Source organism: Mus musculus, chromosome 6, assembly GCF_000001635.26.
Source record: "Mus musculus strain C57BL/6J chromosome 6, GRCm38.p6 C57BL/6J".
NCBI lineage: Eukaryota > Metazoa > Chordata > Mammalia > Rodentia > Muridae > Mus > Mus musculus.
In genome coordinates this window covers 122,302,175-122,373,169 of record NC_000072.6, presented here as the reverse complement: position 1 = coordinate 122,373,169, position 70,995 = coordinate 122,302,175, and the positions used below count along the sequence as shown (strand labels likewise).

At 44.0% G+C, this 70,995-nt stretch overlaps 2 protein-coding genes across 12 annotated transcripts; one reads left to right on the top strand and one right to left on the bottom strand.

Moving 5' to 3' along the window:
• Positions 1 to 32,942: 32,942 nt before the first annotated feature.
• Phc1 (polyhomeotic 1) lies at positions 32,943 to 55,439 on the top strand. 11 transcript variants are annotated; one of them, NM_001355215.1, is made up of 16 exons: positions 33,513 to 33,572; positions 34,690 to 34,698; positions 36,155 to 36,312; positions 38,087 to 38,197; positions 39,020 to 39,100; positions 39,730 to 39,879; positions 40,493 to 40,648; positions 47,220 to 47,712; positions 49,357 to 50,162; positions 50,698 to 50,845; positions 51,087 to 51,298; positions 52,118 to 52,232; positions 52,847 to 52,955; positions 53,119 to 53,269; positions 53,622 to 53,853; positions 54,523 to 55,439. In NM_001355215.1, exons 2-16 carry the CDS (start codon positions 34,695 to 34,697, stop codon positions 54,675 to 54,677), a joined length of 3,081 nt encoding a protein of 1,026 aa, NP_001342144.1. In that variant the 5' UTR covers positions 33,513 to 33,572; positions 34,690 to 34,694; the 3' UTR covers positions 54,678 to 55,439. The 11 variants fall into 11 exon arrangements, 10 of the variants coding, with proteins under 10 accessions (NP_001258508.1, XP_006505562.1, NP_001342144.1 ...); XM_006505498.1 differs by lacking the exon at positions 33,513 to 33,572 and adding an exon at positions 33,586 to 33,668 and having other exon boundaries at positions 54,523 to 55,433; NM_001271579.1 differs by lacking the exons at positions 33,513 to 33,572; positions 34,690 to 34,698 and adding an exon at positions 32,943 to 32,973.
• Positions 55,440 to 55,489: 50 nt separating this feature from the next.
• Positions 55,490 to 64,450, bottom strand: M6pr (mannose-6-phosphate receptor, cation dependent). The gene is made up of 7 exons (NM_010749.7): positions 64,004 to 64,450; positions 60,757 to 60,936; positions 59,745 to 59,911; positions 58,004 to 58,113; positions 57,736 to 57,866; positions 56,994 to 57,120; positions 55,490 to 56,842 (listed from the first exon to the last, which is right to left on the bottom strand). The coding sequence occupies exons 2-7, from the start codon at positions 60,933 to 60,935 to the stop codon at positions 56,720 to 56,722; spliced, it is 837 nt and encodes a 278-aa protein (NP_034879.2). The 5' UTR covers position 60,936; positions 64,004 to 64,450; the 3' UTR covers positions 55,490 to 56,719.
• Positions 64,451 to 70,995: the final 6,545 nt, after the last annotated feature.

Genomic DNA, 70,995 nt, shown 5'->3' with positions numbered 1-70,995 from the left:
CTTACTACTCATACCAGGCAAGGAGAGCTGGGGCCATCTGGGTCTTGGGAACTGAATTTGTGTGTGGAGAGGGAGGTTGGGGGTGTGCATGTGCCCACATGTGTGTGCATATGCCCACATGTGTGTGTAAAGATGCAGAGTCTACTTCTTCCTGCCCTCAGTTATGTGGGGAGTCACAGCTCATCCAACATGGCCAGTGTGGAAGTGAAGATGTTGTCTGAGTTCATTCCATGGAGAGCACCAACCAGTTAGTAGGTGGCTTCTGTTTTTTGTGTTTCCATTTAACTATCTCCTAAGGAACCTGATATTGATGAAACAGAACCCTGTGAAGTAGGTACTGTTCTATATATCTATTACACACATACACACATTTACAATTCAAAATCAGACTACCTGAACAGGCTGCTACGGTGCATCAGATATATGAAGTGGAAGCAGTAATAGTCTTGGTTCCTTATTCTTTTTTTTTTTTAAGATTTATTTATTTATTTTTATGTGTATAACCTGGCAATTCATTTCACAGAGGAACAGGCAGAGAGAGACGTTTGGGGTGGAGTAGTACAATTTAGAGAGAAGGGACTTTTTGGAGGGGAGTTTCTGGGTAGAGAACTCTCCTTTAAGACACTGTTATTGTCTTTGTAAACTATTTTTCATGGAAGTGTGCTTCTATGGGGTCTTGCTATGTGGCTCAGGCTGGCCTTGAACTTGAGAATCTCCTGCCTCAGTTTCCCAAATGCTGCATTACTAAATCATATACTCTTGCAAGATATCTCCATAGTTCACGTAAGAAAAACAAAAACTAATGGTGGCATTTGTAAGTGTATTGGAGGGTGTGTGTGTGGGTACATGTGTCTGTCTATCTGTGTGTATGACCCCACTCTGTGGGGGGAGGGGCAGAAGACAAGCTTCTACCTTATTTTTTAAGACATGGTCTGCCATTGGCCTGGAGCTCACTAATAGTCTAGGTTGGCTGGCCAGTGAGCTCAGGGACCCTCCTGTCTCCACCTTCCCCTCACTGGGAATGCAAGTTTGCAGGACCGATCTGGATTCTTTTTATATGAGTTAATGGGGAATGAAACTCAGTTCCTCATGTCTAGAAGGCAAGTACTTTGCTGACAGAACCACCTTTATAGCCTCTTACGTGATTTATTTTTATTTTTTTATTTTTTTATTTTAAGGTCCCAAGACTTTATTGGGTCAACAATGAACAGCAAAGGAAACATTAACTATCACTCTGGGGGTGTCATATAGATGTGAACTCTACCTTTGGAAAGCTCTCTTGTGTGATTTTTCAAAACAATAATTTTCCTATTGGCTTAAAACAAAGGAGGGGCCAGAGAGATGGCTCAGTATTTCAGGTTACTGATTGTTCTTCCAGCTCAATTCCCAGCACCCACATGTTGACTCACAACCATCTGTAATGGGATCTGATTCGCTTTTCTAGTGTGCGTGAAGGCAAAGCACACACACATGCACACACACTCACATAATAAATATTAGAAATGTTTGAAAAAGGTTGGATTTTTCCTGTTTTTCATAGTGTGTCTTCATTGTATAAAAACACTGAAATGAAAACGTGAGGCAGACAAAGAGAGGAACGTAAGGGAACGAGTGGAAGTGAGACTGAGAAGCCAACACCATTGGTTCCTGGTCTTAGGAGAGCCCTCAGTGGAGTGCTCTTTATCAAGCCTGAAACCCTGCTTTCTATACCACCCACCTACCTACCTGCAAACACTCCCCACCCATAGTCAATGCCCCAGGGCCTATAAGCACACACACAGACATGCAGAATTTATTTTGTTTTACTTTGTTGAGACTGAGTTTCACCATGTAGTCCTGGCTGACCTGGAACTCTCTGTAGATGAAGCCGGCTTGTCTCCCAAATGTCGGGATTAAAGGTGTTCAGTATCATATAGCTGGCCAGAATCCATTTTAAATAGTCCTAAAAGCTCCTTGTTCTTCTACATTTTTAGAGTTTCTGATTGGAGAAAAGGAATGCTCTTATATAGCCAACTGTCAAGTGTGTGAAATAGAGACGTGAAGGAAGAACCATGCTGCGGGAGGATGGTTTCATGCACTGTGTACTCAGATGCTGATTTCTGTGCCCAGGCATCTAGTGCAGTCCAGTGGGTGGCTCGGTCAACCATCTCTGGTCTCAATGTTATGTAGAACTTGTCTTCCTTCACCTCAGATTGGTTAGTAGAGCTGATCAGCCAGTTAGCTGGGCAGGACTTCCAAGCCTAGTCAGGGGGTGCCAAAGGGATGGGAGAGCAGAAAAGAGCCACAGGTGGTGAAGAAAGTGGAGAGACTTGGAGGATTCACCATGAGATCTCAATGAAAATGCAGCCACGAGGAAGGACACATGGACCAGAGTGAAGGCCTAGACAGGTTTGAATAGATCAGAATCTGCTCAGCTCTTCACGCTTGCAGCTTTTTAAATAAAAATACCAGGTCTCTGGTGTCTTTATTTGAGAGCTAAAGAGGCTAGAGCTGGTGTAGAAACACTCTCTGTTATTTGAGAGCAAAAAGGACATAGAGGACCCACCTCCACCCCCCAGAGCTACTTTTACATCTGTGTGTTGATTTCCATGTTTAGATACACAGTCTAAAATTGAGTTTTACATATGGATGGAGTTAGGCTTATGCTGCCTTGTTTTCCTGTGTGACTATCCAAGTGACTGAGCATCATATAAATAAATACCATCCTTTCCCTAATCCACGGGTGTTCTACTTTTATAACAAATAGGGGAATGTTGTAAGGATTTTTAATTGATTTTAGTGTTTTCCATTGATTTGCATCAATAATACAAACATAAACACAAAAAGTATAAGCATATTATAGTTTTAAATCATTTATATTTGTGTGTGTGTGTGTGCGCGCACATGTGTGTGCACATGTGAATGCTGTAGTGCAAGCCTGGAGTTATAGGACAATTTATAAGAGTGGGCTTTTTCCTTCTACTAGGCAGGTCTCAGGGATTGAACTCAGGCCATCAGGGTTGGTGGCAAGTACACTCGCCTGCTGAACCACCTTGCCTGCCCAAATTGTATGATTCTTTTTAAAGATATTCTGGCTAAATTCTGACAGTTTGAATTTTCATCTGAATTTGGTTCGGTTTAATTTCTTCAAAAAACCCTGATGGGAATTTGGGAGGATAGCTTTCAAGGTACAGATCTGAAAATGACTGACATCTTTACAATATTAAAATTTCCATCTCGGGCTGGTGAGATGGCTCAGTGGGTAAGAGCACCTGACTGCTCTTCCAAAGGTCCGGAGTTCAAATCCCAGCAACCACATGGTGGCTCAAAACCATTCGTAACGAGATCTGACTCTCTCTTCTGGAGTGTCTGAAGACAGCTACAGTGTACTTACATATAATAAACAAATAGATCTTTAAAAAAATTTTTTTCCATCTCACTCAGTGTTAAGGCAAGCCTCAGCTTATTTCAGTAACATTTGCAGGCTTCAGTGCCACAGTGTCATGAATCTTACATTAAAGTTCCAGGCGTTTGCACACTTCGTGCTGTTATATTTATTCTTACATTTGTCTGATATTTGAATCTTAAATCCATCAGTCTTGCAAAAATCACTTGCTGTGCTGGCTTTTCCTTAGATTTTTTTATGTCATCCAGGTCTCCAGTCTTATAGTCCTTGAATAACAAACAGAAACACAGGGGGCTCTGTGGCACACCCTCCAGAGCCACTCCCTCTTATAACAGAAGCACAGAATCTTTTCATTGCTGGGAGTCTTAATAGTTGATGAGTTGCCATAGATTCTCTGCTAGCTCTTGTGCTCACTTGCCCAGGACAGCTCAAAATGAACAACAGCTTAGTGTAGGAGATAAGGCTCCACCTTCTTGCCTCAATTTGGCACCGTTGTTCACAAATGTCTCAGCTCTCCGACCCTTTACAATATTTGTTGTATGTGATTGCAACCCATCTCTCTCCTTCTCTCCCCAAATCTGCTTTCTTCATTTCTCTGTCAGTGCTGATCTGGGAAAATACAATGGGTGAATCCAAATCTGTGCCTCAGACTCTGTTTCCTTAACAACCTGATCAGAAGCTGTACAGGCAGAAGTGGTTCAAGAAAGCAGCCTCTAAACTGCTTTGGGGGTTCAGTTACCAACTGACCAGCTGCTAAAGAAGACCTGGTCCTGACCACTGTGGGTGGATGGACACTTAAGTAAGGGCATTGCTAGCCGGGCGGTGGTGGTGCACACCTTTAATCCCAGCACTTGGGAGGCAGAGGCAGGTGGATTTCTAAGTTCGAGGCCAGCCTGGTCTACAAAGTGAGTTCCAGGACAGTCAGGGCTACACAGAGAAACCCTGTCTCAAAAAAAAAAAAAAAAAAAAAAGTAAGAGCATTGCTATATAGGAAAGTCAAACACTTCATGGAAACAAAAAAACAAACAAACAAACAAACAAACAAACAGTTAACTTCTCTAGCCAGCATGTCAGAAAAGCTGAAGACCAGATTCAAGGTTTTATCCTAAGAGCAGAGAAGGTTGTCTTTCAAGCAGTCAGCCATCTGGTAGACCCAGAGTCAGGCTGGTAGGAATGAGACTTTAAGACCCAAGATACACTCAAGCTTCTCCTGAGGCTGATTGGAGGCCTCAAAGGATCTGCTCCTTCCTGCTGCCAGGCAGCATTTCTTCTACCTCAAGACAGCACTGGTCCCTCAAGCAAAGGCCCCGTTCTTCCCCTGGCCACTGTGCTTCTCACTAAAAGCAGAAGTGGCAGACAGCTCTGTGGCAGATAACTGAAGAAGGGCTCAAAGGCTCAGAGAGGGCGCCTATTAAGGAGTTTGACCCGGAGAACATTGTGCATGTCAGAGCAGTAGAATGAATACTGGTTGAGTGAAGCTCTATCAGGGTTAAGGCTAGAGAAGGATGATCCCAGCCAGTGTAATGTTTCATGGCACCAACCTCGGCTGCTCACGAGGCTGAGCCAAGATGATCGCAAATCTGAGGCTTACACAGAAAGTTCAAAGGCCAGCCTGCGCAACTCTGTAGGACTTCACCTCAAAATAAAAATTAAAACTCGGTTAGGTATATAGCTCAGTGGCTGCAGTCAGAAAGCATAGAGATGAACAGGGAATGGAGCCTGGCTATGAAACCCGACCCTCCTCCCTGGGACTCACATGCCATCCTCTCCCCAGAAGGACCCACATTCTCCAGTGAGATTACACCTCCTAAAGGGTCACTAGCAGAGACTTCATAGAAGGGACTGCCAGAGACTTCCATTGTGATGGCTAAAGTTATGTTTTTAAGTTGAAACTACTGTCCATAAGAGATCTATAGAACAAAAATGCCTCTAACCTGTGAGCCTCACTTGCTCAAGGGCAGATAGCTTTCTGGAATTCCGGAAGCTGTGGTTCTTGTAAGATAACAAGTCGGGTGTTTTGCTCCTGTAAACATGCTTGGTTGCCTCGACTACATAGGTAGATGGTAGGTAAATATGCAGGAAGTATGTCAGGATGAATGCTTGCCCCTGACTGAACAAAGGGAGTAAGTAGCCTTGTGAGGTTTGCCTTTATAACCATGTGACTAATGTAATTTGGTGCCATACTCTGGGGATGGACCCAGCCAGTGTCCATTGTCTTGCCCAGCATTTAATAAAGCTTGCTTCAGATTTGGCTCAAAAACTGTGGTAGTGGTCTTACTCTCACCTGATGAGATTAACACACCACAGGCGCCATCAGCATCCCAGTGGGGAAAGGAGCCGATGTGGGATGTGGGAGCTGAGCGCAAACTCTAACCAGTTTGAATACTGCAGACACTGTGAGAGTACAGCACCTGCAGCAGGGATGGCGTTTTCCTCAGCTAGCCACAGTGTCCACAGTGGGAACTGGGGTCCTGCAAGGGACCAGGATTGGTAAGATATCAACATTGAGTGCAGCCCAGATCAAGATCAGAGAAGCAAAGCAACGGATCAGCCAAGGAAAGGAAAGAATGTTCAAGCCAACCAATCACCTACCACCTTGGACCCCACCAGCTTTCCTTCCTCCCCTGCAGCTAGTTCTCACTGAGTGTGGTAGGTCATTGCAGCAGATGCTCCTAGCTCTTCATGTCTTTCGCTCTCTCCTTTTTCTTTGCTTTCTTTCTCTTTCTCATGACCCACTCCTCTCACTGTTACTCTCAAAGCCCAGAAGTTGACCTATTATATGAAATCTGAGTCCTTATCTTTACCCCCCCATGTCTTCCCCTTGCCTCAGTTTTCCCCCTCCTTTGTGTGTCCTTCTCTTTCCCATCTAACAACCTAATACTTCTGTTCTTATCACAGTTGCTCACTTTCTTTACCTCCCACTCACAGTTACATATTAAAATACACGGTACTATCAGAGTCCCTTTCTTCTCTAAAACAATTGCTACTTGTCAAGTGTCTGTTTTGTGGTGTAAGAAACATTAAATATCTGTCTTTTCTGTCAAACACTGTAAAACTTTGATTTGAGAAAAGGAATTTACCCCTCCCATAAAACCTTTATGCAAATGTTTTAGCACCCCCCCCCCCCCTTCAGCTCTGTAAAGCTTTTGTTTACACAAAGGCCCTGCTACATTTGCAGAACTTCAGTGGCAACCCCCTGCCCAGTTTCCCCCATTCCTTTGAACTGATTGTTTTTAAACTAGCCAGTCAAGAAAGACTGTGAGGTCAGATCCCAGCAGAGGGAAACGCAGAGTCACCACCTGCATTAGAATAAGAACTAAGCATACTTCTCACCTTGGTGTGCCTGCTCTTCTCCTTGTGAGGGTAGTGCGCCCTTCCTGACCAAGAGTAAAGTTTTGTCTTGCTGAGATGTTTCCATTGTGTTCAGGTATTCCTTTGTGTGACACCAAGACTATTTCTAGCAGTAGTCACCTACCATCTATTATCAGAGTGGGTTACTGAGGGACAGTCACTGCTGCTGTAGACAGTACTCAACCCGCAGCGACAAACTGGAGCTAGTATCTGATGATGTGTTTATAAGGAGATAAAGAGGTAGGGAGGACGTTCTATAGGGGTGTAGTGAGATGTGGGGGAAGGGAGTGATCCCATGCCAAGGCATCCCTTCCCATATGACAGTATAGAATAGTTTATTCAAGGCATGGAGAGGGAAGTTGAGAGGGTAGTAGAGGCAGAGAAAGGCAGAGAGTGGGAGAGAGTATAGAAGTATAGGCCAGTCATGACCACGTGGAGAGAGGGGGAGGGAAGGAAATGGGAAAGGGAGAGCAAGAGCATGAGAGAAGCAAGAGGGACCAAGAGATCAAGAGAGAACAAGAGAAGGAGGAGGGGGCAAGCACCCCCTTTTATAGTGGCTCAGGCTACCTGGCTGTTGCCAGGTAACTGTGGGGAGGAGCATACCTGACTGTTGCCAGGTAACTGTACGGTACAGTTTAGATAGAATGCTAACACCTGGAACGTGAATATAACAGATGAAACTATTAATACAACCCCATCTATCCTGAACACCACAAACATGTCCAACCTGAATAGAAGGGAAAGCAAAAAACAAAAAAGGAAAGAACCCCTTGATTATCTAACCCTAGACAGGCAGATCCCTGTTCAGAGACAAAAGTAACAATTTTTCTCCTCCCTAATCACTGATCCCATAGTAAGGATTCCTCAATGAAAATAAGTAAGACAAAATTCCAGATGCAGAATTCAAAAGAATAACTATAAATATGATCAAACAACCCCCAAAAAAGACATGACTATTTTCCAAGAGAAAACAGACAGCTGAATGAAATATTCAAGTTAGTCTGCAATATGAAAATAAAACTCAAAAATTAGATAGAATACCAAGTATAGGGAGAGGAAGAACTCCTGAATGAGTGACGTCCTAAGTGAATTTGTAGCACTGACACGGGCATGGTCATATCAAGGACCTCAATAAAGGACCTCAGCACCATGGGAGTGGCATAGGCTTCCCCAGGCAAGGCTCCGAGTGATGGCCAAGCTTTCCTCAGGAGTGAACAAGTGACTAGTGTGTACAAAAACTAGCAACTGAAACTTCCTTGTCCAGGATATCTATAGCCTGAGAATACTGGCCCACAGACACCTCCTGAGACCTCCCTTTGTGCTATGCACAATAAACACACTGAGGTTGTGGGTTGTGGTTGTATAAGTGCCACTACAGTGGAGTGTGCACAATCCACCTGACCCCAACTTTTCTATAAATGAGTCTGTACTGTCTTTATGCGTTTGATACCTCTAGTCAATGTTCTAGGACCACGCCATGCATGCTTGGAAATGGAAAACACAATATGTCAAATAAGAACATATCATGTGGAAGAAAGAATATCAATGTATGAAGACACAGCATTGGATGATTCAGTCAGGGCCAATCATAAAATTTTATAAATCGATGAATGGAACATACAAGAACTTTGGGACCCCATGAAAGAGCAAAACATACTCTATACTTTATACAAAAGCCGTAGAACATATTTTATACTCTATACTTTATACAAAAGTCATAGAACATGTTTTTAATAAAATCATAATAGAAAATTTCCAAACTAAAGAGAAAGAGAAGCCCATTCCATATATAAGCAAAACACAGAACACCAAACAGATAGAAGCAGAATAGAAAACTGTTATGTAATATTATACCTAAAACACTAAATGGACAAAAAAAATGTACAAAGAAAGTATATTGAAGGCTGCAAAAAAGAAGGATCAAGTTGGAGACAAAGACACATCCATCAGAATAATTGCTGACTTTTTATTTTAAACCATGTAAGCAAGAAAGTCTTGGAATGATGTCTTTCAAACTCCAGAAAGTCACAATTGCCAACCCTGTCATTTATACCCAGCAAAACTATCTGTTATAACTGAAGGTGAAAGGAAAACTTTTCATGGTAAAGTCAGGCTAATGGAATTTATAACAACAAAGTCATCCCTACAGAGGATGTTGGAAGGAATACTATAGTCTGAAGAGAAGCACTCAAGAGAAACAGCAATAAAACCCCAAATGATCTGAAGACACTGATCAAATAGTACTAAGGAAGTCCCAAACACTACAAAATGAACAGCATGACAGGGAGCAATGCACAATTTTCAATAATAACCCTCAGTATAAATGTTCTCAATTTACTCATCAAAAGAAACAGGCTAGCAGATTGGTTTAGAAAACAGAATCTCTCTCTTTTTTTTTTTTTTTTGCAGGGTAGTGGTGGCACATGCCTTTAATCTCAGCACTTGGGAGGTAGAAGCAGGTGGATTTCTCAGTTCTAGACCAGCCTGGTCTACAGAGTGAGTTCTAGGACAGCCAGGGCTACACAGAGAAACCCTGTTTCGACAAAACCAAAAAAAAAAAAAAAAAAAAGAAAAGAAAAGAATCTCTTATTTTGCTGCCTCAAGAAACACATCACAGATAAACACCATGTAGAGGTGAAAGGTGGGAAAAGATGTTACAATCAAGTGGAACCAGAAAGCAAACAAGTAAGGCTATTCTAATATCTAGCAAAATAGGATTCAAATAAAGAGGGTTATTTCATACTGATCAAGGGAAAAGCCATCAAAAATAAATCACAATTCTAAATATATATGATCTGAACATAGGTTCATCTAACTTCATAAGGCAATCACTACTAGGTTTAAAATCACAGATTGATCACAGAGCAATAGTTGGTGACTTCAATACTATACTGTCATTAAACATACCAATTATAAAAAAAAAAAGGAAACATTCAAATTAAATGACACCATAAATCAAATGGACTTAACTGACATCTACAGTTCTGACAAAATATCAAAGAATAAACAGGTAGTGGTGACGCAGGATTTTCCCTGTCCAATTACATTAGTGCAGAGGTGATCTGTGATTGGACAGGGAAAAGGGAGGCGGAGCTAAGAGTTACAGAGAGGATAGGAAGAGAAGGAAAATGGATGCAGATATGAACCCTTGTTTACCAGCCACAAGTAACTATGGTTTCACAAGGTTAGAAATATTGGGATAAAGCTTTTATCATTATCAATTGGCTCCGAAATTATTGTATTGGCATCTTGTAAATTGTGATTTTATTGATATATAAATCTGATTGGTTAATTAAGCTTTAAGAGTCTTCATTTTACTAGGTTACTGGGTATTGTGATATGCATCCACCAGACTGTCAGTTCCATTTAGTTATTGGAATGGGGAAATCGCCGACTACATGGGCTTATGGCTGAGGAAGTACTAGCAGCGCCAGGGACAAGCGAATGAGAGCTGGAAACACAGCGATCAGGTGGGCGCAGTGGGGGCTAGCTCCAGAGAGTTGGCAGTGACAACAGCTGCGGTAGCGGTGGCAGGAGCGTGGGAGCATGATCCAACCCTGGGGAGAGTTGGAGGGTTCAGTTTTTAATATTTCCCGCAACACAGTATTGGTGCATGCCTTTAATCCCAGCACTCGGGAGGCAGAGGCAGGCTAATCTCTGAGGTCAGCCTGCTCTGCAGGGGAAGTTCCAAGACAGCCAAAACCACACAAAGAAACACTATCTTGTTTGTTTGTTTTTTTGTTTTTTCAAGACAGGGTTTCTCTGTATAGCCCTGGCTGTCCTGGAACTCACTTTGTAGACCAGGATGGCCTCGAACTCAGAAATCTGCCTGCCTCTGCCTCCCCAGTGCTGGGATTAAAAGTGTGTCCACCACGCCCGGCTGAGAAACACTATCTTTAAAAAGAAAGAAAAGAAAAGGGAAAAGTTTAAATAATACTCTTTAGTCTATCTGATCACAAGGGGGTAAGACTAGAAGTCAGAAAACATACAGATGCATGGAGATTAAGCAATGCATCATTAGCTGGGCATTGTGGCACATGCCTTTAATATATGCACTCAGGAGGCAGAGGCCAGTGATCTCTGTGAGTTACAGGCCAGCCTGGTCTATATAGCAAGTTACAGGACAACCTGGGCTATATAGAAAGACCTTGGTTTTTAAAAAGCCTAAAAACAAACAAAAGCCCACCCTATTGAGGGTCATTAAAGGAATCAAGAAAGAAAATTTAAAAGTCCTTATAATTAAGTGAAAATGAATACAAAACATAGCTAAAGCTATGGGGTTCAATGAAGTCCTAAATCAGATATGTGTCGAATAAACAGCCTAATGAGAAACCTGAGCAGAAAAATGAGCAGGGGAAAACAAGAACAAGCCACCCCTCCCCTGCCCCCCAACAGACTATAGAGAGAAAGAATGATGTTTGGAGCAGACACTGATAGGGAAAACAAAACAAAGAAACAATACAAAGAACCAAATGAAACAAAGACTTACTTCTTAGATGAACAAAACCTGACAAGCCTTTAGCTAAATCAGCCAAAAAAAAAAAAAAAAAAAAAGGAGGACATGGATCTGAATTTATAAAAATGAAGATAAAAAGGAGACATTATCATAGACACCACAGAAATTTAGAGCCTCGTGAGGACATGCTTTAAATTTTTATTTTCTAAGAGAAACGAGTGAACTTCTAGATGCGGCTGTCTCACCGAAGTTAAAGGAAAATGGAATGAATTTATAAAATCTAAAGACAGAAGCAGAGATTAAAATAGCAGCTTCACAGCCTTCCTACCCCCAGCCCAGCACCTGCCTGGCCCCAGAGTGGAGTAAGTACAGTCAACCTTCCTGCACTCAGCCTCCCCAAGAAGCCATGCCCAGCAGCAGGGTAGATCCAGACCCACAGTGGTACGGTATGCTCCAGATGCCAAGGTGGGCTTTGGTGATGCAGCTATCTATGTCTCTTTTGCTCCTGTAGGTGTTCCCTCTCCCACAGTCCTGTAAGTAACCCCAACAAAGCTCATTGGTTCATCACATTGGACTTTGGCGCTGTCCATACTTTCCTAGACCCACCAGTACTCCCATGAACTTGACATGCTGACAGAAGCCAGGGGATCCCTAATTGATCCTGGGATAAGGCTGTGTCTGTGCCTGTCTGTTGGGGTTAGCATGAGATGCAACTAAAAGACTAGCAGAAGAAATATCTGATTTAAGACAAAGTATCTCTGAGGAATGACTCCTCAGGAAGGGCATATAGGAAGCCTGCTTTTGTGGTTACTGACTCTCTTGGTCTATCTGTTGGCTTAATTCTCCTTTTTTCTGCCCTGATTATTCACTCTTCTCATATAGCTTGCATCTTCCTGACTGTAGACCATAGAGCTCCAGGTGGTGTCAACTGTTTCCATTGATATTGGCACCTGTCTCCTACCACCAAGGGCCTTGTGGTGTCCCATAGGCTTGTGACAGTAAAAGACAGTGCAGAGGCTCCTTCATCTTATATCCTTACTGAAGCCACTTTGGATTTAACTGAGTTTGATCTTGATGGAGAGTCCCATGAAAAATTACCCAACTCTGTTCTAGGAACCTGAAGTCAAGATGCCCAGATAACCTATCTTGGCTTCTGTTAAACTTCTTGCTTGTACAAAACTTCCCCCCCTGCAGCTGCTCAGTGAAGTAGGATGTGTAGAGTAAAAATGCCTTACTCTAAACATTCCAGACTACATTCGGGTCCTGAATACCTGAGTGTAGTTGCAGTTGATTAGAATAAATACTTTCAGTTAAACCAGGCATGGGGCGCACACCTTTAATCCCAGCACTGGGGAGGCAGAGGCAGGTGGATTTCTGAGTTTGAGACCAGCCTGGTCTACAAAGTGAGTTCCAGGACAGCCAGGGCTATACAGAGAAACCCTGTCTCAACAAAACAAAAAACAACAAGAACAGGCTTTCAGTTGGCTATAAAGTGTGAGCAGCCATCTCTGGCAGGCTCTCTATAACAGGCTCATATACTTGAATGTTTGGTTCCCAGTGTTTAAGAAGGATTAGTAGGTATCCTCCTGTTGGAAGAGAAGTATCCCTGGGGATTGGCTTTGACATCTCAAAAGCATAAGCCAAGCAGGCTCAGTTTCTCTCTCTGTCTCTGTCTTCAACTTTTAGATCAGATGTGAGTTCTCAGCTATTGCTCCAGTGCTATGCCTGCTTGCCACCATGCCAAGATGATCATGGAGTAACCCTCTGAAATCATAAGCAGAACTTCAATTAAATGTTTTCTTTGATAAACTTTCCTGCTCATGATGAGAAGTCATAGCAGTAGAACAGTAATTAAGACTTCTTAACCCCCCCCAAGTGATGCCACAGTCTGGTCTTGAACCTCTTCCGATAACACGTTCCAAAATGCTACGGGAAGCTTTTGTACTCTATCATCCTACAAGGCTATGATAAACCAGCAATGCCACTACCTCCTCTGATGTCCCTTTTTGGCTCTTAAGAAACTCCAGAAGATGTTTGCTCCTTGTTGGAGACTTGTCTTTGCTGATGTGTCAGAGAAGGTGAAAAGAGTAGAAGGGCCAAAAGAGCCGAAAATCAAAGCCAACATTCTCACACTTTAACACTCTGACCTGACCACTTGGAACCTGACTCTAGTTACCTGTGGTGATATCTCACACAAATATCTAGAACCTAACACCTAATGACTCCTGGGCCTTACCCCAAAGAGCTAACCTCAGGAAAGACAATGGATGCTACAAAACCTACTGCTCAACAAGATTCCGAGATGCTCACTTCTCTGTTCAGATATGACTCCCACACAAATAAATAGCACATGAGAATTAAATAATTTCACTTAACGGTATAAAACGCCTTCCATTCCTAGTGGAAGGAAGTGAAATGTAAATATCAGGACAAGGAAAAGGTTGACATAAAGATTTATTAGTAAAAGCATTTCCACTAAGGTCTGGGGTACAGCTCAGTGTTAAAGCTTGTGCTTACATGGCTGAGTTCATTCCTAGTTCATTCATTGGAATGCTAAGGCAGAAAAAGTCATGAATTTGAGGCCAGGTTGGACTGCATGATGGAAGCCTGTCTCACTTTGCCTCCCTACCCACCTCAAGGACATTTTCATATATTTTCTCTCAGTTCTTATGCTAAGATTACTTCCTATGATAGTTTGACTAGGTATGCCCCCATAGATTCATGAGTTTGGATCCTTGGCACCATTAGAAGTGTGGCCTTGTTAGAGTAGGTATGGCCTTATTGGAGAAAGTGTGTCACTGTTGGGGTGGGCTTTGAGATCTCCTATGCTCAGTGTGGCACACATTCTCCTCCTGCTGCTTGTGGATCAAGATTTAGAACTCACGGCTCCTTCTTTAGCACTATGTCTGCCTCTACGCTGCCATGCTTCCCACCATGATGATAATGGAGTAAACCTCTGAAACTGTAAGCCAACCCCAATCAAATGTTTTCCTTTATAAGAGTTGCCTTGGCGGATTTCTGAGTTTGAGGCCAGCCTGGTCTACAAAGGGAGTTCCAGGACAGCCAGGGCTATACAGAGAAACCCTGTCTCAAAAAAACAAAACAAAACAAAACAAAAAAAAAAAGAGTTGCCTTGGTCATGGTGTCTCTTTACAGCAATGAAAATCCTAACTAAGACAGAACTTGGTACCAGGGACTGGGGTATTGTTGTGATAGGCCTGCCCATGCTTTTGTTTAGAGAAATGTGGATTTTAGAATTCTGGATTAGGAAAGCTGTGGAATGTTTTAAGTGGGGCTTTAATGGGCCATACTAGTGAAAGTATGGAAGACATGATGAGACCCTTGAGGTGGGAAGGGAGGCAAAGTGAGACAGGCTTTCATCATGCAGTCCAACCTGGCCTCAAATTCATGACATTTTCTGCCTCAGCATTCCAATGAATGAACTAGGAATGAACTCAGGGTCTCGTCCATGTGCTGAGGGGGCTGACTCAAAGATTTCAGAGAAGAATTTTAGTATCTTGCCCAGAGATCATTCTTACAATGTTTTCATGAAGAATATGGCTACTTTTTGCCCAGGTCCAAAGAATCTGCCTGAGATTAAGACAAAGAGATTTAGATTAATTGCACTGTCGAAGAAATCTCAAGACAATTTAATATAGACTCTGTCCTGTGGTCCACTCTTACATGAAGAGTGTTTTGATAAAAAGGAGCACACTGAGAAAGAAAATATACAAAATATATGGTTCAAGGGTTAAAGGGTTACCAAGAAGTAGACTAGAGCTAAATCTTGCGTTCTAGGAGATAAACAGATTAAAGATATTAAGTGGAATTAAGGGAGTAGTGACCTTGGTGCAAGATCCCACCTTGCTTGTGAAAAGGAATTAAAGAAAAGCTTAGGTCGAGATACATACCTTTAATCCCAGCACTCAGGAAGCAGAGGCATGCAGATCTCTTAGTTAAAGGTCAGCCTGGTCTACAGAGCAAGTTTCAGAACAGCCAAGCTTAGCCAGTGAAGGAAACCACTGAAAACAGAAAGCTGGTGAACATGTAATTAAATGACGGGGGCCAAGTTCCAGCCCCAGTAAGCAGCAGAATTTGGCAGCTTAGACCATGTGGCTCGGTCTTTTAGAGTCAAGAATAGAAGAAAGGGGTTATAGAATCACCCTCTGTGACTTAAGGAAAGCAGCTGAGTCCAAATATGTGGCAATGTTGTCCTTGTATGGAGGCCCAGAGGGGCCATTGTGTGAAACTGTGAAGATGAAGACTAGATTGCCTTGGAGATCCCAAGAGATTAGAGATGCCAGAGCCAAGAGGTACTGGCTGAGGCAAGCTACTAACAGGGTGTGAAACAAGCCCGAGGGAAAGAAGTGTATTGCAGTCAACAAAGATGAAAGGAGTTGGAGATATGAAGAGCGGTTTGTGAAATCAGATAGAGATGCAGAGTTTGGAGTTTGCCCAGCTGGTTTTGGTCTTGCTTTGGTCCAGTATTTCCTCATGATGCTCCCTTCCCTCCATGTTGGGAAGGATACATATATCCTATGTCATTATATGTTAGAAGCATGTGATCTGTTTATTATTATTTTATAGGGGAATTACAGTTAAGAGATTGCATAAATCCTAGAAGAGACTTTGAACTTTAGACTTTATACATTGTTGAGACTGTGATAGATATGGGGACTTTTGAAGTTGGACTATAAGCATTTTGCATTATGTTATGACTATGTCCTACGGGAGCCAGGGAGTGGAATGTGGTGATTTGAATGTGTATGGCCCCCATAAACTCATGTGTTTGGATCTTGGTCCATGAGGACTAACATTAGTTATGGCCTTCTTGGAGTAGGTGAGGTCTTATTAGAGGAAGTGTGTTGCTGTTGGGGTGGGCTTTGAGGTCTCCTATGCTCAAGCTATGCCCAGTGTGAGACACAGTCCCCTTCTGCTGTCTCAGTTCAAGATATAGAACTCTTGCCTCCTTCTCCAGCACCATGTCTGCCTGCACACTGCCATGATTCTGGCCATGATAATGGACTACCAAGCCTCTGAAACTGTAATCCAGGCCCAATCAAATGTTTTCCTTTCTAAGAGTTACCTTGAACATGGTGTCTCTTCACAGCAGAAAATCCTAACTAAGATACTTACTTCCCTTAAGGGAAATGGGTTACAAACCAAAAAACTTCACCTTAAAATACAAAGATAGCATACAAACAGCTGACTATATATTTGGTTTCCTCTTTCCTTCCCTATTGTGAATGAAAATGCCCGAGACTTACTAGCTTTTGCCAGAAATATGAGTAATGAGCAGATATTACTTATAACCAGGGTTCTAATGCTGGTGTGGAGAGTTTACTTCTACCAAAGAAGGGTGCCTGAACATTGACTTGGTAATGTAAAGAGAATATTACCCAAACCACTCCTTATATAGAGAGAGATGGCAGGTATCTCTCATACGTAAAAGCTCCTCCCTCCCCTTACCCATGACCACCCTCAGCAGTCGGGAAAGCTGGAGAGCTATCTCAAATCCTCACTTGCTACAGCTCTCAACGCTCAGAAGAGTGGACCCTTCACCTCACCCGGGCAGCACAGTAGAGCTGGTCCTAATGGCGAAGGCACAGGAGAGCCAGACCCAAGGGACTGCTGGCTCTACCACTCCCATGCCATGAGGTGGCTTGAGTGAGGGTTAGATACCCTCCTCACCCTGCCTCCTGAAGCAGTCCGGAGTTCTAGCTCTGAGGTAGTGAGAACAGAAGATCTGCTTCTGCCCCTAGCTAGTTGCAGCATTCAGGAAAACCTGAGGGCCCTGCATCTCACCGGAGAAACACGGTAGAGCTAGCCCTGATGGCGCCAGTGAGCCATCCCTGGGCGTGTGAGAGGGGAAGTGCTGTCCCACCCCTTGCTGGCTGCAGCCCTGGCTGAGCATCCTGGCAGTCTTGGAGCACTCGCTCTGATGGTGCAGGTGCAGGAAAGCTAGCAGGTTGACCAACTCGGCTACCACCCAGGCACGATCTCCAGGCCTGTGAGTTGGCTCACCGCAAATTCTACCTCATTTATGAACAGGTGGAGCAAGTGAAAGGGCCTGTTCTGCAGATCCAAAGCGGCAGCTTCTATGAGACGTTTTCTTTTTCTTTCTTTCTATTTTTTTTTGTTGTTTTGTTTTGTTTTTTGTTTTTTGAGACAGAGTTTCTCTGTGTAGCCCTGGCTGTCCTGGAACTCACTTTGTAGACCTTGGCTGGCCTCGAACTCAGAAATCTGCCTGCCTCTGCCTCCCAAGTGCTGGGATTAAAGGCGTGCACCACCACTGCCCGGCTTCTATGAGACATTTTCATGCTTTGTTTTGTTTAAGTGTATTTCTTTTCTTTTCTATCCTTTTCTTAAAAAAAAAAGATTATTTATTTTACACATTAAGTGCTCTCTCTGCATTTACACCTGCATACCCATACCAGAAGAGGGCATCAGATCCAGTATAGAAAGCTATAAGCTACCATGAGGTTATAAGATTCGAACTCAGGACCCCGGAAGAACAGTGTTCTTAACCACTCGGTCCCTCCCCCTTTTAAAATTTCTTGATTTTTGCTTTCTTTTGTGGGGTGTTGCAAAGGCCGAGGGCAGATACAAAGGGATGGGGACATAAGTGGGATTGGGTTACATGATGTGAAACTCATAAAGAGTAAAATGTTAAAAACAAAACAAAACAAATCAGAACAACCCCTGATAGCCCCAACGGTATCTTCACACTGGACAGAATTGCAACCTTGGTTTATTTATAGTTATAGTACCCTATGTATGCGTTTCCAAATATGGAAGATAGGTATGGTTTTGAAGTTGGTGTCAAGTAGACAAGTCTTCCGGACGATATGCATTCTTTGATTTTGTGAGTTCTTCACAGTGCTAGGGATTGAACCAAAGCCCTTGAGCCCTAGTGGAAGTGATAACCACTAAACTACACTGCCACACTGTATACTTTGTATCAGGTCTCATGTCTTGTCCTTGTGTGTATCCACCCATAGCGTTACTGCCCTTCATTTTCACAGTTCATGTCATTCCATTGATTGGACAGGATTCTTAAATCTGATTTTATGAGATAATACCAAACTCTTAAAAATGTTTTTGAAACATTTTATGATAACACCATCAAAGAAAGTAAGTCACACTCTACTTCATGATAAGACTTTGCACTATCAGATTTGTTTGTTTGTTTGTTTTTTTCGAGACAGGGTTTTTCTGTATAGCCCTGGCTGTCCTGGAACTCACTCTGTAGACCAGGCTGGCCTTGAACTCAGAAATCCACCTGCCTCTGCCTCCCAAGTGCAGCACTATCAGATTAAAAAAAAATCAGTTAATTTGGGACACAGAGTGTTTCATTATTTATTATTATTATTATTATTATTATTATTATTTTGAATGTATAGCTCTTTCCTGTAGCACCTTGGTTATTTGGGAGCCTTGTCACTTAGACAGTTCTGCCATGCTCAATTCTGGTGATAGAGTTATTCTTCCCTTCCTGCTATAGAAAAGGGAAAGGCTTCTCGGGAACTGAAGCCCTGTTTTCTTGGAGTGGGGAAGGGAGGGGAGGTTGTCCTTGGGCTTTTTTTTTTTCTTCTTATTTTTTGGGGGAGGGGGTTTCTCTGTGTAGCCCTGGTTGTCCTGGAACTCACTCTGTAGACCAGGCTGGCCTCGAACTGAGAAATCCGCCTGCCTCTGTCTCCCTAGTGCTGGGATTAAAGGCCTGCGCCACCACGCCGGGCTCCTTGGTTTGTTTTTCCTCAACTGCCTTCAACTCAAAATAACCCTTGTGCCAGAGTGGCGTATTTTAGGGTGTCATGCTGATTTGTTACTGGCTGCTGGGTTACTGAACAGTTTGTATATTGTAGAAGGTTAAAAATGCAACAGCCAGCCAGGCGTAGTGGTGCACAAAACAACAAAACAACAACAACAACAACAACAAAAAAGCAACAGCCGTTACTTTGGCCTTAGGCTTCTTAATCTTGGCCCACGGTTTCAAGATGTAGTTAGGCTCTAGACTATTTTATTCTTCTCACGTCTGTGTGTTGATAGTTGCCTGTATATTTCTTTCATCTCTTAGCTCTCTCTCCGTTTAATTACGGGCAGGTCAGGCTGGCTAAGTTGCTTGGCAGAGCTCTGCCTTGAGCCATTTTATCTAAGAATCTCAGTGAAAGGATCTGTTGAGTAATATGGGAACTCATTCTGAGCTTACAACGATTGCACTTTGATTTGGTCTTACCACAAAGCCACAGTCTAATTAGACTTTATTCTTCAACTCCCACTCTACAAAATTGCCTACAGATCTCCAAATACATGATTGTAGAAGTTAGGCCCAGTTCTTCCTCCCAGCCTCACACTCCCAGAAATAAAATATATTTACAAATACCTTGGCCATGTATCTAGGCTCTTCTCTGACTAGATCCTAACTTGTTACAACCCATTTATTTTAACCTACATTCTGCCACATGGCTCAGGTGCCATTTGTCTGTCCGCTCACAACATCCAGGGCAGAGCATCTTGCACCTGGCTCTATCCCAGAATTCCTTCTCCTCCAGCATGTTCCACCTCCCATTTCCTGCCTAAGCCACAGGCTATCGGCTTTTCATTTGACAGGCGATGCATTCATACAGCACACAAGGTGTTCTCTCTTCATATGACCTTAATCCACTTTTGCTCTGACTAAAACTCATCTGCTAGACAGCCACGGTGGCAGACAATTGTAATTCTAGCACTAGAGAGATAGAGGCAGAGGATCATGAATTTGAGGCCATGAGATCTTATCCTGAAAAATCAAATCCAAACTAAACCAGACCAAAACAAAACAAGCAGAGCTAGTCTTCGCTAAGACCATTTCTTCCTTGGAGTCCTGGTCAGCCCCAGCCACATGAGCCTAAATGGTGTTTCCTTCCTTTCTCTAGAGTTGAAAGACCATAAAGTACAATAGCTATCTTACAAGCATAAGACTTCTTCCCCAGACTTTTAGTCTCCAGGAAGCTCTCTCGTTGCTCACTATCTGGTCCTTACTTCTGACTTTTACTGAAGGTACTTGAGGCCTACAAACTCTGATAGAAGGTGTATACTGAGACATTTTAAAGAATGATTCTGCGGTCCAAATGAGAGCAGCATTGTCTTTGTTAGAATTTCTAAGCCAGGTGTGGTGGCGCATGCCTTTAATCCCAGCACTTGGGAGACAGAAGCAGGAGGATTTCTGAGTTCAAGGCCAGCCTGGTCTACAAAGTGAGTTCCAGGACAGCCAGGGCTACAGAGAAACCCTGTCTCGAAAAACAAAAAAACAAAAAACAAAAAAACAAACAAACAAACAAAAAAAAAAAACAAAAAAAAGGAATTTCTATAGGTGTGATAAAAAAAAAAGATAAAAAATATTTTTAAAAAATGCCTTAGGCAGGAAAGGGTTTGCTTCACGGAGCAGTATCCCTGTCACAGTCTGACACTGAAAAAAGTTAAGGCAGGACCTCAAGACAGGAACTGAAGCAGATGCTCTGGAGGAGTGATGCTTACTGGCTTGCTCCTCCTGCCCTGCTCAGTTTATTGTCTTATATACCCTGGGACTACACGTATCTGGTCTTAGCCTGAGACTTAACACTGCCTAGGGGTAGCACCAGCTGCAATGGTCTGAGTCCACATCAATTTTTAATCAAGAACACTGGCTCTTCCCCCCCCCCCCCCCCCATCAATAAGGGTGACCTTACCTGTGACTCACAACACTGGGGATATGGAACCTGAAGAGGCCACCTTCTATAGCCAGGCAGGAACCCCAGTGGGACCGTAGGGATACCAACCCACCCACAAACCTTTTGACCCAAAATTTATGCTGTCTGCAAGAAATGCAGGGACAGAGTATGCAGCAGAGACTGAGGGAATGGCTAACCAATTGAGACCCATCCCATGGGCAAGTGCCAGTCCCTGACACTATTAATGATACTTTGTTATGCTTGTAGACAGGAGTCTAGGAAAGCTGTACTCTGAGAGGTGCCATACAGCAGCTGACAGATGTAGACACCCACAACCAAACAGTGCATGGGTTGGGGACTCTTGTGGAAGAATAGGTGGAAGGATTGAGGGGGGTAGGGAGTGCCTGGGATAGGAACTCCACAGGAAGACCAACAGAGTCAACTAACTTGGACCCTTCGGGCTCTCAGAGTCTGAACCACCAACCAAAGAACATACAAGGCCTGGCCCCAGGCTTCCCTGCACATAGGTAGCAAATGTATAGCTTGGTCTTTGTGTGGCTTCTGAACAACTGGAGCTGGGGCTATCCCAAAAACTGTTGCCGGTCTGTGAGATATGTTCTTCTAGCTGGGCTGCCCTGTCTGGGAGAGGATGCACCTAGCTTCACAGAAACTTGATGTACAAGGGTTGGGAGTTACCCAGAGGCCCCCACCCACTCAGAAGATTAGGGGAAAGGGGGAAGGACTGTGGGAGGGGGTGACTGGGAGGGGTCACTGAGCTGGATGTAAAGTGAATAAGTTAAAAAAGATAAAAATAAGAAAAAAAGAAAAGAAAAAAACAACAACAAAAGAAGAAACTTCCCCATAGGTTTGCTCACAGCTTAATCACATAGAGGCTTTTTAAAAAAAGATTTATTTATTTATTTATTTAATGTATGTGAGTACACTGTCACTCTCTTCATACACACCAGAAAAGGGCATTGTGAAACCAGAAAATGGTTGTGAACCACCATGTGGTTGCTGGGAATTGAACTCAGGACCTCTGGAAGAGCAGCCAGTGCTCTTAACCGCTGAGCCATCTCTCCAGCTCCAGAGGCATTTTTTTTTTTCCTCTGCTAAGGTTCCTTTCTCTCAAATGATTCTAGCTTGTGTCAAGTTGACAAATGAATAAACAACAACAATAACAACTAAGCCAGCACAAGTATCAACTAGTCAAGTCCCAACTAGTCAAGGTTGTTTGGATTAAATTGTTAAAATAAATAGGGTTTAGTTGTCATTCAGGTAAATCCCTGAACTCGTGGAGTTGAAACGAGAGGACTACTAGTTCACGGCCACTCTGAGCTTTACATCATCGAAGGCCAACCTAGATTCCATAGGGAGGTCCCACCCAAAAAACTAATAAAACAAGCAAGCAAAAACCAGAGCAAATCATCTCAAGCCTTAGTGTGCTGGATTTTATGTTGCCATGACAACCATAGCTAATAAGATCAGCTTTGAAGGATGGGAGGTTTATTCGGATTCATGGTTAGTTGTCTCTTGTTTTCAGGTCTGTGGCAAGGAGGGTGTCATAGTGAGCAACCTGCCTTGGAGCAAAGATGTTCAACCTTGTAGTGGCCCAGGAAACCGCAAAGAAAAGCCCAGATCCCAGTGTTACCTACAAGGACCTGCAGTCAGTTCCCACATCAGTGACATTACCACCCTCTAGTAAGTCCCAATTCCCAAAGGTCCCACAACTTTCCGTAATACCTAGGCTGAAGACTAAGCTTTGATTCAACATGCACGTCTTGCGGGACATTTAAAATCCAAGCAAGCCATAACACTTAGAGCTTGTATACAAACACTTGATTCCTCATTCTATGTTTTTATTGAAGTTTGGATGGAGGCTGTGATTCGCCTTGCTCTTGTTTGAGAATGGAAGGTGGGCTGGACAGGCACCCTCCTGGGAATACATCAGACCTCACATGACACGTGCTTTGTCAGGAGAAAGAGGAAACAAGTGCCATGCACTGACTCTTGATGCTTCTGCCGGAAGTGATGGGTCTCATGCTCACACACACATGGATGGACCAGAATTCAGCGAGGTGGGGAAGTATAATCCTACCATGTACCCAGAAGCGACACTTGTGACAAACTTTAGAGCCCTTCTCAATATAGCAAAGGCACAAGATATTTAGATTGTGCTTAGAAGAACTTTGTTCTTTGTTCTAATCTGACTCAGGACCTTCGTCTCTGAAGAGGAGAAAGCAGTGGTTCTTTGATGAAAGCTCGAGAAGATAAAGAGTACTAGTAGAATCAACCAGCCCAATGCTACTTTGTTTTTGCTTCCATTTACCACCCAGTAATACTGTGTCATCGTTTTACTAGATTTAGGACCAAAATGTGCATCTTGATTTGGATGCTACAATTTATGTTAATAACTTTCTCCTACCTTACCACTGTGAAAGATTTTGCAAGACAGGGCCAAGCAATGCTTTCTACTTTTTCCACATGCCGACTACAGCATTGAAAACTATCTGTGCTTGGCACTAACGAGATGGTTCAGCGTTGAAGAGCACTGTCTGCTGCTCTTCCAGAGGTCCTGAGTTCAACTCCCAGCAACCACATGGTGGCTCACTACCATCTGCAATGAGATCTGAGGACGGCGATAGTGTACTCACATACATTAGATAAGCAAAATGTTTTTTAAAAGAAAGAAAGGAAGAAAGAGAGGAGAGCAAACTATGTGTGCTAAAGACATATATTGATTCTTTTCTCCTGCAAACTATTTTACTCATCAGTGGGCTGGGTTAAACCTCAACTGAAGATTTTGATTAATTTCCATCTTCTTCCTTAGAATCTATAACTTATTTCCAAAGGATCATTTTATATTCTCAGTGTCATGGTGCTATGTGAAGCTTGGGTTACACTCATTTCACAATGCTTTGAAATCAGGGATGGCTTTATGACCTTAATTAATAATTTACATGGCAGGCAATGGTCAATTTTTACTCAAACAACCGTAGGCACTCACCACCCAAGAAATCACTAATATGATTGGGCTACAGGAGGAGAGTCAGTGACTCTGAGAGCCTTTTTTATAGTGTTTCCTCTCTGTTTCCAGCTTCTTTTAAGGCTTTCTAGGCAAGCATCTCAGAAGATACTCAGAAGAACAGGCTCATTGACAAAGTCCAAAGCTAAAGTAGGTACTGAAACAATGAGCTCTCAGGACATAAGAATCAGTTAAATGGATAAAAAAAAAGAAAAAAGAAAAAAGAAAATCAGCTAGCAGGGTTACTTAATATACATGACCACAGAAGTTATCACGTGGATAGCGTGAGGGAGTAGAAGACAGGGGGATTCCTGAATCTTGCTGGCCAGCTGGTCTAACCAATTAGTGTGCCAGGTTTAGAGAGAGACTCTGCCTCAAAAAATAAGATTGGCAAAGATAGAGGAAGACACTCAGAGACTCAACCTCTGGCCTCCTCATGCACACATGTGCATTCACATGAATGTACATAGGCATACCACACACACACACACACACACACACACACACACACACACACTCAGGTGGGGGTGGAGGAGCTGAGCATGTTGGTGCATACCTATAATAGGGAGGCAGGAGGATCAGGAGATCAAGGTTAGCATAGGCTATAAAGTTCAAGGCTAGTTCAGACCCTGTCTCAAACAACAAATAAACCATACTACCTGTGTATACGGGGCCAGGAAATTTTTCTGAGCAGGGCTACCAGACCTATTCCTCAGGGGAGACTGTACACTGCCTAGGACTTTAAGGGACACCTAAAGCTCCTGTTGTGCTTACCAGGAATAGTGGGTGCTGGGAATTGAACTTGGGTCCTCTGGATAACACCTAGTGCTCTTAACCACTGAGCCATGTCTCCAGCATATGAATTGCATCTCTAGAGTGCATTTTATTGGGAAAGCTACCGGTCTGAGGTCACATGTTAATGCCCTAAAACATCATCCCATTTTAGACTGAGGTTAAAGGAGAAATGGGGTGAGGGGTTGTGGGGAATAGGAATGACCTACAGCAAGGACACTTGGTCACTTCAGAGATCATTCTTGTCCCTTAGGTCAGGTCAGCACATCTCTGGGACATCTCTGAGCTTCTCTCAGTATTACCCTTTGCACTCCCTTCCTTTTGTCCCGTGAGTGTCCAGGCTCAGACCCTTCTTGAAACACTGAATTAGCTAGTGATTCTTGGTATAATCTTTATTTCCCTCTGGCTCTGACCTCCTTTCTAGGGCTTCCTGGAGCACTTGGTATGGTGTGGTCACATTGATTTTTGTTCTTTTAGCCTACTGAATATGTCCCTCTGCCTGGGGCAGATACACAGGCCTCCCTCCCAGCCTTGCCATGTGTTTTCGTTAAAAAGTCCTTTTTAGACGTAATTATTTTTGTGTGTATGAGTGTTTGGTCTGCATACATGTCTGTGTATCATGTGTATGCCTGGTCAGAAGTCAGAAGAGGGTCCTGGATCCCCTGAGACTGGAAGTACAGATGGTTCTTAGTCATCACATGGGTGCTGGGTATCAAACTAGGGTCCCCTGAAAAAGCAAGTGCTCTTAACTGCTGAACAGTCTGTCTTGCTCCTTGTCATGTCTTTTCTCAGATGCTGTGAGGTCTTCTTCCCTGCTCACTTCTCTTAAACACTAAGCCCCAGCCTTCAAGTCTCCCAATGACGGCCCTTAAAGTTTGCTCCTGTTGGGTTGGTCATCCTCTGGCAGTCAGTAGACCTGAGAGTTTCATTGGTCATCCTCTGACAGGCAGCAGACCTGAGAGTTTCATTGGTCATCCTCTGGCAGGCAGCAGACCTGAGAGTTTCATTGGTCATCCTCTGACAGGCAGCAGACCTGAGAGTTTCATTGGTCATCCTCTGACAGGCAGCAGACCTGAGAGTTTCATTGGTCATCCTCTGACAGGCAGCAGACCTGAGTGAGTTTCTGCCACTCCTACTTCTCTGTCATACAAACTCCAGGAGGAGGAAGCTTTGTGTTTCGCCTGCCTTGATGGACTTCCACACAGACACGACTGTCTCTTAGGAGATCTGCAACACAGTCTTGCTGATGTTGAATAAAAGGATGGATTGGATCTAGGGGGGTGATGTATGGATGAAAGTCCCAGGGTTTCTGCCTTGTGTGAGGGGGAAGCAAGTCGGCTGGAAACATCCCTGAGCTTAGGCAGGAGACAGTTATTGCTGTGGCTGCGCCTTGTTATTCTCTCTGACTTCAGCAACTTTAACAGTTACTCAGATTTTTACTTGCTAAAACAATTACCTGAAAGTTGTAACTAGAAGGCAGAAGTTACTCTCCATTGGTTCTGTCTGGACTTCATCTCTGACTGATTTCCTACTGACTCAGTTCATTTATAACTTGGTGGGGGGGGGACTATAGATTATTTTATAGGTACAACTGTTTTGTTTGTTTGTTTGTTTTTTGGTTTTTCGAGACAGGGTTTCTCTGTGTAGCCCTGGCTGTCCTGGAACTCACTTTGTAGACCAGGCTGGCCTCGAACTCAGAAATCCGCCTGCCTCTGCCTCCCAAGTGCTGGGATTAAAGGCATGCACCACCACGCCTGGCTTGGTACAACTGTTTTGTTGTTGTTGAAACAGGTGTTTCAAATTCCCATCTAGCGTGAAAAGACAATCCTGAAGGTTATGATTCATGTGGGTCACTAACGGGTTGTGTTCAGACCAGCCACCTGCCTCTGTCATTCTTCCTAAATTGTCTGGAAGCACACAAGCTTCTCAAATGCATGTGGGCTGGCTTCAGTACTGTTTCCTGCATCAATAGAAAGTCTTTGACCTTCCCTGGACATTTGCATGACTTAAGAGTCTACCTTTTTGAAAATAATACTTTAGAATCATTTTTCACACTACCGGATTCCTGCGGGCTTACTTATTAGCACAGACTTACGATACACCACACCTAGCCCTGTTGCTTTTAAAAATAAAGTCTTGCTCTCTAATTCATAGGGGACATGTCCTCTGACATCTCATACGTGCCTGAAACAAACTGCAGATAATACAGAACCCTATACACACTTTCTTCCCCCCAATACATACCTAACATAGTGTCACTTACTGATACAGTAAGAGGTTAATCATTATAAAACAGGCCAATAATAACCACATACTTCAAGAAAGGTCGTGCAAATGTAGTCTGACACCTCTTACTTTACTGTCCTCACCTGATTCGGATGATATGACAATAAATGAGATGGACTGGCGTAAGGCCTCGGCATTGTGCTGTGTTAGGTTGCTATGTAAGACTTTCTTGAAGACAGGTACTGTAACCAGAGTAGAGGAGAGTGATACTGCTCAGGCAGGTCCCATTCTTATCCTTGTCCAGAAGCTGGAAATGCCCTCCGGCCTGTCCCGGCCAGAGATAAGAATACCAGAAGGAGCTCTGGCTTGTTTTCACACTCTCTGACATCACAGCTGCCTGGAAGCCATGATGAGGCCAGCTCACCATGCCAGCAGACACTACTGTTGCTTTTAGTGACAGCTTTGAGATTGGAGCTCCGGATTTTCATGGTGAAATTGGTTGTATCTATTCCCCTATTCTATCAGCCTATCTCTGATATGATTTTAAGGTTTCGGCTCCTGAGGGAGGAGTGCAGGGTATCTAGATAGGGATTAATAGCCTTGAATGTCATTGAGGATAAACCCTCCCTCATGCACAGCTTTGCTCTCCACCTCTCATTTCTCCAGTAACACTAGAAAGGAAAACGTCACAACTGTCTCTAATTCTGTTCCAAAGATTCAAGAATTAATCACGTATTTTTGTCTCCTCCCTTAAGAGTTAATTCAGCTGCCCGGACACATACCCCCGCCCCCCCCCCCCCCCCAGCATGGTTGTTCACATTTTTAATCCCAGCACTCAGGAGGGAATTAAGTTCTAGGCCAGGGATACTTAATTAGACCATGTCTCAAAACCCCCAAAACAACAAAAATGTTAATCCAGCAGGACCTGTCAATCATCTGACCAAAACTTTAACACCCAGGAAAGCTGATTCATATGAAGATGCATATGAAGACCAGAAAAAAAAATAATGATCCTCTTAAAGAGGTGAGTGTTTATTTAGCCTTGTCAAAAGCCCCTCCCAAAGCTTTTGGATGGATCTCCACTGCTAAGCCTGGCAGTCTTTATCTTTGGGTGTTTTGAGACAGGGTTTCTCTGTGTAGCCCCGACTGTCTTGGAACTCAGAGAGATCCTCCTGCCTCTCTGCCTGCCAGCTTTTTTTGAGTTCTAGATTTAAGAAGCTCATATATCCCTTTGTCCTGTTCTAAAAGCCTAAGTCCCTTTCCTGTTCCACTCCACTTCCCTCAACATTCCAGGCTTCTGGCCTGGCCTCTGACACTCCCTACTCTCCCCCTTCACAGAGCGGCTGCTCACTGACCATGCCTCTGACTCAACATAACCCCGACTCAAAAGCCTGGTGTGCTCTTCTTCTCCATCCTCCTCCGCTCAGCAGCCACAGGGGTTTATAGCTTGCTTGCCTTGTTTTGCTTTTAAGCTCTATTAAAATGGACATTGATCTTTCTTTTGAGACAGATTATTATTATTATTATTAAAGAGACTAATAACTCATGAAAAGGGGCCCTGGATAACCTGCTGAAACCATGAGCTGGAGTCAGTTTGCTAAGCGGGTTGGACTAGGTGATTGACAGGTGGCAGTATGTTGTGGTGCACCTGAGGGACTGTGAGTCACATCAGGGTGGGGAGAAACAAGGTGGCCTGTGGGGCAAGACTGCATCCTGCTACTCAGCATGTCGCTCGACTCGAAGCTTGTGTATGATTTGTGGAAAACATTCTTCTATTACATATTTTTGAACATTGGTTCCTTGTTCTTTTACAGTGACTGTAATATTCTGTTACAAATTTCCTGGTTTAAATTGACACGTGTATTACTTTCCAGTTCGGTAGGTTAGACATTTGATGTGCATTTCGCTGGGTGAAAGTCAACGTGTTAGGAAGGCTGTGTTCTCTTTTGTCAGAGCTCGGGGGAAGATTTATTTAGTTAACTTTTTTTCCTAGCTTCTGGAAGAGTAGTTCTCAATCTTCCTAATGCTAGGACCCTCTAATACAGTTCCTCATACTGTGGTGAGCCCCCCTCCCCAACCATAAAATTTTTCGTTGTTACTTCATCACTGTAATTTTACTGTTATAAATTATAATATAAATATCTGATGACCCCTGTGGAGTGGAGACCTATAGGTTGAGAAGGGCTGTTCTAGAGGCTTCCCACATTGCTTGACTCATTGCTGCCTGGTGTTTTAAAGTAAGCAAGAACGGGCTGAGTACCTCTCAGGTCATGCTAACCGCTCAGCACCTTCTGCTTCCTATCTCCACTCTCACATATATCCACATCACACTGGAGCTGCTGTGCTAACACTCCGGAATCGCCCGTTGTTTAAAGGGCAGCTGATAAACAGCATTACTTCCTCTTTGCCGTGCAACGGAGCATACTCGCAGGCTTCATGAGTGGAAAAAAATTAGGCTCTATTATTCTTATTCCAGCTTAAAAGTCGACAACACCAGAAACAAAATTTAGGGAATTTGGGTGTACGTTACTTCTCTTTCTTGTTTGCTAAGGTATTCCCCAGTTCTTACCTACACAGCGTGTTTTGGATGGAGAACTGGAGATATTAACTAAGTCAGAGTGGACTGTCCATTGCAGTCACTTTTACAGGGCAAATGCCAAACTTCTCTACAGACATTCAGAGCTGAATACCTGAGTGGAAATGTCAATCTCTCATTTATGCTGTGGCTGGAGGTGGTTCTGAACTGCGGTGTCACACAAACCTAATTTAAAATTCTTACTCCAAAACTTACTTAAGTTCCCACGAACCAAATCCTGAATGATTTAACTTTCCCAAGCTTTATGTTCTTCATCTGTAAACATTATAATTGACCCAAAACAATTGTCTGGAGGACTGAATTCCAGGAGGTCTCTGAAGCTGCAGCAGAGGCTCCGGGTATATTTTGAATTGATTTTCCCCTTAGTAGGCTTCCCAGAGGCTGAGCTTTCTCGGCCTAGGGAACATAACCCCAGAGAGTATAAATCAGAGTTGAATCTTATCATGAATCTGTATTCTAACTTCTGAAATACTGACCAGAAGAGCACACTTGAAGCATTATAAAAGTAAATGTAGTGCCCAAAGAATGCTCTTGTCATATAAATGATAGGCTCATTAATTAAACTCATTGATGCATAAACTTCACTAAATTATGATTAAATAGTGGTGTAAGCTAAATAAACCATAAAGAATGGTTTAGATAAACTGGAGAACGACAAATGTTTAGTGGGTTAGCTCTAGCCCTGAAATGCCCTTTTCTCTGCTGAAAACCAAGGGACTTGGACAGCACTTGGCTTTAAAAATTGGAGTCTCGACAGGCGTGGTGGCGCACGCCTTTAATCCCAGGACTCGGGAGGCAGAGGCAGGTGGATTTCTGAGTTCGAGGCCAGCCTGGTCTACAAAGTGAGTTCCAGGACAGCCAGGGCTACACAGAGAAACCCTGTCTCGAACCCTCCCCCTAAAAAAAATTGGAGTCTCAAAATGCTCTTAATGCTCATCGTCCTCTCTTCCAGCTAGACCTTAAGAACTGCCACAAGATGGGGTGGGATGTGGAAGGTGGGTGGGGTGGTGTAGTTTAGAATATAGGAGGTCACTGCCTTGTTTCCCGAAGACATTCTTCCCATATTTGCATAAAAATGTGCTCCTCATTTTTCACTTCATTTACAGTCGAAGGCTTCCCTTGTAAAGTAAGAGCTATCTCTTCACAGGTCAGCTTGAAGAACCCTGCTCTGTGCTCAGTGCATGGCCGGGATTCCATTCCCTTACCTTCTGTTTGTTTTAGTTGCAGCCAAGTCCCCTTCCAAATCCCAGCGCTTCTAGACGTAGCAGGAGGGCTCAGCTCTGTGCAAAACAGGTCGAATGCATTTCCTTTACACCTGCTTAGGCTAATGACCTTCAGTGTCACGCAGAGCAAAGTTACCTTGCATGCACTCAATTGAACCATTTGTTTTGAAAGAGAAAAGACTAATTCCAGAAGAGTCATTAAATGAAAATGAGAAAGTTTAACAAAGAGGGGGAAGCAGGGAGGAAGGTGGAAGAGAGGGAGGGAGGGGGAAGGGGGGGACAGCTTAAGATCCATCTGGGAACAAAATTGTTTCTCTTTGTTTAGGTGGAGGTGAACTAGGTTACTCGGTATGGAAATGATTTTCTTGTGGATGGAGGCTTTCCTGTAAATTTAATTTGCTGTTGATTATATATATATATACATATATATATATATATACATATATATATATATATATGTATATATATACACACACACATATATAACTAAGTTAAATTTATTTTGGTGGAAATTAGTTAGACCTATGACCCAGTAAGCTTTGGAGATCTTTACATGAAAATTGAACTCTAAAAAAAAAAGAAAAGAAAATTGAACTCTTGGCCCATGATCAACATAGCTTGTGCTGCAATGGGTTATTCCTAGGCTAATGTCAGATAGAAGCTGAAATTATTCGGCCACTTTTCAATCCCCTTTTGTCATCCAGTAGATGACGAAACCAATGGTACTGGATTGAAAGAAAGAAAGAAACCAAAAAACTTGAGGTGGAATGTAGCTCTATTAGCAGTTCTTCATTGTTAAGGGGTGGAGCACAATGGGAAAGGGCCTTGATAATCTATACACACCCTATAGGTTGGGGAAATAAGGACATAAGCACTGGCATCTGGATGCTTTCTTCTGGGTTTATATATTACAGATCATATCCAGATTCATTGATGTTGAGTTTTCCTATAGAAGCCCTGTTTCTTATCCTGGCAGGGTATATAAATCTGAAAGTCATCTTTAGGTTGTTCTTTGATATTGAATACTGTTGAGGCTCAAAACGCCATTTGTAAGTCTCCGCAAGGAAGCTTTAACCTTGACCTGCCAAAGTTCTAGGTTTGAATGAAGTGGGTCCTGCTCCACCTGTTTTTTAACCACCAGATCTCCTTGCCAGAATGTTCCCATTCATCCCCAGCCAACACCTATCATCCTTGGCTCGGCAGCAAACCCTTTCACCTCTCCACACCCATGTTCCTGCCTCTCCAGTCCTTTGGCTGCCCTTTGGGATTTGCATACCCGTTTAACAGGTTCCTAGAAGCCTCCTAAAGATCTTACTTTACGGAGATCTGGCTATACCAATTAAGAGAGGGAGTTGAAACAAACACAAATGCATCAATTTATAATGAGAATGCCTCTCCCCCCCCCCCCCCCCTTAAATACAAATTAATTACACCTGGGTTTTCAATCTAGAGTGGGCTCAAGAAAACAACTAATTATGGCTGAGGTTAGCAAAAGATACAAATCCCAGCTATTATCACAAGGTAACACCCTACGGCAGGTAAAAGGTTAAGGAGAGCAGCTGTCTTTGCTAACAATGCTCTGGTTTAAAAAAAAAAAAAGCTTCCAAGAGTGGCCAGCACACAGTAGGTGTTCTAAGAGCTCTGAGAGACTGAGAATAATTAAATCCTGTTAAATTTGTGTTGCAAATAAAACGGGCCTCCCCCACCATATGCTCAGCCTTCCCAAAGGCAGCACCATTGTTCATCTCTTTACACCCCGCCTTTTCCATTGTTTTGGGCGTTGTGATTCTTTCACGTGTGCGTGTGACTTAAAGAGATTCCGAAGCACACAATCAACCCTGACGTCACAGACTTAAGTATTATTCAAAGCAAGTTGCTTCAGGTTCCTGCTTTTTAATGAACTGCTGCTTCTAACGGGTTCAGTTTCTGTGCGGCGTTGTTTCCCGCCTTCTTGGAGTTGGGGCGAGGGATTAAACACTCAGCATTCTCTCGCCGTTCCCTCTATCTCAAAGTTTTTCTTTTCTCCTCTTCCCTTCCCTTTGCTCTATTTCCTTTCACAGGCCGTCGTTTCTCAAGGGTCTTTGCTCCGCTTCCTCCCTCTGTGCCTGCTGGTCCCTTTGATCCTTTCTTTCGAGCCCCTATTCCCAGAAGCTGCAGAAAATACCTTCTTTTTTTCCCCCCCTTTCACGTCACTTCCCTCCCCTCTCCCCATCTCCCTCTCTTCTCCGAGGTGAGTCCCCCTCTAGAGGCCAGCGCTTTCTTAGACGTCTGCTTTCAGACGGCGAGCGGAATTCGAAGAGAGAGAAGGGGGGAAGAAAGGAGGAGAAAGAGAGCCAGAGCCAGGGGGAGAAAAGAAAAAGAAAAACAAACAAAAAAAACCCCACTCGGGCCTAGAGCGCGGAGGCCGGGGAGCAGCGTCGCCATGGCAACGGGCGCCGACAGGAAGCGAGGGACGCGCGCGAGGGCGGGCGCGGGGAGGGGGCGGGCCGGAGGAGGGGTCGGCTGCCCCGGAAGCACCTCCCCGCAGCCCCCTCCCCGCCGGCCCGCGGCCCCCCGGCCTCGGCCCCCCACCCTCGCGGCGGGGCAGGAAGTGACAGGCCCGCGCGAGCCCCCGGCCTGGCGGAGCCGCGGCGCGGCCAGCACCCGGACGGCGGGAGGGGCGGGGAGCGGCGGCCGCGCCGGGCACCTCCCACCGCGCCTGGGCCCCCGCCCCTCCAGGAAGGGGAGGAGGCGGCGCGCCGCCGCCGAGGCCGAGCGACCCCCCCCCCCTCCCCCGCCCCTGAGGTGGACGCCCCCCGCGAGGACTCGGGTGCGGAGCCGGGCGCGAAGGTAACCGGGCGGCCGCGGGCCGGGGAGGGGCCGCATCCCGGGGTCTCGGCGGCGCGGGGATGTTTCCTCAGCCACCTCGGCGTGTGCAACGCCCAGGTACCTCCCCCAGCCGCGCTCCTGCCTCCCGCTCTGCTGCGCTTTGCGGTGCTTGGGTGCTGCGCGTCCCGGTCTTCGTGCTTTGCGCTCGCTGTGCTCGGTGCTGTCTGTCCGTCACCTCGTTGCCTCTGACCGCTTCTCATTCATTTCTCCCTTCCCCGACTTTGGTCCTTCCATCCGAGCATGCTGTCTGGTTATCTCCCTGCTTCTCGCGCTCCGCCGGGCTCCCCGATCTCCCAGTTCCTCGACTTCTGTGCCTCCCCTGCTTGGCTCCCTACTATTAGAATATACATTTCCCTGCTTACCAAGTCCGCTCGCTTCGGGCACAGCACTGTATCCACCCCTTTCTCCTGGTGTGTTTGATTTCTCTTTGGAAATGCATTTTTTTTTTTTTAATCACGCTTCTGTGAAGAACAAGAACCCCTGGGAGTCTTTCCGAGGCGCCCCTCAACCCTTGCTTCTCACTCCATTCTTACTGCAACAGAGTTTTATACTCAAGGGTATTGACTTCTTCCAACACCTGACCCAATAGGCCCAGTAGTATGTCTACCTCAATATTAATTTCTAGTTCCTTCCCATCGGTGTGCGTCTTCCCCAGTTGAGTCCTTAAACACACCCACACCCAAAAGGTGGGAACGTTTAGGGTGGCCTTTGACTCTTAGTTTTAATTTTTGATTGAGTTTGCCACCTAAACGGTGTGCTCTCTTCACTTTCTATACTGAATCTGGAACTCACAACATTCATTGAAAAATGAGGATTTTAAGATAGATTTGTGTGCCTGCGAGGTTTTTGATGGCAGTTTCCCTGGTGAAAAGACTTTAAAATTGGCCCTCTCTGTTTCATTATCTGGGGGAAATGAGGGGGTCATCGAATTGATGAACGTGTTTTATATAAGGCTCTATTGCAAGTAACAGGGTCTTACGTCTCTGAGTGCAGTGAGATAACTCCAGTAATCTGTACAACTGTGCCATGCTGCCTCTAATCCTTACCCACTTTTTTTCCTTCACATGCTGATATTGAGGATTCATGGGTCTGTATCTGTTTAGTGCTTTGATATTTTGGCAAAAGATGTGGGGAGAAAGGTAGACTGAAGTTGATAGAATACCCTCTCTGTACCTCTTTCATTTTATCCGTGTGTGGAGTGGCATTTGTTCGGTCCCAGAGTTAAGTGATGTAGAGATGCTGGGAAGAGAATCCAGAGAAAACTCCACTTCAGGGGCCAAGGTTGAGACTTTTGACTTTTGTTTACTTGTTTGGGATTAATTCCTGAGATAAATCCATTCATCTAATGAAACTAGAGATAGCCCCTAGCAGAAATTATGGTCGGACTTTTATATTCCCAAGCCAAATAGTACTTGGGAGACCTGATAGTTCTAGTACCTCAGTGTATCAAAAATAAAGAATACACAGTGTAAGTTTAACGAAAGAATGAAAACTAAGGAGTAAAATGATGTCATTTTCAGCCGCTTTAGAAGAGTGTTTCTGCTTGCTTCTCTTGTTTCTTTTCCTTTTTTTGATATGTATTTTTCTTTTAATTTATTTTTTGCTGGTTTTAATGTAGCTGCCAGAGGGTAAATTCTTACACTTTAGTAAAGTTGAATTTTACTCGTCTCAGTTAGAATGCTACTTACTTGGGAGTATGTAACCTGTTCACTTTGTTGCCTTATTTGCTAATAGGGACACTGGAGTTATATAAGGAGAAGTAACAGCCCCGAGGCTTTAATTAGGAGCTTGGCGAGCAGCCAGTCAGCTACTTTGGATATTTGGGCAGTAGTCTAGCTCTGTGTCCCCAACATTTATCCACTTCCATGACCTGTCCACTCTGTCTACCTCGTCAGTGTCTCAGGACTCTCCTCCGTGAAATGAGGATAGGAAATGCTCACACCGAGTGACAGACACTGCTTTGATGACAGATTGTTGTTGTTTGCTTTTTTTGTTCTGGGAAGAGACAAAGTAGTGTAAAGACTCGATACACAGAAGATCCTTGTTCCCTCTATTATAAAATGGGGGCTGTGATATTTACCATACAGCACTATAAAAATAGCACAGGTGAAGGGTCTGTAGGGGCCAAGGAACGAAAGCAACTAGAGGCTTCACCAGAAATGCTGTCCATTGTTAGCATGAGAACCATAGATAGATGGAGATAGAAGTAACAGCAAGCTTTGAATGGGTGGAGTGTGAACTGTTGGAACGTGCTGGGGGACCTAAGGTGGTTTTAGTATTGTAGGGTTGTGAGGTGGCTTGTTATAGTCTGGTGTTTTATTTAATGGTAGCCAGGAGGGTTAATGGAAAGGTTTTTCCTTTTGAAACAGTGACGAGCTTGAAAAGATGGAGTGAGGAAGATAAATTACAGACTTGGGAGTTCTAAGACCTCAGAGGAAGATTCTTAGATACTTTGTGGAGTTACTGTGATTTTGAATAATAATGCCATGAAATGACATTTTCCATTCAAGGTATAACTTTAACCTTTTACTGATTCTGTCTAGGGCTTGAGTCAGAGCGCCATTCTTGGGGACCCTGGAACGCTATCATGGAAACGGAGAGTGAGCAGAACTCTAGTTCGACCAATGGGAGTTCCAGTTCAGGGGCCAGCTCTCGGCCCCAGATAGCACAGATGTCCCTGTATGAACGGCAAGCAGTGCAGGTGAGGCTCAGCTGAGTGGCCGAGCTCTGTGAGTATTGACGTGGGTTAGGCAAAGGTAGCAGAGGATCCTCATCCTCGGATTCTTTCCGAGTAGGTCCACTTCAGAGTCTTAGCAGTTTACAGAGTTAGAGCAAGCAAACCCAGAGTGAAATTTGCTCATTTTGTTTTAGCTTTTAGCAATGTACCAAGTTCAAGGCCAGCTTGGGCAACTTGGTGAGAACCTGTCTTGAAATAAAACTACAAAAAGATAGAGTTGAAGAGTGCAGTTCATTGATTCAATATGAAATACTATAAAGTTCACACATGAATAAATAAATAAGGTTCAGGGTATTAATTAGATTTTAATTAACCATTTCTTTTCATTGTTTAAAAATATCTACTTACTATTTGTGCACACACGCACTTGTGTGTATGTGCGTGCACACGTGCGTGCGTATGCATGTGTGTGTACAGTGCTGTGTATGTGGAGGTCAGAGGACACAAATGAGTTTATGCTGTGCAGTATATACAGGTGCCGTTGGCTCTTGAGCTTCTGGTCACTTCTGTCTCCATCTGCCATGTCATAAAGAGTGCTGGGATTGCAGATATGCACCACTGCACCTGACCTGTTGTTGAAGTTGTTCTGAGACCTGAGCTCTGGTCCTCGGGCTGTGCTACAGGTGCTCTTCCCACACAGCTCCCTTTCCTGCCTCAGTAGTCAAGTGTTCAATTTTGGGCCTTATACATTATTCTGTGTAGTAGAAGTATCAATGACCTTTTTAGACATTTGCTTTTGAACAAATAGCAAATTTTATACCTTAAATATCCTGTTTGGAAATGAAACATTTTTCTTTTTTTTTTTTTTTTAAAGATTTATTTATTATTATATATAAGTACCCTGTAACTGTCTTCAGACACACCAGAAGAGGGCATCAGATCTCATTACAGATAGTTGTGAGCTACCATGTGGTTGCTGGGATTTGAACTCAGGACCTTCAGAAGAGCAGTCAATGCTCTTACCCGCTGAGCCATCTCTCCAGCCCCCTGAAGTATTTTTCTTAAAAGACTTTGGTGGAATGGTTGTAATTATTAAAGAATAAGAACATAGGAAAATCTAGTTGACACTAAAACGATCACTGTCAGCTTTATAAATAGCCATTGACATTTTACAGTAGATATTTGGAAGTGTCAATCGCTTGAGAGTTTTGCCTGGTAGAATTGTTCAGAAGTCACTACTGTTTTTCTTGGTAGAATTGTTCAGACTGTGTTTCTGTCATCTATCTCTAAATACTTAAGGATCTGTATCTGGATGCTAGATACCTATGGTATATAGCTCTTTCCTTTTATTTGTTTGTATATTTAATTATTTATTTGAGACATGGCTTACTCTGTTAGCCTGGCTGGCCTGGGACTCATCATTTTCCTGCTTCCATTTTTCAAGTGCTGGGATTATAGGCATTTGCCTCCATGTCTAGCTTCTTTTCCTTATATTAGTAAGCATCCCATTTATTTGTAGTTTGTCTAGATCTTGTGATATATATAAGGTCTTATTTTGAGAAGTTCATATTCACTGGTTTGCTTTTCTTTATATGTGAGGAGAGACCATAGAATCAGTTGTCTCTGCTGTTTTAGATGGCTGAGTAGACTACTGAATCCAACATTGTAAGGACAAATCAGATGCTGTGATAGTCGTCCTTTGTCTCCTATTGTTCCTCTCCTTCCTGACTCCCTTCGCAACAGTGACGCACATGGGAGTTAGGAGTGATGGTTCTGAGTACTGTCTCCTGTCTTCTAGGCTCTGCAAGCACTGCAGCGGCAACCTAATGCGGCTCAATATTTCCACCAGTTCATGCTCCAGCAACAGCTCAGCAATGCCCAACTGCACAGCCTGGCAGCTGTCCAGCAGGTGAGAGGTCAGCAGCCGTGGCACAGGAGGTGGGGGGAGTTACTGCAAGGTTAGGGTAGGGGAGCAGTTTGGGGCGGACTGCATCCCACAACAAAGCCTTCCTTTGCCACCTGTACTCTTTGGAGAAAGGGTGGTTCTTAGATTAAGGTTGCAGTATGAACTGTGGGAGACTCTTTAGAGGTGGAATAGCTGTGTTGTAGACCTGTTCTGTTTAATATGTTAGCTACCGGCCATATGCAGCTATTGGGTGCTTCAAATGTGGCTAGTTCAAATGGAGGTGATCCTGGGGTTTTAGAAGCTGTCAGTTGACAGAATTCTCAGTAATGTCTGTGTCAGTCTAATGTTTCCCTGATTGTATTTGGGGGCAGAGTTGGATCTCTGAGGTAAAAGCATATGCTTTAAATGGATAAAACTCTGGTTTCAGTCCCATCTGCTATCCCTCTCCCAAATGGTAATATTTATTTTGTATGTATTAAATAAGTTACTGAAATTGTTATCATCCCGCTTAATGCTTTTTATGTATACGTCGTAGAAAATGGCTCATTTGATGCTGTGTTGGACGAGGCTGCATTAGATTTGTCAGTGACTTGTGATGTGGGCTGAAACTGGAGTAGCAGAGTACAGGCTGTCTGTCTGCCTTGATGTTCCTGGGCAGGCTTATGTGGTCATGTGACATATCACGGATAGTGATGTATTTTTTCCATACTCCAACATACAGTGTCTCTGTTCTTATCTGAAATGTCTGTTTTGTTCGTGAATTAATGTTGGAAGACAGGGAGACATAGTCTCTTCATTGTTTCTCTTATGCTTCCCCTTGAACAGGCCACGATTGCTGCCAGTCGACAGGCTAGCTCCCCAAACAGCAGCACTGCACAGCAGCAGACCGCTACCACCCAGGCCTCGGTGAGTACTGTCTATCTTTGAGGGCAGTGTCTGTCAAGGTCTGGTCTTTGCAGCTGATCCAGGAGGTAGATTGAGTCATAACTGGGCATTTATTGCTCTTCAGTAGAGATTGGCAACAAAACAAACAAACAACCAGGGAACCTATTCAAACCTGTGTAGGAGTCTTGGTTTTCAGACAGACTTTCCCTAGCTAGTCCATACTGGCCTCATACTTAGTGATCCTCCTGCCTCTACCTCCTGAGTGCTGGTATTGCACTACTATGTACGACCTATTGTACAGGAGTCTTTAAAGGGCAAGCATAAAGAAGGAAGGAGAAATTCTTGGAGAAGAAGAGATAACAAATGAAAGGTGGCTTTTCCAGAGAATGAAAACCTGTTTCATTTCTTTCCTTTGCCTGCTTAAATATTACAATTGGTGATTGTGGGCTTGCTTTCTTTTGATTGTCTGTTTGCTTTGGTAATATTTCAAAGTAGCTAGGGTAAAGTTTTGGATGGAAGTTACTATTTATTTCCCTTGACTTCATGAAAGTAACATCCTGTTCTTGATTGTTACTCTCAAGTTGTCAGCTGTGTATTTTCTTTGGTTTCCCCTCAAGTTCTCAGTCCCAGTTCCTTTCTGTACTGTGCAGATGAATCTCGCGACCACGTCAGCTGCTCAGCTCATCAGCCGATCGCAGAGTGTGAGCTCCCCCAGTGCTACCACCCTGACGCAGTCGGTGCTGCTGGGGAACACCACTTCCCCACCTCTCAACCAGTCCCAGGCCCAGATGTATCTGCGGGTAAGTCACAGCCACAGCCACCATTGTCCTAGGGGCATAGTTCATAATTTATCTTTTGGCAAAGAGTGAAGGTATTTTTTTCGGTGCTATCGAGGGAACCCAGGGCCTCATGCATACTAGGCAAGTGCTCGCCCCCTGGGCAGTTCCCCTCGCCTGAAAGCTGTTTTATTTCAGACAAGCCGATCCACTTCCCATGCCTTATGTAGGCCAGAAAAGATGCTTTTAGAGAGCATTGAGAGCCTCTGCTGGAAGATGTGGCATTGATATTTGATAGATCAGTGTTAGGTGTAGTCTAGCCCTTAAACATGTAACTTGGGTACACAAATTGTAGGCATCTCTCAGCTAGTCTATTTCTGTGTAGAACTATGTGTTCTAAAATCCTTGCTGTCTAAATGTCTTTGATGTTTGACTCTGTTATCATTCGTAGTCTTCTGCACGTTGTAGGTTTTCTTCTGGATGATTCCTCACATTTGGAGAAGGAGAGGTTCTTGGGCTGGTGTGGAGAGGCGCAGGCTCAGCTGTTTAACACCTGCTGTTTTTTGTCTTGTGGTTCTTCCCTTCCATCTCTTCTGTCCTCTCTTCTTTTTACTCTCCTTCCTCCTCTCCTCGCCAGCCACAGCTGGGCAACCTATTGCAGGTTAACCGGACCTTGGGCCGGAATGTGCCTCTTGCCTCCCAGCTCATCCTGATGCCTAATGGGGCAGTGGCTGCAGTCCAGCAGGAGGTGCCACCCGCTCAGTCTCCTGGAGTTCATGCAGATGCAGATCAGGTCAGTGGCACCACTTACTGTGGAGAAGCCCGGGAGCATGAAGGGGATGACCATAGGCCAGGCCCCACACTTGGCCCCATTATTGATTTTTTTTACAGTTCTTATTTTGTGTCTGTTTCAGCTTCCCTTTCCTCACCTCCTATAGATAAAGACTCCCTTAAAATATTTGAGTTGATTTGAGCTAAAGAAGGAAGTAGAATCACCTGAAAAGATCTCTATGGATCTGGAGTACACGTTGATTTTCAGGGCATCCTTTTGTCCTCTGCAGCTTAGTTTTATTGAATCTTTTAATTCCCTCATAGAAATGTCCCGTGACGATAGGGATGTTGTTCAGAATTAGAATCCCCTCATTCTGTTTAAGTTAGATGTGAAGTAGGCCTGGCTGAGTTGCTGGTAGGATGTTTAGCTCCTGCTCTTGACTTACTACAGTTCTTAACTTTCAGTCTCCTATTCCTGTTCATGTTTCCTCAGTAAAGTCTTTCTTCCCATTGCTTTTTTGTGACTTTCCCCAAAATACATATATTTTAATTTTAAACATGTACGAGATGTAATCTGGGGCTTATAATGGTTGTCTCATTCATCTAGTCTGTTGAAAACTACGTAATGTATTGTGCTTGGTATGTGTTTAGTTTTGGAGCACTGAAGAGAGATGAGCCAAGTCTTCCAAGAGCTTAAGGGGGCAGCAGTGTTGTACTAAGTGCTGCTAACCCTGAGTAACCCCTGAGTTTCCAGAACTGGCTACGTTACTTTGCAGGATACTTGAGTGGAGTCTTAGGGATCCCTGATTGATTTGGAGTGAGGAGAGAACTGAAGAAGAAGATGAGCAGCTCTGAGGGCACCATTCGTTTACAGAAATCAGACCCCAGGGGAGGCTGGGGAGTAGGGACAGCAGGACTCTGATGTGGCTCTGCGTAGAGCCTGTCATGCCTATTGGGTTGATCTCCAGTTTTCTCAAAAACATAGCAAAGAGACAGTGAGCCTAATGGTGGAGGAGAGTAAAAGCCAAGGAAAGGAGGGTCAGCCAGTCAGTGGTGTTGCCCGGGACTCTAGAGTCAGGGGCAGGCAGATTTCTGTGGGTTTGAAGCCAGTCTGGTCTACAAAGAGAGTTCCAGGAGAGCCAGGGCTACACAGAAATCCTGTCTTAAAAACTTTAAAACAAACAAACAAACAAACAAACAAACCCCCCAAAAACCCAAAAACAAAATAAAAAAACCCTCAAAATAACAACATCCCCCAACCCCAACAAACTTTATGAATAGCAGAGACCATTATTGGCTGTAGGACAATAGATGAACAGAATAAGAAAAATACTTCAGGGGGCTGGAGAGATGGCTCAGAGGTTAAGAGCACTGAGTGTTCTTCCGAAGGTCCTGAGTTCAAATCCCAGCAACCACATGGTGGCTCACAACCATCCGTAATGACATCTGACGCCCTCTACTGGTGTGTCTGAAGACAGCTACAGTGTACTTACATATAAATAATAAATAAATATTAAAAAAAAAAGAAAAATACTTCAGAAAGAATCAAGGAACCATGTGCCTGCTAAAAGACTTTTTGGGGTCATCTAGTTATAAAATATCTTTACAAGCTGTTCAAGCAGTAGAAGACAAAGAGGAGGCTGGTTGTGTTTTCAAATCAGTTTTTTAGTTTATCCATCCATCCATCCATCCATCAATCAGTTGACAGTATGAGCATAGTGGCTGGAATGTTTGTCTGTCCATCCGTCCATCCAGTCATCCATCCAGTCATCCATCCATCCATCTATCCATCCATCGACACAGTATGAGCATTGTGTCTAGAATGTGTACCTGGTATCTGGGTTAGGCCACCAGCCCTGCATTTAACTTTGTAAATTAGATCACCTTGGGCAAATTAGCTTTTCTACTGTGATCTCTTCATAGCTAAAGTATATCTAATATATGATGTGCTGTGAGAACTGATTAAGTTGATTATAAGTACTTGTATCATATCTGGACTCAATATTTAAGATTGTTAACTTATTATTAGTTATCTATTATCACTGTGTAGTTTTGGATGCTTAGGAAAGTCATGATAACTACATTTATGGAGAATATGGACCTTTAAAGTACTATAAGCAAATAGTTACCTAAGTAGCATAAAAACTTCATTCTAAAGCTTCATTATCAAGAATAAGTCATTCTAAGAATAAAGAAGGGAACTTACTTAGTCATGGGGTGGCCTAGAGACCAAGGAGATGACATTTGAAATGGGCTTTATAGAAGTTAGCCATGCATGGATGTGAGGAGATGTTGAATGCCTGGAGAACATGACTTATAAAGATCTTAAGGAAGAGTTGGTTTGCTTGAGGAATTACAAGATGGCTTATTTTCTTGGAGGACTAGATCATTGGAAGGAATCTTACCTCACAGGGCTTTGTGGCTTTGTTTAGGACTTTAGACCTTATATCAAGGGTAATTAGAAAGCTTTATAAAGGTATATAACACTATAAAAAGGCTTTAGTATGAAAGTAACGGGGGGAGCTGTGTTGTATGTGTTACTAGGGAAAAGAGTAATTTAGGAGAGAGATAGTGTTTGGGTGCACAGCAATGAAGATGAAGAAGCCCATGGATATGAGAGTAACAAGAATTATTGAAAGTAGAGGGAACTGGTTCAGAATTTGAGGAACTGAAGGAGTGCCAGGTGTGAGGCCTGAGGTGGCACTGTAGAGTGGTTGGTGCTCTTTATGGGATGAATGCTGCAGAAGAGGAATTAGGTTGAAGTTCAGTTTGGACATGCCAAATTAGAGATGTTTTTGAGACATGCATGCGATACTGAGACAGCAGCCCTGAGCATGATCCTTGAGTTTAGGAGAGCTAGCTTGGAGCTAAACATGAAAATGATAGACATGAATGACACGTCTATGGAAGTTAAGGAAATATTAAAAGTTGTTATGAGCCAGGCAGTGGTGGTGCATGCCTTTAATCCCAGCACACAGGAGGCACAGGCGGGAGGATTTCTGAGTTTGAGGCCAGCCTGGTCTACAGAGTGAGTTCCAGGACAGCCAGGGCCACACAGAGAAACCCTGTCTCGGAAAACTAAACCAAACAAAACAAGCAATTGCCATGGAGAGCATATAGGCTGAAGAGCATGTAGTGGAGCTCAGACGGTTGGGATAAACCCTAGAAAAGCTGAAGGAAAGAACAACAAAGAGGAGAGGAAAAAAGTCTAGACTGTAGTAACACGAAGACAAAGGAATAGGATCTTACAAGACTGGTGTGGGCATGGGTGTAGGGGTGGGAGCACTCATTTCTTTTCAGTGTAAAAGGAAAACAAGAATGGGTTTGTTTGTTAGTTTGGAGGGAGAGCTGCTTTACAGGAGTTGCAGGGGGATTGAACTTGAAGGAATATTGAGTTTGAGGCATCTATGGAGAGTGTGAATCGGTGTAGTGAATGCACAAGAATTTAGTCATGGGGGAAAGGAAGATGAGGCTGGGGAAGGGGAACAGGCAGGGAGAGGAGCACAGGCAGATCACAGCCAGGAGAGGCTGAGAGAGCCAAGCATAAGAGAGTTGTTTTGACAATCTTGAAAAGCAGGAAGACGAGGATCGGAGCAGAGGATTGCCCTTGGTAGGAGGAAGAGGGAGTGAAAATAGGGTCTGGTAATGCAATGAGGATGGGGTCTTCATTGTCTCTGCAGAGATGGAGGGGAGCAGAGAGGGTGGTTCTGAGTCTAGGGAGAGTGGAAAAGTGGAATAGCCATTTCAGAAGAGAAGCTGGGGGTAACCAGTCTAGTTCTCCCCACTGAAGAGAATTCTGGGCACTTCCGCAAAGCTGGCCTTCTCTCTCCCACTGTTCTGGATTCAAGTCCCTGCTTCACCTGGCTGTACTCTTCTGGTTTCCTAAGTGGTCTTCCATGACTGAAGTCAAGTCTTCCTCCATGTTTCTAGTAAGATGACTTTAACACAGATAAACAAACAAACAAACCCAGGGATAGCTCAGGTGAAGCACTCCTGAAAGCGCGAGGACCTGAGTTCCATATTCACAGCCACATTGGGAAACAGTAAAGCACCACTCAGCCATGGTAGTGCTTGCTTGTGGTTCCAACCATGCTGAGACAGAAGCAGATGGATCCTTGGCTCCCTGGCCAGTTAGCCTAGTCCATCCAGTATGTAAGTTCCAGGACAATGAGAAAGCTTGTCTCAGAAAAGCTTTTGTATGTGGTGCCTGAGGAGTTGCACAGTGGTGCTTTTTTATGCATGTGTACTCATGTGTACCTGTACCCACATACACATTCATGTAAAAACACACACACACACACACACACACACACACAACCAAGAAAGGTATTTAGTTAATGCCTTCCTTAAAAAAAGAATTGTCCCTCTAGTACACTGAGTTTGATTGGCTCTAGTGATGTGGTTTATTACCATCTTACTATTGTTCCTCTCAGGGATCACTGGTTAAAAGATTCAGTTTTAAATAAAATTATTTATTTTTGTATGTGTGTGCCTGCATGAGTTTATGTGCAGCACATCCACATAGGGCTGGGAACTGAGTGTGGGTGCTCTACAAGATGAGTGAGTGCCCTTAGCCTTCTACTCAGTTATTTCTTACTAGAAGTAGCAGGCAGGCTGGGGTGGAGCTCAGTGGTGAAGTGCTGGCCTTGTATGTAAAAGAGGCCCTGGTTGAATCCCCAGTGTTGCAAACCAAAAACAATGTAAGAAACATTTTCTCACTGTGTGTGTCCTTATTCGTGGTATTGAGTCTATGTACTGATTTCTAGGGTCATCCTTTCCTTTGTCCCCTTTAATATAGCTTTATTATCTCTTTACGTAGTTCTAAAATTTACTTTGAAAATTAATTTTAATGAGAAATTCAAATGTATACATGAGATATAATGTGTTTTTTACCATTGAGTTTCAATAATTACCCATAGGCGACCATTCCATATAGGCTCTTGCCCTCTGACTATGGATTAATTTGAAGCAGATTCTAGATATCATGTGTTTACATTCATACATGCATATAACAACATATAAACAGTAGTATGTACTATAAATATTATTATGTATTTTGAAATATGTGTTTTATTTGTATTTAAAGTTATAGGAAACTTAACTATATAATCTTTTTGAGAGTACAGTTTTATTTGTGTTTTGAGACAGAATCTTGCTGTTGGTCAGACAAACCTTGAATGATGGCCTTGTTTTCCTCTTGCCTTCGGCCTCAGTAACATGGACAGCAGCAGCGTGGCTCTGCACCTGCCCTGAGAATGCCTTCTTCACAGCATATTGTCAAGATACTTTTGTTTTCTAGTCATTATTTATAATTTTAATTTTTGTATAATATTCTGTTGTCTGAATATAGTCCTCTTCTGTGGTCATTGATTTGGGTTGTTACTCTGTGTGACCCATCTACCGTGTACAGTATCTCTTGTGTAGTTCTAGTGTAGATATGTGGGTGTGTAAACGTGTGGACAGTCATCAGTAGGGTATAGTGATGACAGTCATCATTAGGATGTGGTGGCAATTTTTCCCTCACAATATTTTTAAGAAATGGGTTCAGCTACAGATTTTATCGTGTTTGTTCTGATTATTATTAAGATTAATTGTGATAGTATTCTGATAAATAGAATCATCCAGGTAGCTATTTTTCTTCCCCTTTGTGTTCTTGCCCAGCACTGTAATATTCTGGGACTGTTAATAATTAAGTTACAGTTCAGACTGTTAACACTCCAGGCCCTAGTGACCTAGCAGAGTGCCGTTCTATCTCCCTAGCCCCAGCCACCTTTCTTGTTTCTTATTTTTCTGTTCCCTGTAATTCAACATAATGAAATGTTTATATCAAAACATGACATTATGTTTTGGTTCTGTGGCTTTGGTATGCCTTTAGGTCTTTCCCTTGCCTGTGCACCCTCTGAGCCTCGGGACAGACATCATCTGTTTTAGAAGACTTTGGCCTCTCAGTCAGAGTTGATTTTCCGTTCTCCTGTAAAGTTGGTTTATATTTATGTGTGCATTGTCGGGTTATACTTACTGATTTTCTGCTCTAACAAACCATGTAGCGAGAGCATTTAACACTTGCATTTCCACTATCCAAGCCAGTACCTGATGTGTAGTAGGTATTCAATAGATACTAAGTGAATATGAGGAAAGAGAAAGTCAGAGATGTATTTTGAAGGAATTTTGTTGAAATTTGATGATAGACTTGATAGTATATGACAATGTGTTTAAAAAGAAGCTCTTTGAGAGACTGAAAGGACCTAATTGGTGTAGAAGTCAGGGCTCAGTTAGGTGGGCTGTGGAATGTTACAGTGTAAGTTTTCTGCTTATGAGTCAGTCTCAGGAATCTCCATACACTCACATACACACACATGTATGTATATATTAATATCTCCACACACTCACATACACACACATGTATGTATATATTAATATCTCCACACACTCACACACATGTATGTATATATTAATATCTCCACACACTCACATACATACACATGTATGTATATATTAATATCTCCACACACTCACACACACATGTATGTATATATTAATATCTCCACACACTCACATACACACACATGTATGTATATATTAATATCTTCCAGGTGCAGAACTTGGCAGTGAGGAACCAACAGGCTTCAGCTCAAGGACCCCAAATGCCAGGCTCCACTCAGAAGGCCATCCCTCCTGGAGCTTCTCCTGTTTCTGGCCTCTCCCAGACTTCTAGCCAGGCCCTAGCCGTGGCACAGGCTTCTTCTGGGGCCTCAGGCCAGTCACTCAACCTTAGTCAAGCCGGTGGAGGCAGTGGGAATAGCCTCCCAGGCTCCATGGGTCCAGGTGGAGGTGGCCAGGCGCCTGGGGGTTTAGGTCAGTTGCCTTCTTCAGGATTGACTGGTGGAAGCTGTCCCCGGAAGGGCACAGGAGTGGTGCAGCCCTTACCTGCAGCTCAAACAGTGACTGTGAGCCAAGGAAGCCAAACAGAAGCAGAAAGTGCAGCAGCCAAGAAGGCAGAAGCAGATGGGAGTGGCCAGCAGAGTGTGGGCATGAACCTGACTCGGACAGCCACACCTGCCCCCAGCCAGACGCTTATTAGCTCAGGTAAGGTGTCACCTCTCATGATGTCATTAATTTCCTAGAAGTAATTTGAAATATTTAGAGTCCCCCCCCCCCTGCCCCAACATGCACAAATACTTTTTTTTAAAAAAAAAAAAAAAAAAAACAAATAGCTCTGGATCTGGAATGGCAGAAGAAAAGAGAATCTTGCCAGTCTTGAACATGCCAGCTCAGACAGGATAGGGAATGGATGGAGATCCTGGTTTTCTCCAAGCAGCAAACTACGTATAAAGTACTTTGTGTAGTTTCTCTTCATTTCATTCAATTCTGATGGAATTGAAAAACGTGCTAGAGATTTATTGTTGAAAGGCAGACTTGTATTACTTATGGTATTGAGTAAAGGATGAGTTCTCTCTTTCTTTTCAGTAGGTAGGTCAGGTAACTACAGTAGAAATACCTAAGAACACGGAAGACCAGCAAGTGGAGCTGTGGCTTTGTGTGTGCTTGCCTTGTGGGTGGTTGTATCAATGAGAAGGACAAACTTGAATTAATAATAATAACCCTAGTTTGTATTTGCTTTGAGACTGGGTCAAACATAGCTAATGTATTACTTGGATTTTTGTTTGTTTCCATCATGCTAATTAATCATTGATATAATTGAATAATTTCATCACAAAAATTACCAATTTTAGATACTTAGATGCCTTAGCTTTCTGTTCCCAGAGTGCTTTCAGAGCATGCTTTGTGTGTTGTTTGGACAGTCTGGTAACATGAAGGGCAGAGACTGTCAACCCCAGTTTGCAGCAGAGGAGACAGTGGTCAGAGGCTCTGTCTGCTCTTAAGACTTTAGGTGGTTACTTAATGTCATGAACTTTAAGAATGGAGGCATTCATAGAGGATGGTGATACCTTTAACTTTGGGTATTTATTCTGTTGGTGATGATTAAATACATTTTATGTGTTAAACACCAGAATGAGTTCTAAGGATGTCAGAATAAATAAACATGGCTTCAGCCTTGATAATGAAGGAGGAGTCAGCCATTCTTCGCTCAGTCTCAGTGGAAGGGCAGGGTGGTTATAGCAAAGTAAAGAACCGAGAGGACTGAAGGTGACTGCCGATTTAAGGGGCTACCCTCCACTCATCTCTTCCTGCCTTTCTTTCTTTTTATCCTTTCTTCCTTTCTTTTTCCCCCTCACTCCTTCCCTCTCTCCCTCCTTCCCTTCTTTCCTTCCTCCCTTCTTTCTTTTTTGTTCTACTTGCGGTTGAATCTAGGCCTTGAACATGCTCAGCCAAGTTTCTGTCGCAGAGCTACACCTAGTCCTGTCTTTCTTTTTAACTTTGTATTTTGAAAAACAGTTCACTAAATTGCTTAGGCAGACCTTGACTTGCCTGAGGACTCCTGAGGACTTGAGCTTCCAGGCTGTGCCCTTCGTTTTTGCCTTGAGATCTTTGTCCTGAGGTTGTCAGTAAGGTCTGACTGAGAGAAGAGTATGAATAAAGTGATGTTCAAGCTCCGTAGCTCCATGGAGGCTAGATTTCCGGTCACTGTCTGATTCCCATCTAGAGAGATTTCCATTCATTGAGTCTTACCTTAGGTATATCTTACAAAGATGCTTTTGTTAGTTTAGAAGGATTATCATTGTCTGTTCCTTTTCTCCTTTGCTCCATTCTGGCTTGCTTCACACATAGCCACATACACACAGATCCAGCCCCATTCACTGATTCAGCAACAGCAGCAGATCCACCTCCAGCAGAAGCAAGTGGTGATCCAGCAGCAGATTGCCATCCACCACCAGCAACAGTTCCAACACCGCCAGTCCCAGCTGCTTCACACAGCCACACACCTCCAGTTGGCCCAGCAGCAGCAGCAGCAACAGCAGCAACAGCAGCAACAACAGCAACAGCAGCAGCAGCAGCAGCAAGGAACAACCCTCACTGCCCCTCAGCCACCCCAGGTCCCACCTACTCAGCAGGTCCCACCTTCCCAATCACAACAGCAAGCCCAGACTCTGGTGGTCCAACCCATGCTTCAGTCTTCACCCCTGACTCTTCCACCTGAACCAACCTCTAAACCACCCATCCCCATTCAGTCCAAACCTCCTGTAGCGCCTATCAAACCTCCTCAACTAGGAGCTGCTAAGATGTCAGCTACACAGCAGCCACCACCACATATCCCCGTGCAAGTTGTCGGTACCCGGCAGCCAGGTTCAGCCCAAGCACAGGCTTTGGGATTAGCACAGCTGGCTGCTGCTGTACCTACTCCCCGTGGAATAACAGGAGCAGTCCAGCCTGGCCAGGCTCATCTGGCCTCCTCGCCACCTTCATCACAGGCGGCTCCTGGTGCACTTCAAGAATGTCCTCCTGCATTGGCTGCTGGGATGACCCTTGCTCCTGTGCAGGGGACAGCACATGTGGTAAAGGGTGGGCCTACAGCCTCCTCTCCTGTTGTGGCCCAGGTCCCTGCTGCTTTCTACATGCAGTCGGTGCACCTGCCGGTGAGTGATGCTTAGTCATTTTGAAGGTATTACCACCCATCCACATCCTAGCGGCCTAGGGCTGAGTGGCAATAACTTAATAGGAAGATGAAGAGTCAGGAAGGTGAATGATGGCATGCATGTGCTCTCTTTAAAAGAGTAAGATGTTTATATATATTTATATGTTTATATATGTTATTTACATATATGTATATATATGAAATGTTTTCACTTCAAATTCCTAAATTTGTTACTATCTTAGGGTGTTTATATATGTGCTAATTCCATCAAGAGCTCTTTACCCAGATCTGTCTTTGTAAAGTCAACAGTTCTTAGTTCGTCTACACTGAGTCTTTCAGTCCCTAGCCAGGACTTAGTGATGTCTTTCTTGTCCTGATGCAGAAGTTACACATATTGGGATGACCAAGAAGTTTAGTGTATCAAAGGAAGTAAACAGATTTGGGCACCTGGAGCTGAGAATGTTCTCAGGAAGTATGTAGTTAAAGTTTCCTTTCACACCTAAATCATAGCTGCTTTCTTGTTTATTCCTCTCTAGGGTAAAGCCCAGACCTTGGCTGTGAAACGCAAAGCTGAGTCTGAGGAGGAGAGAGATGACCTCTCCGCATTGGCCTCTGTGCTTCCTACAAAGGCCTCCCCAGCAGCAGAGAGCCCAAAGGTAATAGAGGAGAAGAATAGTCTTGGAGGTGAGTAGCCAACTTCTAAAATCTTACTGGTGCCAGAGAACAAAGAAGTGTTTTCAGTGAGTCAAAAGATAAATGTAATTTAGTAGAAAATGGGCCAGAACTTGGTGAGCAATAAGTAGATACAGACACATGGGCTCCATGGGCAGTGATGAGAGATGGGTGTGTTGTGTAGGATCAGGCTTGGTAATGGGCGGGTCAGTTGTGTCATCTACATGCGCCTTAATGTGTGCTTGTTTTTCAGAGAAAGCTGAACCAGTGGCCAGTTTGAATGCTAATCCTCCAAACAGTGATCTAGTAGCCTTGGCCCCTACCCCATCAGCACCACCTCCTACTCTGGCCTTGGTGTCCAGACAGATGGGTGACTCAAAACCCCCACAGGCCATTGTGAAGCCCCAGATTCTCACGCACATCATTGAAGGCTTTGTTATCCAGGAAGGAGCAGAGCCTTTTCCGGTGAGGGCAGGCCTTGCCTGAAAGTGGGACTGGGAAGGGGGAGGTGATCTCATTTTTTTTCCCCTAACATTCCTCTAAAAGAAGGAAGGGTACAACTGTTTTATCATCAGAGAATGGTTCATTATGGTGCCTATTTAATTACAGGGTGAGGGACATAGGGGAGTTTGTGGACCGGAAAGTGAAAATACTGAGAACAGAAGAAAGATGGCTTTTAACCTATAGTATTTGGTTGAGTCCATTAGGTCACTTTGTAATGAAGGAAACCAGGAGCAAAACCCAGTGATCTTGACTCTTGCACTCATTGCAGCTTTGTGGAGGAAAGGTCATCCTTTCAGATGCAGTTTGCCATCTTGAAAGGTCGTGGGGTTGGAGAGATGCCTTAGCAGTTAAATGAATATATTGTTCTTTCAGAGGACCTGAGTTGTGGTCCCAGCACCCATGTCACCAATTATACCAACTCCAGCACTTGAGTATCTGACTCTGGTTATATTCCTGCACACCTGGCTAGGCATGGCACACACTTTTAATTTGAGCCCTTAGGTGGTAGAAGAGCAGACAGAATTTTGAATTCAAGGCCAGCCTGGTCTACTTAGCAACTTCCAGGATAGCTAGGGCCATATAATTGGACTTTACCTCAACCCCCTACCTACACCTCCCTCTCAAAGAAAAAAAGTCTTAAGAAAATAAAGAAGGAGATTCCCTCAGAGGCAGATTTGGCCATCAACTCAGAGCTCATCCAAGCAGAGACAAGGGGACTTTAAAAGGCTATAGAGGGCAGAAAGGGATTAGACTGCTTTAACTGCCCTTTCTCTGGAGCAGGTGGGATGTTCTCAGTTCCTGAAAGAAACCAAGAAGCCACTGCAGGCTGGCCTTCCGACCGGGCTGAATGAGAGTCAGCCAAGTGGCCCTTTGGGGGGAGACAGCCCCTCTGTAGGTAAGTGATGGGTGTTTATGGAGATGCTTGATGAAGGTGGGGCTTGAGCCCAGGGTGTAGCACATATGCAAAAGTTCCACAAATGAGCAACATCCCTAGATTTCATTCTTTAGAGACAAGGTCTCACCACGTAGACCTGACTGAGCTTTAACTTCAGACCCTCCCAAGTCTGGGGATTAGACACAAGGGCCACCACACCTACTGCCCATACATCCACACCCACCCAGTCAGTCCTTGTTTACTTAAATGAAGAATTTAGGTAAGGTCTGTCTATGCACAGGTGTGTTCTGCTCAGCATGTGGACCATACGAAAGAACTATAAGGGAATTTTGCTAAGTTAAGGAACAGGTTGGCTTATTTTATATCATTTAAGGACATATTCCCCTTCCTGTATCCATTTCCTGTTTGCTAGGATTATAGGCCTGTACTTGTATACCAGTTCATATACTTCTTGAGAGTCAAGCCTTTAGGGTGTTGGGTGTTAGGGATTTTTCAGTTAGACTGTGTAGGTCTTTGTAGAAAACCCTGAGGAAAATTAGTACCGAGCTCTGGGCCTAATAATAACTGAGGGGCATCAGGAGCCTGTGGTGAGTCAGGAATGCCTTGTTTTCCAGAGTTAGAGAAGAAGGCAAATCTCCTCAAGTGTGAGTACTGTGGCAAGTACGCCCCAGCAGAGCAGTTTCGAGGCTCTAAGAGGTTCTGCTCCATGACGTGTGCAAAGAGGTACTGCGGCCACCAGCCAGCTCATCCTCATGGGCTTTCCCGCTGAATGCTCTCCCTTCTTAGAGCTGATAGTTATCCCTCTTTGCTTTCCATTCTGTTCCTCACGTTAGTATGTCATTTCCACAGCACTGTGACAGCAATCTTGTATGTCCCTCATCTGTAGGTACAATGTGAGCTGCAGCCACCAGTTCCGCTTGAAGAGGAAAAAAATGAAAGAGTTTCAGGAAGCCAGCTATGCACGTGTTCGGAGGCGTGGACCCCGCCGCAGCTCCTCTGATATTGCTCGTGCTAAGATCCAGGGCAAGCGCCATCGGGTGAGCTGCTACTGCAGAGCCAGCTAGCGTGTAAAATACCCCTCCCTTGGAGTTCCTTTCCTTAGGTAAAAGCCCTAGATACAGAACTCTCAGAATTCTAGTTTGACACCGACTTTATTGCCCCGTCTCCTTTCATCTGACTTCAAGTTTGTACATCCATGAGTCCTTTACTACACTTGAAATGATCAGGGAACACTCAGCGAGTTCACACTTGAACGGTTCTTTAGAGTAGTTGTGCATCTGCAAGTGAAGTACCTGTTGAGACAAAGCTTTCCTGTGGCCTGCTGTAGTTGGGACGAGAAGGAACTGGGCTGTTCTCACTGGCCTCACTGTTCTGCTATCTCCTCTCAAGGGTCAAGAGGACTCTAGCCGGGGATCAGATAATTCCAGCTATGATGAAGCACTCTCTCCAACATCTCCTGGGCCACTGTCAGTAAGAGCCGGGCACGGAGAACGTGATCTAGGAAACACCATTACAACCCCATCCACGCCAGAGTTACAGGGCATCAATCCCGTGTTCTTGTCCAGTAATCCTAGCCAATGGAGCGTCGAGGAGGTCTACGAGTTTATTGCTTCTCTGCAAGGTACGGGAGGTGGGAGGGGAGTGGGGGTGAGGGTGTGGGGGTTGGCCCTTCAGCAGAACCAGGTCCACATTTTCCCTAGGTCGTCCCACCAGGCTGACGTGTAAGCTGCGGGGCTGTGTCTGGCAGTTTGTGTCCTATAGTGTGGTTTACTAAATTCCTCCTGGGCCAACACCATTGATCAGTGTCCACAGTTCTTTGGTTTTTACTTTGAATTAACCATATTTCTCAGTTGGAGTTTTTGGATAATGTCTCTGTTTGGTGAGTAACTGAGCACACACCAGAGGTTTCCATTAGGAAAGACCTTTCTTGACTTTCTTCAAGGCAGGACTGCCCCCATTAAACACCATTGCTCTTTGGAATTTGTCCCTCTGAGAAAATGTTGGAAAAGCTGTTAATCTTTTTGCCAGTGTTAAACTGTGCGTGTAGTTTTTCTTCATCTCTAGAGTTTTGAGGTTACTTATTTGATGAACTTGTTACTTGCTTGATGTTCTATGGAGTAGCCAGCAGCTCTAATTTCACTTGCTTTCAGAGCTTGCCTCAGACCTGTCTACTACTGAACTGAGGACAGTGAGTTGGACTAGCTAGCCATCACTAGGCCTGTTTTAGTTTTTTTTTTCCATCTCCTGATGCTACCATCCAGTTTCCCATGTTCCCACCTTTTCCTTTTAGGCTGCCAAGAGATTGCAGAAGAGTTTCGTTCCCAGGAGATTGATGGACAGGCCCTTTTATTACTTAAAGAAGAACATCTGATGAGTGCCATGAACATCAAATTAGGTCCTGCTCTCAAGATCTGTGCCAAGATCAATGTCCTCAAGGAGACCTAAGTGACCCTCTGCACAATTCAGACTAAGGCAGAAGGCCTGGCTGTTCAGGTTATAACCTGGAAGAGCTGTTCCTTTTGTGTGACCTGTGGGGTTTGGAGGCAGAACTCTAAGGATTGGTTGCTGGTGCTACATGGTGACAGCTTTGATACCTTCTCTGGGTTTCACTTTAACAATAAAAACCTTCTCACTATTCACACCTACCCTAATCCAGTTTTTAAACAGGCAGACTAGAGACTAGGACTGCTTAGCCTTCCTTATCCTGGAGTGGAGGGACTAGCCAGGGTTCACTTCTCCAAGGAGGAATGGATGGTAAGGCAAGGAAATGGATGCCATGTAGGTTTGCCTCCCTATGGGAGAGGTCAGCTTTCCTAGCTTATGACAGGAGCAGCAAACCTGGTACTCTGCTGGAGTCTCACTGTGGCTGTAGCTCAGTTTTCTGTTTCATTTTCTCCCTTAATACTGAATATTTCTTCTGCATTCATGGCAGGGTCACCAGCCATCATAGACACTTGGTTGGTATCGGTTTTGCTGCAGGGACGAAGTGTTTGAGTGACACATGTGGCTGTTGCCATTCTTTCTGCACCCCAGCTCCCAACTGTTCCCACCTTCAACCCTCTTTCCCATTCCAACGCTGCTCTGTCCTATAGCTTCACAAAACAGGAGCGTGTGGGGCTGAGGTCAGGACTGTACCTTGGGCACTATTCCTTATACAAAATATTAAATATTTTTTTTCCTCAGTAAAAGGATGAAAGTTGGCCTCCATTGTCTTACTGCATTCTGCTGTGTCTCCTTAGCACAAACGACAAAGCCAGCGTGTTTTTTGTTTTTTAATTATTGTGTTTTTGTACAAAAGTGGTATATTATTTTTCATTGAAAACACGGGTTAGGATGCAAACAACAAAGAAGCCTTTTTTAAAAATAACATTATTTTTCTTGTATAGAAAGAAACAAAATTTCCACTGCCATTGCAAGGGTATTGAGAAGTAGGAATGACTTCATTCATTTTTCTCTAAAGTAACGAATGGCCCTGCCTTTCCCACATCTCCTGTGTTCAGATTAACTGTGTTGTTACTTAGTGGCCTAGGCGTTCACTATTATAGCGAGATCAGCTTGCATCTGGGCAGATGGCCTAAACAGAAAGAGAGAACTAAAATCCTTTTCCCATAGATAAGTGGGTCAGACACTTCCCTGAGCCAGCAGGAGAGACAGGTGCAGCAGTGTCCCCACCCAAAGCAGAGACCTGCAGAGCCTCCATGTCCACTTCCGCTTCCATTCCCTTCCTTTATGATTGGGGAAAGTATAAAAAGCCAAACTACAGATCTGTGAGAAAAGTGCAACTCAGATTTACAAGTACCAGTAGAGGGAGATGAGGAAGAAAAGGCTGGCCACTGAGACTAACTACCACAAGGCAACACACAGGGTCTGTTTACTTTAGAAAAGGACTACTTGATTAGGCATTTGGGTTACCTATGGATTTATAAACCATGGCCCAGGGTCCAATTCAAACTATCAAGCCACTTAAAGACCTATACACAACGTGATGGTACCTTAGAATTCTGTAGTTGGGGAATTTCACATTTTTTTTCCCTGTCCTAATCCCACACAAGGGACAATCAGGTGACTGATTCCAGGCTCAAAGCAAATGGGAGTATTTGGGTTACAGCCAGGTAAGCACTGCAGAACAACTTGAGGCAACCAAAGGTACAAGTAATCTTTGCTTTTTAATTAGAGTATCCAGTGTTTCAACTTATAAAAATGTTTACAGCCAGGGCTCATGGCTTTCTGCCTATTTAGCTGTCCTTGCTCTTCCTGGGGTGCAGGAGTCTGCCCCACAGGCCCTATGTCTGTCTGCCTTCCACTCTACTTGTGCAGAGGAGAAACAATAGGAAGGAGCAAAGAGAGGCAGGTTAGGGTCAAATCAAAAGCCAACTGGAAAGCAAGAATATTAAGGGCAAGGTGAGAGATGGGAGACCGGCTTGAGAAGTCTGGCTGAGTATGCTTTGGTTTGGGGACTGAAGAGGTGGCTAGACATTAAAGTGCAATCACATTGGTAGCAGATGATCATCCCTTTCTTCCGACTCTTCACCCAGCTGGTCATCTCCCACTCCACGATATGCTGCAGGCACATTGCGGGGTTTGGATCGGCACACAAAGTCACAACCATCCTGGAAGCAAAAAGCAAAGGAAAGATAATCTTGATTATCTATTTCAGAGTGAAACAGATGATATGGTTTCAAACTGACGTTCTCCCCAAAGCCCCCTCCCCAGAGAACACCCAAAATCCAAGGCTTAGCCCAAATTAACTTTGCTACTTACAGCTACTAGGTTGCCAAGATCCTGCCAGAAGGCCAGATGAGGAAACTGCTCCATTCCCTTGGCCCCCACTACCAGTCGCTGGTATAAGAAACCCCCAATGATATAGACAGCAACCAATGATGCAAATCTAGACAGGAAAAGAAATACTTAAAACTTATTTTAACCCCGAAGTGGCACCACATACCTCTAAAAGTATTGAGAGGGCCAGGGCTAGATTTTATAGTCAATATTAGCTGTTTTCTAAGTAGCAGTGAGAAGCTAAGGCTAGACTATACATTCATCTTTAGCTGTTTCCTAAGCTATACTCTAAACAAACAGGGCTGGTAGCTCCTTAGAAAAACTGCTTAGGAGTGCTGTGTCAAACACCTAGAAGAGGGGGCAGGAACTTAGTATGTGACTCAAATAGCCATGGATCACTATTATTGGGACTAAACCATTTTTTAAGAAGCCAGGTCTGATCAGGTACATCTTTAATATCAGCTCATGGAAGACAGAAATTCTTCTGAGTTTGAGGCCAGCTATAGCTACACATACATAAGACTGTCTTCAAAAATGTTTTATATTTTTCTTTACTACTGTCAGGGATTGAACACAGGACCTCGTGCATACTGATCAAACACTTAGCCACCAAGCTATACTCCCCAGCTTAATTTCTTTGAACGTGTATAGTCATATCAGTGAGTCATCTCTAATTTAGTATATGTCAGCACACGCAGCTACTGAGAGGGTACAAAGTACTCACATGACAAGTAAGATCGAGCCCACACTGAGGTGTGAGACCTCTGGTGAACAGGCCAGGCTGCTATCCATCTCAAAGAGGTAGAAGCAATCCTGGACTTTGCCTCGTTCCTCAGACACTGGGTTAAAATTAGCCTGATGATGAGAAGACCAAACAATAATTACGTATGCCTTCTTTCAACTTGCATCCAACAAACAAGACTGCCTCTGATAAATGCATAAAGCCCAATCATTTGCAGCTCCTGGTCCCAAGCTGTCCCAGGACACCTTACCGCTAGTGTGTGCCGATTGCAGGAGATCATCACCACTGCACGGCGCTGCTCTTTGCCACAGTGGTTGTCATATTCATCACCCCCTTTATATATCAGCATGATCCAATTACCTGAGGAGGGACAAGAACAATGGAGAGCACTACGGAGAGCAGGGAAAGCAGAGGCAACAGTGGGTAGCATGATGGTGTGGAATAAGCTACTGGAACCATTTTTAGTTAATGATAATTGATACGATCTGTTTATCTGAATGCTAAATTAAAATCTTTCTTTTTTAAAAGATGAGTTTTGCTATGTAGCTCTGGCTGGCCTCCAACTTGTGATCTTCCTGCCTTTGCCTCCCAAGTTTTGAGATCACAGACATGAGCCTCCTTACCTGGCCTTAAAACTTGTTTCTTAAGAAAACTTTTGTTCCCTTGTTTTAAGAGAGCAATGACCAGATATGTAAGATTAACCTTATTCTTTTCTATACTAAAGGCAGGCGAGAGACTGCAAAGACAGTTTCTATGCAAGCTTTTAACACTGATGTGCATTTTCTCAACACAATGCAAAAGAAGAGGGGATTCCACAAGATTGCCAGGCAGCAGGGACTCTAAGTATTTATTTACTATGATTAACATTCTCTGTAAAATACTGTTTGACTGACAACCAAGTTAAGGATTCTTTCAACTTTGCATATGAGAAAACAAGATTTTAAGATTAGTGAGCTGGTGTCTTAAAGCCATCTGTGGTGGTCTGAATAAGAGTGGCCCCATATATTTGACTGGTTAAGTCACTATGGCATGGAACTGTCTGAAAGGATTGTAAAGATTAGGGGGTGTGGCCTTTTGGAGGAAGTACGTCACTGGGGTGGGTTTGAGGTTTCAAAAACCCATGCAAGGCCCAGAGTCTTTCCCCATCTTTTTACCCAGATCAGGACATAGAACTCTGAGCTACTTCTCCAGCACCATGTGTACCTGTGTACTGTCATGCTCCCCTTTGTGGTGATAATGCACTAACCTCTGAAAATGTAAGCCTCCAATTAAATGCTTTCTCTTGATCATGGTGTCTGTTTATAGCAAGAGAATAGTGACTGAAACACCATCGCACTAGGAGAGAGTCTGGGTCAAGAACTTGTTTTATTCTTTACATAGTCAATATCTACACTGGATAATTTATCTGTTATGGGAAGAAATCAGACCACAGGTGCTCCCCTCCAGCATATACTTTCATGACATTTGAAAAATACAGTCGTTAGTACAACTAGGCAGAGGGTTTTTTCCCCCCTTAAATAGACTTACTGGTTTGCACAAAAAAAGTTATCTTAAGATTCAATAGTGGTTAATTGGATGAGAAATGGCAGTGGCTGGTATGGAACTGGTTGAGTATTTGGGTGACTGGCAGGGACTGCAGACTGTGTAAAATTCTGGCTAGAGTCAATCATTCTCAGTCAGTCATAGTCATATTTCCTTTTCCATCCTTTTCTTCTGTCTTCCTTTTTTGTGGTATTAAGGATCAATGTCAGAACTTTGTGCATGTGGGCAAATGCTCTACCTTGAACTGTGTGTCCAATCTTACATTCTCTTTATCAAAGTTTCGCACTGTCTTCAAGCACAGAGGTGCCCTGAGCAGCTCTGAACTGGGCACTGTGAGCTACAGTCTAGACCAATTCCATAAAGCACGGCATACAGAAAGCTGGAGAAGGCCAACTCAGACAGGATTACTGGAGGGCTGACTTGGGATTAGTCAGCAGGAAATATCTTACTTCCATTGAAGATGTGAGTCTCGTTGATTCTCCCAACCACTGTCTCCTTGTCATTGCTTTTGTTGATCTGGACCAGGCCTGCTCCAGAGGAGTGGTTGCTAGCTTCCCGGCATACTCTGAATATGTAGCTGTATGTGTCTGAGCCCTGGCCCACAGTACTCTCAAAACTATACAAGAAAAGGAGGAAGAGAAAAAGAACAGGATTACTAGTTACCATGCTCAGGAAAGCAGTCTCCCTCCTCCTATCAAAGGCATAACATCATTGAATTATGAGTTATTTGTGGCCCCATAGACTGTCCTACTTGTTGATAATAAGTTCAAACATACCATCCAAGACAGCAATACCCATTCTAGCTACATAAAAGTGTTAGCTGTTTCCCCACAGCAAGGGTTTGTCTGTTTTCATGGGATAGTCCTATGTTTAAAGATCATTTTCATGTTTATCTGAAGATTCCCTGACACAGAGGAAGACATACTTAGACATGCATATGTTTACATGTGTCTGTTTGAGGTTTCTAAAGTCTTATATGAAGCCATCAAGTAATGTTCCAATTTCTACAAGCTGGTGTTTTAGACCCTGTCTTTAGAAACTGATACTTTTCTGTGAAAGAGAAGAAAAACATACATAGTATCATGGCTGTGAACTTGGTATCAAAGAAGGGGATGTATTACAGCCAAATAAAACTAAGAGTTGCTAAAGTTCACATTAGAGCCTGTACCGCACCCCTTCCACATTAAACCTAAAGTAAACTCATGAAAGAGAAAAGACCCTTAGACCCTTAGATAGTTTCTTCCCTCTCAGGTTCTTTTTTTTTTTTTTTTAAAGATTTATTTATTATATGTAAGCATACTGTAGCTGTTTTCAGACACCCTAGAAGAGGGCATCAGATCTCATTACAGATGGTTGTGAGCCACCATGTGGTTGCTGGGATTTGAACTCAGGACCTTCGGAAGAGCAGTCATTGCTCTTAACCGCTGAGGCATCTCTCCAGCCCCCCATTGGGTTCTTTACCTTTTGTTAAACAGTGGCCGTAACCTCTCCAGGAGAGCCACCTCGTTCTTTGACTCCTTATCCTTCTCTCCTACCAGGTCACACGATTTTTCTTCTATCTGCCAGGATTCTCTCACAGCCACAGCCAGGAGTAGCAACAATAACAGTTCAGTCCTCCAGCAGCCAGAGAAGGGGAACATTCTTTTGGAAGAGTGTGTTGAAGGTGAAGGCAGGATCAGGAGAGAAACAAAACAGATCAATCACACAACTGTGCAAAAAATAATGGCATTTTGACTCTGCAAAAAGCATGACTGCTTCAAAACAAACGGGGGCTCAGTGTAGAGCCAAATGCCTTTAATCTCCACACTCAGAGGCAGATGCAGATGGACCTCTGTGAATTTGAGGCCAGCAAGAGATACTTGGTGAGACAACCTGTCTCAAAAACCTCTAAAACCCAAAACCCAGCGAAACAAATGGGGGAGGGGGATGTTAAGAGGAAGAAAATATAAGCCAGGGTGCACCCATCTTTGCATTGTTACTGTTTGATGAATTTATGTTGTAGTATCCCATTTTTCAAAGTCAAATACTAGTTTATAAATAAAGCCTAAGTCAGTGGCCTTCCCTGGAACATCCCATCATGGTTTACACAGATCCTAGCTTGAAGTTATTATGAAAAATGTAAGGAAGAGAGAGAAGCTTGACTTTGCTGGGCCCTAACATATCAGTAGGGAACATCCAACAATCTTTCTTCACATTCACTGGAAGCATGTGGAATGTGGGTGAAGCAGCCATAGTACCTTAACTCACCTCAATTACTTATGTGCCATTTCTCTGGGGAAAAAAAAAAAAAAATCACCCAATCACAGAAGAAAACTCACTGGGTCAAAAGGAGTGACCAGAAGTCTTCCTAAATCTACCTCGCCCCTTCAAGTCACAAATCTTAAGGCCAGCTAAACTTTCAGTAAGATGGCTGTCTTTTTACACTCTAAAGTTCTGAGTTCACTTTCTGTTTGTATTATTCTAACAGGCCCATCCAAACTATGGCCCATTGGACACATATATCCCCTGATACCTGTGAATGCAGCCCAACATATTCGTGGATGACAATGTTCTATTTCAATGTTGAAAAGCTGGCTACCTTCATAGTTAGGCCATAGTGACTGATGCTTGCACAAGGCTTCTACTAGTATCTATTAGTAACCCTTCAGGCCATTGACATTGTTTATTTTATAATGGTTTTACTCTTTTTTTGACAGTTAACTCTTCCAGACATTCTCCACAAGAGAGTGAAAGCTCTAACCCTGTGCTCTAAATTCATTTCCCTTTCTCCCTGAAAGGTACATCTGAGTTTCCATTTCCCATATGCAGGGAGGGTAACACACTTACCCATACTCCCCCGCCCCCCACATCAACTCACCAATACAAACATTTACAAGGCATTTATTTCCACCCAGTAATCACACGTAGCCAAGAGGTCAAAGGCACTCCTAACTCATCTCAGATAGGACATTACAGAACATGTGCAGCAGAGGGACAGCCTTCAGCCAGGCACTCTCTGAAATGCTACCAGACATTAACTAGTCAATCCTCTCCAAACCATGTATTAAACTTAACGGTCTCTGTTTCACAAGTAAAAATTACAGGACAAACAGAACAAATGCCACTGACACAGCTAATGGAGTAAGATGGATGGCTCCAGAGTCATCTATCCAGAAGGGAGCCAACCCAGAGCTGCCTTTCTCCTTTTTAAAACAGACCAGGAAGTTGGAAGTTAACTGTAACAAGGAGCCCAGGTTTAAGCTCTCCCCTCCCCTGAGCTCAGCTATTGCTCAACCGGTCACCTCACCTAGAGCTCCTCTGTTAACCTACTCGGTGCCATTTTCTGCAAGTTCTCTCAGGATTTAATTTAAAAAAAGTAACATTCTGGGCTCTGAGGCGCTTGCTCCCCAGGACATATCCTGGAGGGATGCTCTCACAGAATGAATGCTGTGCACTCTGGCCTCCAAGTTATTTCCTCATTTGTTAACTGTTGCTGCTTTCTCTTCCCAAATTAGGGCAAAGAATTTCACAAAATTGGGACAGGATGAAAAAATTAAAACAAGCCACGGTAGGCACTGGATGAGTGGAACTGTTTGTCATTTGCTTAAACGTTCAAAAAGTTAGTAGAAGAATAACTTTACACTTCTCCCAGCTTAAGATTTGAGTCTAATTTTGAGCTGCTTCTCCTTGATTCAGTGTGGTGTATGTTTGAAATGCTATGCCTGCATTGTGTTAGTTACACAGCCTAGAAAAGATGAGGGGTCTGACGCTTAGAGTTGCTCACTGAGTTACTTGTCCTAGGCTACACAAATATTAAATCAACCTGGATGACTTAATGCCATGAAGGCATTTGTGGTCAAACTTCTGATAAATACAGGCCCAAATAGAGAGCAGGATAAAACTGAAAGCTGGGCAGTTCCTATTTAGCATGGTCCAAAGAGATCCCCAGAGTGCAAGCACTTATAACTCTCAGACGCTGTAAAACAGGATCTTAGGCTCTTGAGAATTCCCCTTTCTTATTCTATAGAGACAGATCTAGTGGCAATGCTGAAACATTCTCTATAGGACGCCGAGTGACTAAGTTAGGGGTTGGGAAACTGCTGACCTCATTCAGCCCTGCACGCATTTTTCCACTCATGGCCGTTTTCCATTTTCTAATGGAGGGCTTTATTTTCTTCCTCCTGGTTCATTGCAGCCAACACGTTTAAGATCAGTCTCAACTGGCAGAAAGGCCCAATGTTTAAAGTGCCCCAAGGAGGTAGTTCTGTGCTTCAAAGTCTCCACAGAAACACAAGACACTCTTGTCACTCTTTTCCACACCATGCTAACAGACCTTCCTCGAACTTCTTCCAGGAGTCTGGAAATTCTCGCCTTCTATCTACTCAAAGTCATACCTTACCCCCAAATGACGCCATGACGCCACTTTACTCCCACGATACAGGTCAAAATTCTCTCTACAAGAATCCAGTTAACACTTCACACATGAGCACTTTCCTTTTCCAACCTTCAAAACATCTCAAATCCCTCTCTGATCTTGGAACTCCTCTTCCTCACTCCTAGAAGTCTGGCGTTCTCCGTTCTCATGCCTTTTGCCTCAAGTCCTCCCTAGGGCTCCCTAGCAGGATCTCCAGCCAGAACCACGGCCAAGCGAGAGTCCTGGTCCGCACCTCCTTCAGTACAGAGGTGTGCGAGGACCCCAGCCCGCTTCCTCCACGCCCCCAACACTCACGTGTCACGGGAAAACAGAGCAACCGCGGCTCAGAAGCCCCCAAGAATGTGTCTCTGAGGTTGGAAGACGCGTCCGGAGATCAGGGGTGCGGGGGCGCAGACCCCAGTCCCTCGATTCCTCTCTGAAGCCAGCGCTTCCCTAGGCGCCTCAATGCGCCCCGCTCCAGAAGCCGGAAACAGGAAGCAGCGAGAGCCTGCTGAGCAACTGCTCCTCCCACTAGACTCCGCGGCGTGTGACCGCAGAACCTTGGTTCCCTGGTCTCTCTTTTGGACGCTGATTGGTCAGCAGCCTAGTTCGCTGTTCCCCGGTCCCATCAACTCCAATCACTCGGAGATTGTCAAGATCAGTTTCTTCTTTTCGGGTCGCCTTTCTACCAATGAGGTTCGAGCTCCGCCTCCAGGGACTCTGGGCGGGCGCTCCTCATCCACGCGGGGTCATGCGCCAGGTGTCCCAATAGGTCTGAAGACAGTACGTGAGGGCGATCTGTGGAACTACAAAGAGTGTCGCTCCTTGGGCTTGCTGGGAGTTGTAGTTCCCTCGCCCGAAGCTCTCTGGGAGTTGTAGTTTCTAGGACTCTTCTGCTACCTTGGTGGCCTCTGTGAGGCGCTGTTTAGCCATCAGTCGGCTGGGCTCGCTTCTGGTTTGCAGTTGACTCTGCTACCCAGACAGTGGAATGTTATAGGTCCTGCCTGTCTTGATTTTCTTTGTTCAGAATTTTCTAATTCTTTCGGGACATAACTATTGTTACTGTTACCTGGGCAATGAATTTTCCTATTGTGGCATCTTGCTAGATAAGCATACTGTCAAAGGCATATATCAAAGGCGCCTGCCCTATGTGTGCCGGCCCTCTAGCCTGTACTTCAGTTTGGGGGGACCCGTGTCTTTGTGCCTTTGGTAAGGTCATTTGAAGACTCCTTGGATTTATTATCCACTTCTCAAGCCCTAGTTGTTCTTAGAGCTTGGTTTGAAACAATTGCGGCTTCCTGGATTCGCTCTCCAGGTTACTCATTTCTTCCTCTGAAGTTTCTTTTGGCTTTAGCTGCTCATGCCCCTTTTACTCTCACGTGCTTTTGCATGCACCTCCCTCACTCTGCTTAGATAGGGATTCATGTCAGAGGTAGAACTGTGCTTAAACTGCTAACACCGTAGTGTCCTATACTTTTTAAAAAAGTTAACTTAAAAGTTTTAATACATTTTAATTAAAGTATAATTACTTCCCCTTCTTCTGACTTTTTCCTTCTTCCATTTCTTTCGAAGGCCCCTTCACCCAGCTCTCCCCATGTCCCCCACTCAGACTGATGGTCTCATCTTCTTTAATTGTTATAGTTACAAATATTTGCATAGATACACTACAACCTGCTGAATCTGTTTATGTTTGTATGTACATGATTTCAAGGATGATCACTTTGTATGGCATAGCCTCACTTCTCTGTTAGCATATTGATATCGCCATTGTTTAGATCTTGTTTTTGCCACCATTTCTATGAGACTGTTTCACACCAGACATCCTGGTATTGCAGCTCTTACGGTTTTTCCAGCCCCCCTCTTTTTTTATGTGTCCTGAGTCATAGATGCAGGAGCTGTGATGTAGAGGTAGCCACTGTGGCTAGGCCCCTCACCACCTGCTGATCTCTGCACCGTGTCCTGTCATGGTTTTCTGTGATGGTCTGTAGTGAGAATTTTGGAATTTTGGCTTCTTTAACACAGAAAACAATTTTAAGAACATATTTCCATTTTGATCCCAGGTGTGGGATTTGGGGCTGCTTCAGATTGTCCACAACAGCTGGCTATGATATTTGCCTTGTGCTCTGACAGGGGACGTGGTTTTTGCTAGTCCCTGCTAGAGCACAAGGCAAATATGTTTGATAGTTTCTGTGGTGGTATTTGGAATTCTGAGAACTTTTCAGAGGGTATGTGCAGAGAGGCAGGGGTGGTTGTTGATCATTGGGGGTGGTGGTGGTGGTTACGGTTTGTTAGTAGTTGTGCTCAAAGAAGAAACAAGAAGGGAAATTAGATTTCAGAGATCTCATTCCTTTCCTCTCTCCCCTCTATCCTTTTTTTCCCTCCTATCTATATTAGGATGTTGAAGGAGTGGAAGAGAGGGAGAGAAGGGTGGAGGAAAGAAGAACCCACAAAGTCGCAAAGACCAGCTACAATGGTCTCCATTTGCTGTAAACAAATGCTTATTTGATATATGGTGAAATTACACTTATCTGTGGGCCTAAGGATATGATTTCGAATGCAGTTAGGAATTATGCTGACCTTGCAAATTGGTAGTACATTTTCTTCTAAGATCCTACCAGCCCTGGGAAGTTAGATTTCTAGTACCAGGTATAATTTTCCTCCTGCTGAGTGGGCCTTAAGTCCAACCAGACAGCCGCTGGTTACCACCAACATATGAGGGACATCTACTGTACCTTTATGGATGTCTTGCTATGCTGGCCATTGCGATTTATAGGTACCACAGCTGGGTAGGACTATGAATTGCCCCTTCTCTGGCACCTTGTAGAGTATTTTCTGGTACCTTGGAAGCTATACTGCAGGAATGCGGCTTTCGGGTTAGATCGAGCTCATACAGTCTGAGCCCTGTATCCTAGATGTGCTGTGTCTTCAGCAAGAGGAGCTTACCTTTGACCTCTGAGAGGCAACCGAAGGCAGTAGCCATTGTCTATGTTGCTTTAAGGGTCACTTGGACTGCCCTGACCAACCATTTTAGAGACATCGCATGCTTTCCACTGGGGGTTTTGTTAGTCTGTGGTTCTTGTGGGAAGCGTGTTCAGCTCAAGTGGCATAACTTTCATATACATAGTGTGATATATGTATATATATATATATATATATATATATATTATTTGTGAATGTGTGTGTGCATTGTGTATAATTTTAGGTAAATATTAAATAATAAGATTACATGAGGGTTTATCAGAAAGCCTTGGTGTTATTTGTCCCTCCTCCTTCTGTGCTGCCCTCCTTTCCCTCTGGTCTCATAGCTTGAATCATAGAGTGCATAGCAGCAGTTCGTGTCTGGCAGCGTCTTGACCACAGTGGTTAGGGGTTGTCCACAGTCTGCCCCACATCTCCTGCCAGGATCTCCTTGCCTTCCTCCAGGATGATGTTCTTCTTGTCCTCACTCAGGCAAAAGAGCACCGCCTTCTTGCGTTTCTTCACTTCTGGTGTTGAAGATTTGCGAACTTTCATGTCATTGAACACCTTGAAGACAGTCAGAGCAGAGGCCATGGTTCCGGAAATGAAAGGGAGACAGAAAGAGCCACTGAAGACCTGAGCCCCTGCAGCTGCTGGGATCTGGCTGAACCTGATTTCTGTGTTGTTGCTTGTTTTGTTTTTACTTTTCAAGACACGGTTTCCCGGCCGGGCATGGTGGCGTACGCCTTTAATCCCAGCACTCGGGAGGCAGAGGCAGGTGGATTTCTGAGTTTGAGGCCAGCCTGGTCTACAAAGTGAGTTCCAGGACAGCCAGGGCTATACAGAAAAACCCTGTCTCAAAAACAAAAACAAAAACAAAAACAAACAAAAACCACGGTTTCCCTATGTAGCTTTTGTCGTCTTGGAACTCACTCTGTAGATCCGGCTGGCCTCAAACGCATAGATAATTTCCTGCCTCTGCCTCTCAAGTACTGGGATTAAAGGCATGCATTATAAACAGCCACGCTCCTCCCCTTCTTTCCACTTCTATCTCCTGAAATGTTCCTTGAGGCAGGGCTTGACAAAGATGTCCCACTTGTTACCGGGCATTCAGTCACTTATTCGGTCTTAGCATTTTGAATAGTTACGAGTCTCTGCATTGACCTCTACTACCTGCAACAGGAAGCTTCTTTGACTAAGGCTGGGAACAGCTCAGATCTGTGAATCGAAACATAACTATTTAGAAGGCAGTTTGGCAGCGCTACCATTTAGCAAAACAATATCATCAGATTCTCCCCTGCGGCCTATTCTTTCCCCAGCCTGGGGTTTCGGTACAGACGTCAATATCCTCCTGTAGGAAGTCCTCAGATCCAGTCAAGAGAGCAGCTGTTACACCAGTCAACAGTTTTGTTGCATAATGTGTTCCTTAGATTTGTAACGTTTTCTTCAAATGGAAACATTTCTTCCAGGAGGTACTAGAAGACAGAGGGGGCCTCAGGAGGTAAGCAGAAGGTCACATGACCTAAATAACACAAGCGTGGAAGAGTCACTGGGGCCCATGTCAACAGTGAAGAAGAGAGTAGAGAGTTGCTGGGGTGGAGCCTCTGACTGCCCAAACCAAGGTCAGAAGGAGAGGAATAGGTAGAGAGCTCTGGGCTGTAGTTTTCAGGAGTCATCACCTATGTTGGGGTAGGCTTTCTGGTGACACGGCTGCCTTTGAATCATCCCTACTCCTTGTAAGGGACCCCTCTCCCACATTCCTGCTAGTGACCCTCATTGGTTCACCATATTGGACCTCGGTGCCAGTACTTACATGGGTCTTCCACAGGCTCCCTTTCTGGGGTGAGCCAATGTGTATGTGTGTCGCGACTGCTCAGGAAAAGTCTGCCATGAACCATGAACCCAGTGGCACATCTTGCCTGCTAGATCAGTAAGTAGTTCAGCAAGCAGGGCCCAGAGCTGAGTGAAATCAAAGATCAATTTCCCTCATCAGTCTTGCAGAGCGCCTTCCAGCACTATGAATGCTAGCCAGCAGGGGGCGCCTGCTCAGTTCAAGATCAAGTTCTTGGTATCTTGCTAACTAAATGAGCCGTCTTCTTTCCTAATAGAGACTTACCCATTTAGTTATGGTGAGCATCCAAGAGCAATAATAACCTACATTGTATTAGGTGCCCCTGGAGCCCTACTGACCGATAACTCATATGGAAGCAACTCATGCCTGGCATCAAAATTTTAATTTTAGAACTCATGTTTTCTGAAGGCAGCATTGCCCACCATAGAGGACACATCTGTTCAAACTCCTTTAAATATATGTTTTTAATTAGCTTACCAACTACTGGGGTTTTTTAAGTCTCAGTATACATCCTGAGTTTTGGTCTATCCCTCCCCACCCCTCCTTTCTCTAGCCCCTTGTCTCATCTGTTTTTAAACCCTGCTCCCAGGGTTCCCACCGGCTTCGTTGATTACTTCCAGTTCCACTTCAGAAATTTGGCTTCTAGGCCATTGTCTGAAGGAGCATTGGGCTGCACAGAGGGGATCGTGTTGGTAACAGGATCCTGCGTGAGCAGGTTGGGTGACCAGTCTTCTGTGGGAATGGAAGCAGGGCGGACTCTCCCCAGTCCAGGGTTTCTGTGCCCAGTCCAAGGGCTTTGCATGTTTGAATTTCTGCCTCACAGAACAGACTTCAAGGTCCCTGACGTAGATAAAGGCTGTCCAGCGGCTGGGGAGCTGTGTTGAGAGTGGTCCTTCAACTTCTCGACACTTCACTGTGGCTGTGTTTCGGCGGCCGACACATCCTTCCTGAACTCCACTTCTGCTCTGCCTAGGGGTTTTTGGAAACCAGTACTTTCTTGTTATGCATGTATTTAACTTAACCACTTCGAGGTGGATTTTAATTTTGATGTTTATCGATGTCTGTCAAACTGATAACATTGAACATATTTCAAAGGCTAAATACATTTTTGGTCTCTGCAACTTTCACTTTTACTAATTTAAACACGTGTGGGAAGTGTAAGAAGGAGCACAAAGGAGCTGGATCCCAGCGCTGGAGGAGCTGAGGCAGGAGGATTGCAAATTCAAAGGAGTGCTTGGTCCACACAGTGAGACCCTGTCTCCAAAAAAAGTACTCTATTTGAGTTCTCTTTTTTTCTTGCTCCCTTCCACATTAATTGATTTTTGAACAATTTAATGCTTACTGCCTTCATTACCATTAAACATAACAGAGTGTATTTCCTAAGAACAATACATTTTTTGTAATAATAGTATAATTATCAAAATCAGGAGCTATAAGATGAACTCAGTATTATTATTATCTAGTCTTCAGTGTCATGCATAATATCAACAGTTGTTCCAATAAACATTCCTTTCCATTGCTTCCCAGGCCCCAGCTATAGGAGCCGAGTGAGAGACAGGGTGCAATTGGTTGTCTTATTTGACCTTTGAACTTTGAGAATATTGGTCAGTTACAGACTGTCTCACTTTACCTTTTTTTTTCCCGTAAGGACTTGTTTTCTAGTAAGATGATCAACTACTGAAAGATAAGTGGTTCTTTATATACTGAAATAGTGATTCGACAGTTGTTATGACCTCAGAGGCTGAGGAAACAACTCAAAAATGTAAGGTTAACACTTCCTCACCACAGGTCAGAGACTCAGACTTCTTGGCCAGGGTGTGGTTTCTGCCACAGAAGCATGTAGCATATGGAGGGGCAGAGACATTGCTTCGGAGGGCATAGGATACTGCTAAGAACAAATGGGTGTCTCCTTTGTCCTTTTGATTCTCCCACATCATTTTAGAAAAATATTTTTTTCCCACGTGTATGAATGTTTTGCCTGTATGTGTGTATATGTGCTGTGTTTGTGCCTGGTGCCCAAGGAGGCCAGAGCGGGGCGCTGTATACCCTGGATCCAGAGTTATAGGCAGCTGTAAGCCATAGATGTGGGTGTTGGAAACTGAACCCCCGTCCTCTATAAAAGCAGCAAGAACTCCTAACCATTTAACAGTCTCTCTACCCTGACTGCTCCCTCCCATCCTTAAAGTACAGAGAAACCCTGTCTCAAAAAATCAAAATAAAACAAACAAACAAACAAAAAACCACTATGTGTTTATTTTGTATCTTTTTAAAGACAAGATCTCAGTATGTTTCCCTGGCTGGCCTGGGACTCAAATGAATCTGCCTTCCTCTGCCTCCTGTGTGCTGGAATGAAATGTGTGAGGGCAATCAACCATTGTTAGGAGACTCCAAGATCAGGGGAGGGGGCTTCCTTTCTACGCTGGACTGGACACAAACCACACTCAAACACCTGTCTTCACAGAGAGAGCCTTTATTAAGCAGGGAAGCACAGTTACAG

Excerpts from the sequence above, each read along its gene's own strand:
- Phc1 (XM_006505498.1), top strand. The coding sequence starts at position 33,632 with ATGTTTCCTCAGCCACCTCGGCGTGTGCAACGCCCAG. Across the intron at positions 39,101-39,729 it reads CCGCTACCACCCAGGCCTCG|ATGAATCTCGCGACCACGTC; the intron begins GTGAGTACTGTC and ends TGTACTGTGCAG. Across the intron at positions 47,713-49,356 it reads CCAGACGCTTATTAGCTCAG|CCACATACACACAGATCCAG; the intron begins GTAAGGTGTCAC and ends CTTCACACATAG.
- M6pr (NM_010749.7), bottom strand. The coding sequence starts at position 60,935 with ATGTTCCCCTTCTCTGGCTGCTGGAGGACTGAACTGTTATTGTTGCTA. Across the intron at positions 59,912-60,756 it reads CGGCCACTGTTTAACAAAAG|TTTTGAGAGTACTGTGGGCC; the intron begins GTAAAGAACCCA and ends TTTCTTGTATAG. Across the intron at positions 56,843-56,993 it reads ATCTTGGCAACCTAGTAGCT|GATGGTTGTGACTTTGTGTG; the intron begins GTAAGTAGCAAA and ends TTTTGCTTCCAG.